Raw genomic sequence first — 72,089 nt, forward strand, 5'->3', positions numbered from 1 at the left:
TGCCAGGGATTGGGGAAAAAAAGCCGCATTTCTCAGCGCCCAATCAAAACCTTGTTAATTCTTTGTGACATTTCGCGGCAATTTCCTCTGCTATGTAAATGTCTCCCAGCAATCTGATTTAAATAAATGTCAGTCATGAGTTAAACAACAACTGGTCAGACATCTTCTATTTATCTCGACGCACTGCAAAGCAATCTGTAATTGTTAAATGAGCTCTGGGGACAGGAGGAACATTTTGACCTTTAGTCCTCTGCAGTGTGGACAAAACAACACATGCACACCTGTGATCTGAGCAGCATGTTCATGTTAGATGTTACATCCAGTCTGCAGAGTGTTACATCCTCCCTTTGTGCTGTTGCACCAAACTCAAATAGAAATCGGGCACGGTTTCTACTTCTCTTCTAAAACGCAACTCTTTCCTCTCCAGAGGAGTCGACTGTGAAAGTTCAAAGCTGAGGCTCGGCGCAGCATGCGGTCCACTCTTCTCCGATACGACCTGTCTGCGTGTACGGCTGCTGGAGAGGATTAATTTACCTGAGATGTGAGGGTAGAGAGCAGAAACCTGTCTGAGAGGGGCAGAGTGGAAAGAGACAGAGGGATCCTGAGGAATGCAGAAGTAGATGTCAAGAAGGCGGCATTTTCTGGACGTTCTAAATATTCTGTGTCTTTTCGACAATGCCCAGGCCTCTCAGCGTCAGAGAGCGCTAAACGCCCGAGAGCCTTCTGGAGCTCTTCTGTTCTGGCACTGAAATGGCCCTGGAGGGCTCATTAATTTTCCAAGCTGACAAACTGACACCGTGCACCACTTCTAACCCTTCCACATGACGAGCAGAGATCCTTCACTGTTTGGAATATCAACAGAGAGACGATTAGTCCCCGAGCTAGACGGGTGTGTGAATGTTCACAAAGATCTGTTTCCCCGATTAGTGTTTTCAGATATCATCGTGCCAAAAAGATGTTCATAACGAGGAGAAATAGAAGAATGGTGCACTGACCCCTCACTCCACTGTGCAGCTGCTTCCTCTGCTTAAGTTGACGGACACTGCCACCTGGTGGTGATGTACCAAAAGTGTCACAATTGTATTAAAATTAGTCTAGATTACTTTAAATTTAAAATAAACAATTTAACGATAACATGAACATACCAGCCAGTGCCCAAGGACACATCGGATATGTTGCTGCAGGAGCTGGGGATTGAACCCCCAACTCTCTGGTTGAGAGACGACCAACTCTACCACTGAGCCACAGCCGCCCCACTTACACTCCCAATTTGAAGTGCTTCTGTTACTTTTTTAAAAATAAAAAATAATTAGTCCCAAGTGCTATACAATGATTAAATTCATAAAGTAAAAAAAAAAAGTCATAAAAGTTAGAAGATGCTGTCGTCCTCGTCTCAGCAGCCGTGGGTTTAAATCCGACTTCGGCCCTTTGCTGCATGTCATCTCCCACTCTCTCTCGTCCTAACATTTCCTCTCTCTCTTTTCAGCCGGCCAATAATGGCACAAAAAAGGTTACTTTAGGGATGATTGATGTTTACAGGAAACCTCTTTTAAAATTTAAAGCTGAGAAAAAAAAATGGATATGTTGGTTGTCACAGGTGAAAAAGTGATTGTGTAACACCTGATGTTTATCTTCACAGTGCGGGAAGTAAAGCTTTTCTAATATTGTTCCCAGCTTCAGGTATCATGGCGTGCAGTATTTAAAGAGACAGAACCTTCTCGTTCTAAATCTGATGAATGATTTGTTGGGCTCCTTCACTCATCGCGTGGTGATTTTGTGGGACTGTTTGAAGATTTATAATTTCATGTTGTAAGCAGAGAGTTTGGTAGCTTGTGTTTTGTTGGCGTGCTGTATGAGAGCTATTTATATGATTTCCTTCTGTCAAGAGCTTCTTATTAGACTGCTGTGATAATGTTTATGGAGGTTTCATTGCTTTGGTTGGACAGTTAAACTGGTCTTTGTGGTTTATGGGGACATACTGTTTAAAAGAGTCTGCACTGGGTTTCATGGAGTGCAGACTGTTCCTCGATCCGCGTCTTTAAACCCTTTATGAACAATACAAACACGGGCGCACATATTTAAAATCTTTATCTGTCTCCTGACAGGGAGTCCACAGATCTAATTAATTTTTACTCACATCCTCTGACTTTATTTGGATGTTTATGAACTCAACATTTATGATGTCGCCGGATACAGCGTTATCTTTTATTAGTAAAGATTAGGCTGTAAACATTGGAGCCACCATGGGGGGATTAGCTGTAGGAACAGTATCAGTTCTGTAACGTACACTCACTGAATCTCATCAGCATGCACGATTTTAAAGAGATTTAAATTATATTAATCTATGACAACAAAACCATAATTACCAGATTAAATGGACTAAAACACATTATTCACCAATCAACAAAAGCTTAAACATTATTAGATAGTTTTTCTGTTTTCTTGTAAGACAAATAATTTAAATAAGGATTTAGAAGTAGAACTTAAAGGTGCAGGTCAGTTTGTAGATTGGTTCTCAACCTGGAGTCTGGCCCCCCCGAGGGGTGACGTCTAAAGTCTCAGGGGTGGGCAAAGTTTTGTCTGCTATGAGGTGGTCACACTAAGATTTGCATGATGATAAAAAAACGTTACCGGGATAGTTTATTCAAAAGTCTATCAATAAAACTGTAAAAAAAATAAACCACACCTCTTATCCAGGTTCAAATCAAGTTTTGACATAACTGTGATCTTTGTATGTTGGGGGGCTCAGCTCTTTCTAGATACAACTACAAGTAGTGTGATTCAGGGGCTCATTGGTCGTTACGGGCTGTTATGAGGTCATCAAAAGGTCAGCGAAACAGTGGAGGTAAATTTGAAGCAATCCATGGTTCTTAATGGATGTAATGTGTTTGGATTCAAAAGGCCTATTTATTAGCACAGTCAGTTTTCATTTAGCCTCCAATAATCTCATTGGGTGTCGAGTTGTTCCATTCCAGCAACTTCTGCAATTAAAGGTGCAATCCAGCAACGTGTGCACCACTGACGGGCAGGCAGAGGAGAGATGTGACCAGACAGTTGTCAGGTGCCGACAACGATAACAAGAAGAACACGATGAGAAATGTTGGGTAGGGGTGAACTGATAGAACAAAACTGAAGGCAGGGGAGCAACAGGGGGAGGTGTAGAGAGGAGGAGGAGGGCTGTTCAGACGGAGAGGTCGGGGGGCGAACACTAATGATCTCTCAGTATCTCTGTCAGCAGGGGCCTGTCTCAGCAGGTGGAGGGAAACATGTCAGCTAGTGGCAGCAATCAGGGAGAACCCAGCAGCTACACACACTGCTGTCTGCCATCCACACACAGACACACACAAATGAAATGCTTCTCTATCAAATGAAGTAAAATCACCCTCTCTTATACATGCTTTGTTTATTTGTACGATTTACCTGCTGACTCCGAGACCTGCCGAGTTTCCGCTGCTCCTCAGGTTGCACCTTTTTTGACTTTCCATCAGACTCTGCAGCATCTCCAGGCTGCTCTGACAGCCACTAAGAACCTCATTAGCTGCAGAGTGAGCAGAGACCGAGGCAGCAGCACATCAGCAAATTACCAGGGAGCCTGTTTAGATGCAATCGCTGGTGGTGTGGTGGTAGTAGTGGGGTTAAAAGGGGTGTAGGTTAGTGGCTGTGGAGGTTGCAGGTCATACGCCTGGACTCTAGCCACTATCTGCCATCACAGCGGCTCTGTGAGTGGGTGCATGTGTGTGTGTGTGTGTGTGTGTTATGTGTGTGTGACAGGCTGTCAGAGCCAGCAGTCATTCACACTGAGCCTGCCTCAGCATGTCACTGAAAACAACACTGTCTCACTGCTGAGGGGTAATTAGAGGGATGAGGAGACGGATGGAGACAGGGAGGGAGATGGAGACAGGGATGGACACACAGAGCAGAAGATGTTGGAGCTGGTAGGAGAGACAACGTGATGTTGAAAATGTGAACAAAGGTGCTTCATGTAACAGTGTGCCAAAACTAAAGCTATTCTCAGCATCTTATTTTATAGATGTAGAATAGATGTAGTCTGAGATCTTGACGCTCACACAATTGGCACTAACTAAACACTAGCCCTTTTCAAAAGTTCTGTAACTAAGATCACATTTAAAAAAACAAAAAAAAAACAAAGATGAACGTGCAGTGTAAGATACGTGACGTTAAACTTGCATACAAACACTAGTTCGATGTTTAACTACATGAGCTGAAAGCACAAGGACAAACCAGGCAGTCTCACTTTACATCATTGAAGAAGATGATGTCCTGACAAGGTTGTTTTTAAACTGAGCTATGTAATATAGCTTCTACGACCTCATTACATTAATAATTAACACATTTTATTTCCAATAAAAGGGGGGGGGGGGGGGGGGAATCCTGTCGTCTATAACTCTGTATCTGTAAGTTTAACATGGACATACTGTAAGGACATTGTCCATGTCTTTTGTTCAGCTACCTCTGCTTTATCTGGACGTGACTGCCAAATCATTAACACACTGTAATCTCCACATCTAGCAGACAGCACTCAGGCAGCATGAAGCTTTATCATGATGGAGACTCTCCCTGAGGACGGGGCTCAGACTGTGCAGGACTAGAGGTCTGGCTCTGCTGACAACAGGCTCTGGCAACACGTTGTGATGAATGAGCCACGGCTGAGTGTTAGAGCAGCCTCTAGAGAGGCGTAAATTCAAATTCAAGCTGGCATCTGACACTGTGTCTCTTTCCTTGTATGTGTGCTTTAACTTTCTTGGTCACATTAATCAGTATCTTAATAAACTGAAAAATGTACGCTCCCAGGAACAAGTAAAAAAAGTACTAAATCAAGGAAATATGACTGAAAAAGCAACATTATCGTTCAAAAACAACACATTTTAAAGAAATAATGATTTGACGTTTATTGTGATAATTATCTATATCGACTGATATTTTTATTGGGATAACATTTTTTATCACATCCCCCAGGCCTAACTCAGAGCCAGTTATAAAAACTCAGCAACAAGTTAAAGTCAAATGAATTAAACAACAAGCCCCCCCGAGCCCTTCCAGAGAGGGGGCGTGGTCAGACACAGCTCATTTACATATTTAAAGGTACAGACACAGAAACAGCCTGTTCTGAGCAGGGCTGAAATAGAGGAGTTTATAGACATGATCAAATGCAGGATCAGAGTGGATTTAGAATAAGAAACTTCACACACATGTTTTGAGCTCTGAGACTTATTTAAACTGGTTAGAGAGGAGGAGAATATTTCACATTTATGGACAAAGAGAGTGACCATTTAAACACATTTTAAATTAAATTGAAGTGAATGCATGTCAGTTCATTTGAGTGAGCACAAACTTGAAGAACTATTTGTTGTTGTTGTTTTGTGGCATCATTTGAAAGATGAAGATTCAACCCCAGAGGACGCCTTCTGCTTCCAACCCTCTCTCTCCTCAGCATGCTTCAAAACCTCTCCGCCGTATGACTGACACACATCACAGTCAGGAGAAAAGGTACACCAGGTGTGAGTTTGTGTGTGTGTTTCTGTACAGGCAGACAGCCATCTATCTCAGCCTTCACTGCCGGGCGTTCACACAGAGTCAGACACTCTGCTATCTCTATCAAGCTCGTATCCCAGCAGAGCGCTCTTCCTGCTGCCAGGCCTGGAGCTCAGCTGATCCCTGAAGACCTTCAATCTGAGCCGCTTCAGCTCGAGTGCAACAAGTCCTCTCATATTCCCCCATATCTCTCTGCAGACGTGAAGGCCAATAACAAAAGTGCACAAAAAGTGTTAACATTCTGACCTGATGTCTACAATTCACACATTTATCGATGTGTGTGTGGACGCACTCAAATGCAAAATGTTTAGAGCAGGTTTGACCACAGAGCAGTTAAGAGTACTGACAGTGTGAAGAAAGGCGTGGCTTGATGAGTGATAAAACACTTTTATTTTGACATGTTTTAAAAAGGTAGTGTGTCATCAGGAGTATTTCTGACATTTTAACAAATGTATACACAATTTGCAAAAGGAGTTTGATAATAATAACCCATCTACAACACGCTAAACATTAGTAAAAATGACTAAAACTCTAGATATATGTTTGTCAGAAATGTACCTGATAGGGGCCCAGTGGCCTAGTGGTTAGTGCACAGTGCACACGCACCATTGTACAGAGGCTGTTGTCCTAAAAGCGTATTGCATGGGTTCAAATCCAACCTGTGGCTCCTTTCCTGCATGTCACTTCCCACTCTCTCTCTCTCGTCAATTCCTCACTCTACACATTGTCCTGTCTCTAACTACAGGCATAAAAAGCCCAAAATTAGACCTTTAAAAAGAAATGTAAAAGCAGATAAAATAAAGATAAATGTAGAAAGAATGTCAGTGTATGTTCAGAAAGAAGTGCTATTCTATGTCTTGTTGGAATCGCAGTGGATTATGGGATGTGTAGTTCCTTCACCCCCCCCCCCCCCCCCAATTGCTTTGTACCTTTTCCTTTTTCTCAGCTTTGCAATCGATTTTTTGTTGTTATAGTCACAAGTATTCAGGTAGCTGGTTGGTTTGGTTCCAGGATTAAAAACATTGATATAAAGATTGTCAGAAATGTCAACGGAGGATTTGAATGGGGGAAATGTACTCCCTGAAGAGAGGGCGGTCACTGTTGAACTCTAAAAGAGAGTCTTTCTTTTCCCATCAGGTGCTTTGGACTTTTTCGTCAAGCAATTCTCTGTATGCTTTGTTATATGCAGTCTGCTTATCCTTCTCCGATGTGTTCTCTGTGTTTCACACCTTACTGCATGTATTCAATGATTTATTTATAACATACAATCAAACATTAACAAGAAATACAAAGATATTTGCACGTTTTTTGACCTGGCAGATTACAGAGATTGAATCATGGCCATGTGCTCAGCCTCAAACTGTGCCTCAAAGCAGCCACTAGGTGATAGCAAAGTCTAACATCTCAGTTCATATGAAAGGCTTCCAAACCTAGAGGTTCAAACCAGCAATATAAAGAAGAATCAGTTACATATTAAGACAGAAAAACTCCTAAAATACCCCATTCTTCTATCAGCACCAGCATCAGTTATTACAGTTCTTCCTATTAATTATTTCTAACAACTGGAAACAGAAGGTGAACCACAAATAGAAGTGTAGGTAAACAGAGTTTACTCTGCACTCTGTCCCTGACTGAAAGCAGCTAATGAGGACTAAAATACAGCCGGTCATTGCTTTGGGGAGAAATGACCCTTCATCATTTCCTCACAATGTGAATCACTGCCTTTCTCTGCCAAAAACTACACATCTCCTCAGCCTGTTTTCTCCCTCTGCTGCTCTCAAACCATCTGTGGAAAATTGAGTTACTTTCCATTTGGAGGAGCGACATGTTGGGCCGCAGTGTCACACGATGCCGCAGAGGCTTTAACTGACAGATGAGAGCAGAGATGTGGGCACCAGGGCGGCTGTCAGAGCCACGATTGAACATAACGTGGGCTGATCCCAGATAAGCAATGGGTGTGCACCAGTAAGGGTCGAGCCAAACATGTAAACTCCAGTTTCTGTACTGGGATTAAAGAATGTGTGGTATAAAAACAGACCTGGAGCATTCCTGCAGAATGTTTTATTTTCTTTCCCAGCTGGTCATAATTTTCCTACATGTGTTTTCAGATCGTGATCTTTATGTTACGCTGTCATGATATGAAAACATTGCTGCAGGATTTAATGTGAATGTATCTAAAGCATGTGAACAAACTTTACTGAACATGACAGTAAATTATTGGAGCATGCATCAGACTGAGATGGTTCTGGAAATAAGTAAGGACTACAAACCAAAAAAGGAATGAGTGCTACTATCAGTGTTTCCCACAGAATGGCACTCACTGTATCTGGGCAGTGAAGTTGGCAGAGGGGGGTTGTAGTCGTCCTGTAGGGACTTGGGTTGGTAACCAGAAGGTCGCCAGTTCAAGTCCATCCATGAGCAAGAACTATAAGGCTCAACAGTGTGGTTCTGGAAGTTAAAGTCACATTACTTTTCCTTATAGTGGATTTGATTATTAGCCATGAAGTCATAACCATCCAAGGTAGACTTACTATGAGTTACCCGAGCGTGAAACGATGGTTCATACTCCAGTAAGAGACACAAGTTTGCATCCTCCTTTTAGGAAAAACACGGTTTATTTGCAATCTTGGGAGAAAAAATACAATCGTGCTTCAGCATGGTACGGAGCAACTCGGCCTAGAGTGAGTGCGCCGTAAGAGTTCTTATTTAACCGAAACCTTGATCTTAACCCAAACAAATAAGCCTTAACTTAGCCAGTGATGATCCATGATGCTGAGATGGTTATTTCAGGTGAGGTAGCTGATATATAATGAACAGGTAGATAGAAGAAGGAACATTAAAAATGACCAGAACAGACTGGGTGTTTCATACTGGTGAGTGTTAACGTCCTCAGTGACTGACGGCACATTTAAAAGGTTTGAAATTTGATCACTTAGACCACTTCCCTGTTGGTTGACCGTGGCGCTCATCCATCACCTCCACTTTAAATCCACATGCAATCAATCACTGCCAATCCACAGCTTCATAATGGAGCAGCAGCTGTGGAAGGAGGAGGATGTTATCCATCAGGGTAGAAGGTAATGTGACACGTGTGACATTTACAGACCGGCCGAGAGAAAAGAGTGAAATGAAGTGTGCTGTCTTTTGAAGAAAACACCTCCAACAGGGCTAACGATGATGAAGATGAGGTTTATTAATTCTGTCTGTGCATCGTCCTAAACCTTGGACATGAGTAACTTGGTCTTGTATTTACAGATGAGGTCATAGATCCTCTTCAAGTGTCATTCAGTGCTGGTTAAGACAGCACACACTGACTTCGTGTAGCAGACCTATCTGTTGATGCTAGCAGCTCATCAGGACGGCGTCCACTTGTCGTGTGTAGATTTGTCATTTGTAAATGGAGGATGGTTGAGTCCCTGCAGTCTTTTACCTTTCTTTTGCAAAGCTTGCACTTCGTGTGACTCATGTCCGACTACCATGGTGTTTGCAAACCTCCCGTCTTGAAAAACGCCTATGCGGAAGAGCAAAATCCTGCAGTTCCTCGAGTGTCCACTAGAGGCTGGCTCCATGAACACCGAAAGTCACATACACACCCCAGGCTAAAAAAAAGCTGTTTTTACAGCATAAATTAAAATGTTTACAGCCTGGTTCAAAAAACCAAATAGGTCTGATTAGTTATTGTCATCATGGGCACACACTGTACGGGGGGTGCATTTTTCTATAACACATCGGTTTTGATTTTATGAACGATATGTGTTATTCATAGCTGATTGACAGGTAGACGGGATGTAACGGTTCATTAAGAGGTTTAAAACCCGCCTCAGTTCTGCTCTCAGCCTGTCGTTAGGTTGACTGAAAGTTAGACTGAGACAGGATTTCCATGGCGGCTGCTGCTGATGAGCCTCTGGCGCCCCCTGCAGGAACAAATGGCTGACGTCACTCAGGCTTCAAACATTCATATTTACAGTCTGTGGATAAAACCTAAAAGACTGATTGTTTTGGGGAAAGTTTGGTGATGTTCGGGAAATGTTTTGAAGAGAGCAATAACCTGAATTCAACTCTTTAGCACAGCCACAACGTTTGACGAGTTTTTTATGTGATCAAAGCACACACAGTTAAATTTTTCTTTATAGTTTCCCGTAAAACCAAACAGAGAATGGGTGGGTGGCGGCCTGCCCTCCTTTAAACCCAAGGCTGCTTTCCCTCGGTCCACAGAAAGCTCCTGACAGGCCTAGGTGGTATTTTATTATTTCAGTTCATTCTGTCTATTTGGCCTCCATAATTACTCCCTACATGTCATTTAACTCGGCCTCTCTCTCTCTCTTTTTTTTTTTTAAATTACATGTCTGACCCTCTCTGCAGGATAGGATTTCCCTGCTATGTATTTTCACGTAGTCTATTTTCAATCCTCTCTCTGTTATTATTTTTCATTTTAGGTTTTTTTTTTCTTCCTTTAATCATTGTGCTATGATCTTAACTTTGGTATTTTGTCTGGAACCGAGAGCTGAAATTTTGGAAATAAAGAGACAAAGTTGGTGCAAGAAGGGCATGAGTCATCTTTAACCTGCTGAAAAATGTGAGGGATTGTGAGGACGGTGACTTATTTCTATTTGTTTGTATCTGTATTTAGATTGAATGGAATGTGTTTTATCCCACGTACAGCATGCAGAAAGAAAGCTGACTAACAAAACCTTATAATACATTCATATGAAGGAGCAACTGTTTCTCAATTCAATCATAGAAACGGTCAAACTAGTGTAAATAGTCACAGAAACATCATACAGGGTCAAAGTGAAGTCCACAGACCACTCTTTGGTGTCCTGGTTCTAATTCTCTCTTTAAAGCGTTACAGCTGTGAAAACAACCTGAGCTCATGGCAGTTTGGAAAAAGTCACTAAACTATCATCTTTAGAAAGTGGCCAGGGCACACATTTCTTTTTTATTCAGTCTGTCAGCATGAATTAAAAACGTTTTTGTGTGCAGTTGTTGGCAGTGGCTGACAGTAACAAAGTAAACTTAATTTCTGTGAAATCCTTTTAAAACCAATTTTTTTTTAATCTCAAAAGTTGGCTGCGTCTTATACACCAGTGCGACCGATATACCAGAATAAAACGCAGACACGGGCACCGTCATTACTGTGGGTGCATCCTCCACCGTAACACACTGCATGCAAGGTGACGCGATTGAAAATTCATCCCCATTTATTGTGTATGATAAAGCTGATTTCAAACTGTGCTGGGAAACATAGCGACACAGACCAGGCTGGCTGCACTACTTTTCTCCCTCATAAAGGTTAGAATCGTGCATTTAAAGAAAACAATGGTTTATTGTTTCTAAACAAAGCTTGTGGAGTTCTCTTTGAAAGACTCCTATATTAATTGGCTAACAGGTAACCCCGTGCACGGCCTATACGTTCTCAGGTGCGCACAGTTGCAGGAACACACCATGACAAATAAATCAAAACTCAGTGGCACACTGAAAATAACTTGACTTGTTTTAGCTTTGAGCGTGTTTCGCTCACGTATTTAGTTTTTTATGCAAACGGTGCTTTTCAGAACAATGTTAGAGACATGATCTGCATCCACACGACCGTCGCCTGTCGCGCCATCCTCAGGATGCCACAGCTGTGGAGAGATGTGAGAAACTAAACAGACGATGCTGTTCACATGAATGTGTATCACTAAGACTGGGCGCAGTTTAGACTAGGCTTAAGTTCTGTTTGTGCAACTGGCATGTTCACCAAGCATTTTTCTTTCTGAACACCAGCGTCAATTTCAATTGTTTACAATGATGAGAGAGCGTTTGCAGCAGCAGGCGGCTGCCAAGAGAAACAGCGCCGCGCCCAGTGTCATTTTTGTGAGCGCTCCAGCTTTTTTTGTGCGACCGCTACAGGTTGAAAATCGTTCAACTTTTAAGAAAGGAGCTGTTGACGTTACTGGCCCTCTTTTCTCAATGTAAGATATCCCTGTATTTCTGTAGCGTTCTGATCGTGTCTTGTACCCACACCCTCAATGCTCCATGCCTGCAAGCGAGCATGCACTCTGCCGAGCGCATAGCCAGCGCTTTTCTGCCCGGGAAAAATGCTAGGTGGACACGGGGCTTAAGGCTGGTCTTAGATAAGCCCTACTTGGAGTTGAGACCAGACCAAGTTAAGACCAGTTGGTGCAACCGGCCCCAGAAGAGGAGGGATTTGTTCTTTTCTCTCAAACTGCAAAGAGACTGGTTTGAAACGGTCTTTAAAACCAAACCAGTGAAACCTATAAACTGACTCCCTGTGTTGTGACAACAAACAATCACGTATATGGAGCAGCAGAGATGTCATTTCTCGCAGAGTTCCTCCTCTAATTTTAAACCAAAACATCACATTACTGGACTCCAGCCTGTGAAACAGCGAGACAGCGAGAGAGAGCGACAGGCCTTTCACTGCCTTTGTTTACGTGAGCGCTACAGGCACCATTCCCACAAATGTGGATGGCAGCCCTTTGTAAACAGCGCTTGAGTGAAGCTGCTGTTCGCCTGCCAATCCAAATACAACAAGAGCCTTGGTAATTTCACCGCCATCTCTAATTCTGGCTTCGGCTTTGGCGCACAGCGGGACCACGGTTCGAGGCCGCAGTGGTGCAGGCAGCCAGCGAGGGAGGAACATTTCTGTAACTGGTGAAAGATATGAACCACACACACTGGTGCACACTGTACACCACACACAGCGGCATACGGATGAACACACACCAAATTGGAAAATGCTATATCATCATGCAACGAGGGCTCTAATGGAGTCCAGACCAGGTCCAAAAGTAAAACCAGGCCATGGGCAGAGCTGTGCAGGTCGACTGTGAAACTGAAGTTTGTGACTTTACACAGAGCAGAGGACAGAGACAGAGACCTGGTCCCTGAAGGTTTTCTACTAGTCCTGACCTGCTGACTGTAACTTTTAGCTTCACACCACTTCATGAACACTGACGACCATAAGATGTCCTAAATGAGAAAACACAGATGACAGAATCACTCTGGACACTTCTTCTGGATTTTTTTTTATAACTCAAGGGAAATATGTAGTTTTGTGTAAATGTTATTTTAAGAACATGTCTCATTTTATTTTAGCATGTCAAATTTCAGTTTTTTTGTGTTCTGTGACACTTTCTAATATGCAGCTTGGAAATGAAAAATAACTGTATTTACAGTTTTGGCTGTCCAGGAGGTAATTTTTTGTTGCCATATTATGGAAACAGGTATCATTATAGATAGATTTTGACTAGAATTGTATCTGAATTCAAAATTCAGGTATCGTGACAACTCTAGAATCACTGACACATGACATCAGACTTGTGTTGTTGTACCACTTTTTGAAGGTCTGGGTCTCGGAATCAAAAGCATTTTCACTCGGTCTTAGACTGGGCGGACTCCGGATTTTAAATCAAGACCGGCCAAGACCACCACTGACAGGCTTTCTAAGAGAAAGTATAACTGCAATTCATTTATAGTTTGACTTTTATCCCCCGGTTATGGTCGCAATCTTCCCGGTGTTACGTCTCAGTGAGTGACACGCCTCATGACACAAGATGATGATTTTTCAGTGATATTTATGGTCTTTGGTCTCGCCCTGCCTTGGTCTTGGTCTCGACCCCAAAATGTCTTGGTCTTGCCTCGGTCTCTGAGCACTCTGGTCTCGGGTATGTCCTGGTCTCAGTTAATGTGGTCTTGACTACAACACTACATCAGACTAGGCATTTCTATTTGAGATATTCATTCGTCAAACATCTACTGGAATTATTTGGACATTTTTTAAAAAGTAACCTGATCATATAATACTGATGTGTCTCCTACAAGTGTGAACATGTTGCAACACAGACACCATGGAAAACCATCACTAGAGGGAGCCAGGCCATAACAGGAAATCCCAACAAATCCCCCCTGAAAATCCCCACATCAAAGTTTCCCTCCCAAGTGAGCTTCACCCACTCATAAAAGGACTTTATTCTTGTTCTTATTCACTTCTTGTTTGTCTGTCTCTTGTTAGGGACAGCGGTGATGTGTGACTCGTCCTTGTCTATCAGTGTGCGCTCTTCACACGGCCTTGTTGTTAAAGTTGGAGGTAAACTTGTGTAATGGAGGCTCTGTTCATTAAGCCTGCGGACTGAACTGGGGACTGGCTAATGAGAAAGGCGCCTTTGACAGACCGAGGCTGCTGCTGTAATAATTGGCCAGAGCTAAAAAAAAAAAAAAAAAGGGTGGGTGAAAAACAAGGAGTTAAACTGGACAGGAGCTCGGAGCCTCAAAGCTTTACCCACTTAGCCGTATTTCACTGTGTTTTCCACTGATTTCTCGCTCGAGTGGCCACACATAAATTGATACAAATCCATAATCCAGATTCAGGCTTAAATCCGACTCTCCCTCCTGCCTTCCCCTCACGGGAGTGTGTTGAGTATTGATCCCAGCCTGAATAATTGAGGAGCTTAAGCTAAGCAAGCATGTGAGGGAAACAGCACTGAATAGTACATCCCAAAATTAGGCATCGCATTTGAGCCGCAGTGTAAATCCACAGTAAATTGGACCTTTTGGTTTAAAACTGTACTTTCTTTCAGGAAGTGTTTAACTTTAGGAGGAGCTTTGCAACAATTGGTGGCTCTTTATGTTAGAAGTAGTGTTGCACAAAGTCACAGTTTTACAACACAAGGACGTTTGTCAGTGTTCAGAGCAGTAAACCCAAAGTCTGCATGTTAGTCGTTATGTGAAACCTTAAAAAGAAAGAATCTAATGTAATGCACAGGACACTTCACTCAGTCCACTTTCCCAGGCTCCCGCCCTCTCCTGCTCCTGGAGGGACTTATTAAAATCCATATTTTTCCAGCAGACCATGTAAAAGATTTAAGAAACAGGGTGCACCTGGTGCTGCGGCTGTTGCCGGGGCTGGTTTTTATGTGAAAAATAGGAAAGCACAACTTCTCGCTGTGACTCAATCTGCTCCCAAGCACCGAGCTAAAAGGTTTCTATACTGAGTTTTTAAATTGAATCAGTGACATGATTCACAGCTGCCAACTGCATCTAAAACCTCCCACTGACTCTGTGTATGTGAAACATCTGCCAACACAGAAACCTGATACTCCATGCAGCAGTTGTGTTGGTGAGATTTTCAGGAATGTTCCTGAAATGTAACAGGAAGTGCATCACCTCCCTCTGGTGACATGGGCTTCTGCTGCTTTAATATATGATTTGGTCATAAAAGTATATAAGGAGTGGATGAATACTCTGATTTAATAAGTGAAGCCAGTGGACAAGTGCTTAGACCTGCATTCTTTCTAATGGCCAGCAGGGGGAGTCTGATTATATAGGAGTCTGTGAGTAAATGAGCTTGCTTCTTAGGGCGCACTCACACTAGCAAAGTTGTCCCGTACTGTGCTTAAGCACAATTACCCCCCTCCCCATTCCCCTGCTGGTCTGCACTCACACTGCTCCAGGACTAACCGGGCCTGAGCACGGTTACCTCTTGTATATAACGTCGTAAAAACACATGCATACCTTTATGTGATCATGAAGCGAGCTTAGTTTACAGAAAAATAAAATTAGTTTTGTATAAATTGTGCTTCATTCTCTAACGTGCGAACACATGAATGTATCTGTGTCAGTGTGTTTCCTGAGTCTAAGCAGGTTGTATACAGTGAATTATAGTACTTCCACTTTAAAGCTATAGCTGTTTAGTGTGAATCATTTTTGTTTAAACGGGATAAAAAGTGACATAAGTGAAGGTAGGAGGGGACTCCACGCTGCAGGTCCCCTGATACTGCTGAGCAGGCCTCACCCTCCCTTCATTGAGGCTGACCCGGGTGTTCATGACTTGACATTTTCTGACTGTAATCAAACACCCTGTCAGTAAAATAAGTGCAATGTTTTCTTTCTCAGCAGAAGCTCACACCGCTGCTGTCACGCATACAGTACACTCTTTCCCCTCATTTACAGTGTGACTGCATCTCCGATCTCTCTCTCTCTCTCACTCTCTCTCTCTCTCGCTCTCTCTCAGCCTCGGCGGAGAAGACAGGCGTGGAACAGGCCAGCAGCTGATGATGAAATATGAGCCGGTGATTTGTGGATTGTCTACTGTTGAAGATGTTAGAGAAAGAAGAGTCCTCTGACGTAAAGAGGAAAGCTGCAACAGACGGGAAGGACTTTTTTCCTTTTGCATAACTTCCACTTGTATGATACAATGAGGATTAAGTTCCAGTGCTGAGGAGGAGGACACGTCGAAGAGAATTTCATGTGCAAAATAGAAAGACGCACTGTTGAAGAAAATGAAAGGGCAAGGGAAAATAATCTATAATTCTAAGCATTTAAGAAGAAAAGCAGTTTGCTGCTAATGAAAATAAATGTCTTTCAGATTTTAAATGAGCAGTTTTTAAATATCTTCTCTGCAGCAGCAGTTGTTTGGTGCATGGACTATGGTGGCCTCCATTACAGAAAAAGAACCACTGTCACTTAAAAGAGACAGATATTATTCTCAGAAGCAGGTAGCGACCACCGTCTTGGATGTGGATTGGTGCCTGCTTTCTAACAAGGACACCGATCATAATTCAGTGTTGTGTTTGCAGCCCGTTGTATTCCCCTCAACTGTAGCCAAAAATATTGATAGTTGAAGACAGTGAAGTTTTAATTGTTGTTGTTTTGACAAATGCATTAGAAATGAGATCCAACGGGGGCCTGGTAACCTAGTGGTTAGTATGGAGGCTGTAGTCCTCCAAGCTGGCGGCCTGGATTCAAAATCCGACATGTGGCTCCTTTCCCGCATGTCCTTCCCTACTCTCTCTCTCCCCAACCTCCTACTCTATCCACTGTCCTATCTCTACAACAGAGGAATAAAAAGCCCAAAAATAAAACTCTTCAAGAGTCTTCACTGTTTATGAAAAACATTTTTAAAAACAGTAATAAAGAGATAAAGGTCTGTGGAAAATAATCTCCTTCAACATAATCTGTAGTTCGTCCATATCCACTCTTTGGGAAAGTCAACATCATCCAGTGGTGATGCCAAACTGCCTGAGTTCCTCTCTGATCACCTCTCCTGAAATGTTTGGTTTTATTCATGTCGAAGTGGAAAAAGAAAAGTCTGGTATCCACGCAGAGCCTTGCAGGAACCTCTCTGCTCATTTGTCTTTCGGTCATTTGGTGCCGTCATTGAAGTCTGTGAGGTGGAGAGACAAGGACTGACCTGTGTGTGTGTGTGTGTGTGTGTGTGTGTGTGTGTGTGTGTGTGTGTGTGTGTGTGTGTGCGTCTGTGTGTGTGTGTGTGTTTTGATTCAGACCACAACCTGGTGGAGACGTCAGAGAATTGGCAGATGAATTTCCTGACCACCCACTACATTTACTCAATTTTTCTTTTCTCTAAAATTTCGTTATTCCAGATGAGGTAAACTCACCGTTTTTCCCCAGATGTCCAAACGTGGGATAGACAAAAGAGGGCATGCAGCTAAATATCAGACTGGTTTCTTAATTTTATTCCCAGAGTGTATATCACCATTTCACACTTCTATAGACTTATATAAATAAGAAGGTTTTGAATGCCGTTTTGGTGCGAAACTGAATGCTTTATAGTCACAACTCAGGAGTACTGGGTTATCTGTTTTAGTTGTCTTGGTTCCAGGCTTCAATCTCTGGAGGAAAGAATTTTCTGAAATTTAAAAGGAGGATTTGAATAGGAAATTTACTTCTGGAACCAAAGCCGCTGAAAAAGTAGGTGGTCACAGTTGAGCTATACTGAGGCACTATGGAAAGGGGAGGGGCCACAGATACACTATCATGACAAGTGAACAGGTGTTAAAACAATGACAGAGTATGTTGTATTCAATGTGTTTGAATAGCATCTGCTGCAAATTAAGTTGTTAATAAAAAAAGTTTCTGTTTCTGTTTCTGTTTTTCTAAAAGTTGGTCTTGAAACGGAAGTCCATCTTATATTCCAGCCAATACGACAGTCATCTTAATAACTTTTTTATTTAAACCACTTCTCATTTCCATGAAATCTTAAATCTGCCTTGACAAGCTCAACAGTTGCATCTGAGAGTGATCCACTGAAGATAAGATTAAGGTTAGTGCGTCCTGCAAAAATATGTTGCAGTAAATGTGATTTACGGCTGAAATATTTCTCCTGTCAGAGCGTCTTTGTCTGACCTGCACACAGGACGAGCTTATTGAGGATTTTTTTTCTCCTTTGAAATATCAGGTTGCATCCTCTTTTTGCCCCCGATCCATGCCCCAGCTGTCTGCCTGACAAACATCCTTAATTGTCTCTCTCCCCTCTCGTATACGATGTCGTCTAGACTGCAGTGAGGTTCTGGATAATGACGGGGTTTCACCTGGAACCTGTGGCCTCTCTGCACTGTGAGTCTGAAGACCACTTCCATAAATCAAACTGCAGCATTTACTCAATATGGCTCCATATATTTGCACATATATACAGTTTATTTAATCAGTTGAATTTGTCCCTATGCAAAATAAAAAGGACATCTCTCATGCAGTGATGTAATGAAGCGCTAATAATGCCCACATTTCTACTTGTGTGTGTGTTGTTTCTTTCAGCACACAGCGTGGCTCGGAGACCAGAACAGACTTGTACATTTCCTGCATAAATAGGAAGCCCCTGGTTTTTGTTTACTTTACTGATTGCCATAGTTGAAGCGGGGAAACACAGTTTCACATTCACACTGTGAAGGAGGACGCATGGTGAGTGTCAGGTCTCAGTCTGGAGCCTGAAACTGGTGGAAACACTGATCACAGGCCAGTTTCTCAAGTTGTTGCACACAAGATAATTGCATCTGCATTTCCCATTCAATTACCAGTTTGTGCCTCTGCAAACTCTCCAAGTATGAGTCAACAATATGGAAATTGTGCGATTATGGAACCCTTAATCACGCAACACAGAGCTGGCAATTATTCCTGAGGAAAAAGTGCGAGGAATGGACCGAGGCCTCCCGCTGCTCCCGCTCTCCTGCTCAGGCGAGACGTCGGCTCGGCTGGGGGAAAAACGGGACATTAATTTGCTGGCAGGTCTGTGTTTATTTAGCAGCGACACCGGCTTCCACTGAACCTGTGTTTATTTTCGACTTGGGATGACTTTAGAGGAGAATGAATCATTCTTGTGCCGCCTCATCATACCAACCACTCAAAAGAGACGTGAAGTTGAAAGGGACCTGCATCCTGTGGAGAAGTAAACCCCCTTAGCCCCCTTTTCTTTTTTTTTTTTTGCAGCGTCTTTGAAAAATGTCTGCGTTTTGCTTATGCATTAGCGCTAAATTGTTTCCTTTTCTCAGAATGTAAAGTGTCCTCCCTCTTGCATTAATTGTGGACATTCAGGAATTCTAAAGATGAAAATGCTTGGTGCCATTTTGTTCTCCACTTAGTGCCTCATTATACGCTCGAAAAGACTACGGCGAGGCAGAGAGGGAGAGAGATTTCTGTTTCCATGAAGACGACTATATTCCAGGTCGTCTGTGACTTACAGAGGGGGAGACTCGTGGGACTCGCTCACAGTGTGAAGTGCTCCCATGGGCACGTTGGGATAGCCGAGAGGGGAAATGTAATAACTCAATGAGGAGGAGAGGCTGCCAATTACAGTCAGCTCAGGATGGAGGAGCAGGATCAGACGCATCGAAAAACGGCTGCGTTTTCTAGACTCCCCGGGGAAGGTTCTCCATCAGTGAGCTGCCAGACCGCTGGAAATATGAGCAGCAACGCGGGAATCCAAACAATATCGTAATTTAGAGCGATAACAGCGAGCAAAGGAATATATCTAAACACGAGTATCAATGGTTATGTTGTTTTAAGATTAGATGTACACTCATGCCTGGGATCTTCTCGCTCTCTTGGCACTTTGGTTGCACTTATACAATGTTTGGATTTTCCCGCTGAGTATTTCTTCTAACAACACAAACTGAATGACCCACAGGCTCGACATTCCTCGCGCTGCAGATAAGCAGCTAAACATGAGACAAGCTAAACAAACTCAGCAGAGGCCGGTAAATACGGATAACTTTTCAACATTTTTGGGGTTATGACAGCGTTTCAGTGATTGCATTGTTTAAGGGCAGGAAACCTAAAAGTTCAACGGTCACTTCCATCAGCAGGTCACACATACACCGAGTGTCTGCAGACTCACTTAAACCAACAACTTCAGTAACAGTGAGAGTTCACAGCTATCACTACCAGCTCCAGTGAGCACAAAGAAATAGCCAGTCAGTCAAAGGTTATTTCAAGTTGAGAATTAAGACAATGTCACGCCCGAGGGGAGCAGAAAACTATGTCAGTGAACAATAGAGTCACTGTGGGGTGGAATATGATACATTACATCATGGATTTGTGTTCGCCCGTGAAATGACGACCTCTTAGCATCAGAATTTAATACTCAAACTGTTTACTGAAGACTTTATCCTTTTAGACATGTCTGAAATGTTTGTCCTGAGCGTAAACATTTAAAAACATGTTCAATGTAATGTGCACAGGAGGGTGAGTCTCAATCAGAGACACTGAAAAATATCACTTCTGACCAAGTGTATTTGTCCCATTTTCAATCAAGGAGATGTTCTTGAGGAGACGGTCTCCCTGACAGAGTGAATCAGCTCCAGAGTCTTGCTCACCCTCTGTGGCTGCAGATTCTTTGGGAGGCCCGTTCTGAGGATTAGAGGCACTGGACTCTGACCCCGTGACCTCTGCTGTTTGTTTATCTTTTCCTGGTGTAGGTCACTGTGACTCATTACTGTTTTACAACATCCAATGGGTTACGCAGATCTGTTCTTCTAAGTGCTGTTTTAAGGAGTGTATAAATGAGAACGACTGACAGAAAGGAGATACGGGTCCTGTGTGCACATATGGCGTTTTCTGTGCTGACAGCTCCAGCTTATTAGAAACATGCAGAGGCTTTTTAGGTCGGGTACAATCACTTCTATCTGAACCACTTCTCTTGCCCGCTTCCATCTCTGCAACACCTGTTGACCTGATAACTGCTCTCATATCTGGAAAACCGAGGGGTGTCCAAAACGGCCGTGTGGGGGGGTCTTAAAAGCGCCTACCTTCTCTGGTCCAAACAAATCCAGAGCATTCAGGACCAGAATCTAAAGTTAGAAGGAGGACATACTGACTGCTGCATTGTTGTCAGAGAAGCCAGCACTTCAACATAGCATGTTTCCTTAATGTCTGATCAGATAGTAAGATCACTTCATCATTTCAGTCAGTACACATCTTACTGGTTGATCCTTTAAATTGACTTTTGATGTCATTGTGAGGGTTAATAAAATCTGTTTACTTTCAGTCTGAACTCAAATGAATTTCATTCACGACCTTCCATATTCAAGTCAAGCCACATGAATGAGGTTTCCTTTTCTTTGGATTCTGAGTGCAGGTTTAGTCCTGCAGGAACACACCCAGAGGCTAAACTGTTTTGGTTCATTACTTCCACACCAAACTCTGGACAAAGCAGTGCCCGTTATATCCAGCTCTACAAAAAATGCTTTCTCATTCACCACTAATTAACTCCTGCATGCAGTGCAGAGGAGTGCAGAGCAGAACGCCTCTCGCTGTCTCAGTTCGGAGTAAACAAGACCCCGGCGGGAAAAAGGGCCTTGTCTTGGCTGCCTGGCTGGCCCATTTTAATAAATCGATGCGCTAATCATCGGACGGGCACCGAGTGGCCTGGCTGAGCTTCCAGTCGCTCTCCCTTTGAGGTTAATTTAATTAGGTTCCAATGTTGAAAAGCCCCTGACATGCACACAGAGTGCAAGGTGTAATTGATTTTTTTTTCTCCGCCTGATATTTGTAAGCTTTTTGGAGGAAGTGATGTACAGGGTGAAGGAAATTTAATGACAAAAAAAAACAGCCAACAAAGAGCTAATTTTTGTGGCTTAGGAGAAGTTGAGCTTATGATACAGTCGAGCTCCAATGAAAGAAGATTAATCCTGAACAAATAGGATGAGAATATTTACAAGGCAATCCTTTGTATGGATGTTTATTGTGTTTTCTCCAATTTGGCACTGCATTGTTAAAAAAGAGCGGGACTGTGACATTCTGTCCTTGTTGTGCCAAAATCACTGACACAGAACAGGAAAGTAATTGAACGTGTGCAGACAAATGGAAAACAGTCACCAGAGAAACTTGTGGTGTACTTTGGCTTCTCAAACACCAGAATGTTTCAGTGTGGTTATTGATGTTCATTATTATCTGGCAAACCAGCAGCTAGTTAAATAAACATACAGGTGAACCACACATACCAGTTTGCTAAATAATTAAAAAGCATTTAAATATTATCTCCAAAGCCCCCTGCAGGAACAGACGGGTGACACCAGTTAGACTTCATCTATTCATATTTTACAGTCTATGATTATAACAGACACTCAACAGCAGGCCCCCCCACTGGCTCACCTGGTGGAGCATGTGTTATTGAGGATTGGTCTCTGTCTTTGATTCAAACTTCGGACGTTCCCCCCCCCCTCTCTCTGTCTTTGGCCTATCCCATAGAGCTCAGCCGTCTCTTTTGAAAACCCAAAATGAATAATCTTTAAAACAGGAGCTAAGCAGACGCTCTCCTGTGCATCTGTTTGATTCTTTGAAGGGGGGGCCAGGACAAAGTCTTAAAGGTTGACGACCTGGGATATCATTGGCAGGATTCTGCAAAAGGACTGTGCAAAGGGCACCGCGGTCGAATTCAAGACGCCAAACCAACTGTTGTGTGAGGATGTGTTTTTGGATCTGTACTCCTGGGTGGAATCAGAATCTGAGTCAAGGTTGATTTGAACCGTAGTGTCTTCAGAGGAGTTAAATACTGGATCAGCTTTCACTCATCCACGTCTCTCAAACGTAGGCAGAATCAAGCTTCTTTAGCTTTTCCCAGACTGCTCACACCACAGTGTTTTGTTGGGAACTGGAAAAAGAAGTCCTCCTCCTGAGGCACACACGCCTGACTCCAGCAGATCCTCAGGCCTTCAGCTCTCATCTGGACAAATCCCTGTGAAGCCGTGGCCTGCCTCGGCTCAGAGAGGCCTTCACTGCCAGCTCCCTCATCCATGCTGCATTCCCTCAGTCCTCCATCAGTGTTATATTCAAGGGAACCAGGAAATCCTTCGGCTCACAATACAGTAAAATTATATGTATTTCACTTGACATCCGGTATCTTATCTTTTTTCATGCCAGCGGCTGCTGCATGCTTAAGCTGCTTTTTCCTCCCCCGAAGACATACAGCAAGCAGGGAGGAATGTGTCTCCTCTGCCAAACGCACTGTTTGTCCTCGAAAAATAACGCTTCCTCTTCTCCACGCTTTGGATAACGTGACATTTGACTGTGAGGTGAACAATACAGGAGTTTGTAAATCCTAAAACATATTTTATCTCAAGACACTTAAGAAAAGAGCAGGTGACAGACTTTCAACAGAATCTCAATGTGAACTAAACAGTGGAGAAGAACATACTGGAGAACAGGAAACATGCAGCAGCAGGTTCATTAGAGCACAGAGATGGTAGAGGTGGCGTGCAGACAGTCTATGGTCGTTCAGCGATCACAGGGAATAAAGGTCACCACCCCCTCCCACTGGCTCCAGGTGAAGGAGGAGGAGGCTGGCTGGAGAAACTCCGGTTAAAATCTGAGTGAAAAATGTGGCTTCTCCTGCAAATTTCAGGAGTTTTCTGCAGGTGTTGGAGCCCTACTTGAGACCGAGCATGGCCAGAAGGAACGAGCATCCAGCCTGTGAGCGCACACGTCAACCTTTCCTCCAAAGAAGAGCTCCTCGCTTGTCATCATTTTTGTCTCCAGACAGTTCCAGGCGTGTGTACAGTATGAGGTCGACGGTGAAAAGCCACAAGCTGTACGATTGTCTCGGCTGGTGCTGATGAAGTGGCGCTGTAATCCTCGGGTCAAAGTTGCACTCGTTGTACACGGGTTACTTCATGTCAGAGAGCCTCTCCAAACCTTTAAACTCATCATTTATTTAACGACTTCTTGTTTGCCTTGTCAAGCTGTGGCCTTGCTTCTGGTGCCAGCGTGTGCCCCAGTCTACATTTTTGCATCTCACAAGGCTAACCTGTATTAATATTTCAAATCAGGGAAGCAAACAGGCCCCAGTCGGCCCCGTGATTGGCAGGTGAGGTGATGCAGCATCGAGAGATTATTGATGCTTTGTTACCGGCCGAGGTTTTGGGCTGCTGTGAAATGGAAAAATTAAAATCAAGCAGCAAACATTGGTGTCAGTTTTGCAGAGTTTAATTGAATAATTCCTGTTTGGGCTGTGAAGCTTCAGGCTGATTCCAAGTGGCACAGATGTCCCCATGAATAAAACATCGAGTCTGTGAGCAAATATTAGCTCTCACAGCTACGATTATTTTCCTGTTAGTGCTTGGCGATGTCAAACATGTGCGTTTGGTGTTGCTGAGCGATTGTGATTATAATTGGCCACGTTGAAAACACACAAGCTGTGACACATGAAGATGGAACGATCCATTAAGATTTGCATGTTATTGTTGAGAAGATTATATTTATTCTCCTCCCGGGTCACACTCACAGGCGGTGTTATTTTTTTGTAATCACGTCCAAATCAGCCCCGCACTAATTCCATCCACTCGTTCTGCATCTGTGCAGACGGGAAGCTAAATGAGATGTGTGTGTGAGCTGAATATCATGTCAATCTTACTGCATCCTACATTTTGGATATGTTGCCCCAACTCCAGGAAAGTTTCTTTCACCCTTCCTATCAAACTGCCGTCAATATTTCCTGTCAGGTTAAGTGAACTCAATGATTTCAGTGATGTAGTTCCTGTGCATCTTTGCACTACAGTTTTAACATCATTATCTTGTCACAGCTTAAATTAAATGAGAAAATGATCCAAGGGTTAGGGTAATAAAGGAAGACAGGAGTATTTAATGACACCTCCTGCTGACGTATTAAACCTGGACCATATTTATGTGGACTAGAGTTCTTTTTATTGTATTTTCATCATTAAACTACCAGTCGTTTCCTATCATCAAGACAACCTTATCATGTGAAAGATGTTTATTTGTCAGGAGCCTTTTCTGTGAATGGAGCTCTTTGTGAACTCGGACTGATCTCTCTGTCCCACCCCCCCCCCCCCCCCCCCCCCCCCCCCCCCACACACACACACACACACACACACACTCTCACTTGGTGGTCCCTTCATATGACTGAGTTTGTATAAGAGGTCATGAGAAATGACATCCCTGTGGACGACCCTCTTGGAGCACATGTCAGTCCACGATGAGTTACGCTGTCAACACATTGAGTGGAGAACTAAAGGAAAATAAATACATATTTACCTTTATATTATTAGTGTTGCATTTGAATATTTCTATCAGTCCTTCTACCTCCGACACATCTCCTCCTCTTTGATGATGCTTTACTGTTTCTTACTGATTTTCCTTTTAACAACTGAACAGCTCATCAGGAAGAAATTGCAGCGAGGATGTGTGGTGTGATTATTCCATCACATGCCACTTATTGTAGACGAGTAAACAGCCACTGAATGAACTTCTAATCCAGTCACAATATCTGAGATTTATGACTCGTGTCTTTTGTTGGTCGCTCTGTTGCCAAACTTACATTGTTTAGCAGTCGGAGCTGGTGGTAGATTTATGGATTAGCGTTTGGATAAACTCTGTGCCAGGCTGGAACTTAATACTTTTTCAAGGATTTAAACAAAGTTCATCCAGAATCTATCCAGATACTGCAGACAAATGTGGCTGAACTTCATTCTTCACAGTCTTACATTTAAATAGGGGACGACCGATGTTGATTTATCTGGGCCGATACAGATTCTAAAAGTTCATGAGACCAATAACAGATATTTGGAGCCGATATGCATCGAGGGTAACAATGAAAATCTTTCAATCAAATTTCAGAATTTTTTATATTAAAACTCCACTTTGTTTAGATGGTAAACTTGAGACTCGTTCGGCCTCTTGTCCACCTGCCGTTTTCTCTGAGCAGAAAACCGCTGACTGTGCACACAGGAGCGCTAGAATGAAGCGTTTGTGTACTGAGCAGAAAAGTGCTGTACGTCCGTCCTGTCTCTGTTTTTATAGCAATGAAAATAAAGAAATTCTATTCTAGACTACGAATAGTTTTAATATAGAGAATTTTAAATTGAGAATTTGAGGCTTGCGAGACTTCATGATCCAAACAGTTTTTCCTTAATGAGCTCACTGCTGACAGTTTGCAGGAATTCAAACTTTCCTTCCAACAAGTTTTGGAGGTTTTAATTAAGCTAAATACATTTGAACTTGTGAGTCAACATTGGTTGTTTTGTTACTCCTCCGCTGACGTGTCTTGAGGTTACCGGCCTGTCTCGTGCACAGATGCTATTTGTGCGTCTGACTAATGAGGGTCGACGCATGTCAAAGGTCAGAGGGAGGAGTTTTTGTGAATGTTTAACAGGCTGATGTCACCCTCTGATTATGGAAACATACATTCAGAAAATAAGCACAACAAAGGGACGTGCTACAGCCTCCTGAGAGAGAGAGAGAGAGAGAGAGAGAGAGAGGAACGCAGCAGGAAACAAAACAAATACATCAGAAAATGAATTTATTAATGAGACACAAAATGTGTCATATTTATACGTGGAAGCTGAGCGCTAATTGAAGGCGTCTTTATCTTTCTCCCTCTAGTAATTGTGTTTTTGAACCAAGACAAATTCAATCAGCTTCCCGCTGTGACTCACGCAGCCCAAAACACTCCTTCCTAATCAGGAGGAGCAGAAAATCCAAAGTTTCCTCACTTTTTTCATTAAGTGGAAAGCACCCCAAGGTGTCCTTCACCTTCCGTGCAGTGAAAATGTCCTCCTTCATGTTCTCAACAGGCGGTCCTCCCCTCCCTGTGTCCCTCCCTCTCTGTTGGTGTCCCTTTGACACGACTCATCCCGAGCCTGTTTTCACGTCTCCCACGATGAAGATGATAAGAGCGATGTGGCAGGCGTTTGAAAAAAGGATTAAATTACCCTCTCTGCACGGGCGATGTGTTGTCTTTATCACACTGATGTTTACATTCATTAGCACTTGTCTGAAATGTGTCACAATCTCTTCCCCCTCGTTCTCACACGCAAGACCGCTCGCTCCGCTCTGTGCTGCTAACAGATGCTATCGAGCTGAGAAGATGTTTTGTCTGTCTTCCATTTAACAAAACACTTCATGGGCGCCGTCAAGACTTTACTCGTCAGAGAGAAAGGAGGTGTTATAAGAACACCAAGCCTTGACATGTGCACTCCTATCTTTAGACTAAAAAAAGGGTAATTCTTGTGTTTCATCCTGCACTTCTAGGGCTGGGACTCTTTGGGTGTCTCACCATTTGATTTGATTCCAATTCTTGGAGTCACAATTCGATTGAGAATCTATTTTCGATTCAGAACGTTTCTGGATTCAAAGTGTATTTTTGATCTACTCCAGTCCTCTGTGAGACTGGCTGAATTTCTTGCTGCTCCATTTGGTGTTCTACTGAGTTAAAGAGCTAGCATTAGCACTTAGCAGGGAGTGACTGATTAGCCCCCTTAAAAAAAAGTTATGAATCTATCTACAATCTCAGAAGATAAGAATCTTTATTTGTACATACATTTTTCCCCACCTCTATTAAAATGATGTATTTAACTTGATTTTATGATGTCTATATGCACTTGACTTTGTATTCATTTATTCATTCCACTTTCTGTTTCCATTTTTTTATATTTTTCTCACTATTTTTCTCATGTTTTTCCTTATTTTGAAATCAATTGAGCTGTAATTCTTGGTCGAAAGGGGCTGAAAGACTATTATAACCTTCATTCTTATCTTGAACAGGGGCCTTGAAATGTGAACATTTATGTATGAAATAAGTCTGTAAGGTAACAGGGTTGACTTTTTTACTCCAGCTGATCATTTGTCGTATCTTTGTGCATGTCTTGAATAATTACTGACTGCTCTTTATTTTCTGTTGGCAGGAATGTCAGGTTGGGTGTTAACGTCTGTTTGGATTGGGACTTCAAAAGAGCTCATAAAATATTGTCTTCTTGAGAGGAATTAATTTAATTGTTTCTTCGGATAAAAACAAAACACAGGGCACGACACCCCCCTCCCCTCCCTCTAATCACACACCCTATACTCTCCTCTGCTGAAGCCCTTTTCTCATTGCTTGCATTCCTCTGCCGTCTCCCGTATTTGATCGGATAGATTGAGTCATTAAGCCCATCTGACACGAGCAGTGGCGCTTCATGATAAGAGTCAAAGTCTGGCCCGATGCAGGGAGACATAGAGGCCTCTCTGATGAAGGGGGCCGCCTGGTGGAGGTGGAGGTGGAGGGGTGGAGGCTGTCAGCAGGCATGGACCGGGGGTCACTCCACGCCAGGCCCTATTAGGTCCCCATCAGCCAAATGCCGGCTGTCAGGCATCGCATTGAAACGGAGGAGGGCTCCTGGTGAGTCTTCTGCAGCTCAGCAGCAACTTTCAGCCTCGCTGGTCACGATCAAACCCGTCTGCAGCGGCCCGACGCGATGCCTTGTGTCACTCCATTACACAGAATGTATGACTGGTTTCACGCCACGTTAAGGAGGTGACAGCGAAAGTCAACTTGACCTTGAATTCCTTCTCAGATGTGTAAATCAAAAAAAACTAATCAGTTGTCGGAGAGAAAACGACACAAAGTTAATGAGGGTTTGCAGAACCAAGAAGTCAGGAGTGGACTTTAAAGATGGTCAAAGGGAATGTGCAGAAAATGCAACATATTCATCTCAATATCAAGATGTTTTCTAGTCTGAAAAACAGAACTTATACTCAAGTAATTAGAAGCCCTATTAGTATGCAGTTATGCCAAAGGTCAGATCTTACAGAGCTGCTTCCAACTGCTTCAGCCACTTACACTTTTCTATCTACATTAGGCTTGGGGGGGTTTCTTCATACTGTCTTGCCATTATACCGGGGTGTATGACAGATGACAGTAGTTGTGAAACAAGTTAAATTCTTACGTTGTTGTTAGCTATAACATTTACAGTTCATTACCTGGTAACGCCCACGCCTAATCTACATGTTTACCAGTAGTATTCTGGTCAGTGTAGCTAAATATCAAGCATTTGCTTGTGATTATTCAGTAATCAAGTTGTAGGAAGGACTCAGTGTGAATGGGAAAACCACCTTTTCAAGATTTAATCCAAACTCCAAACACCTTTCTTACCTTTCGATTAGAGGTGGGCGATATGGGAAAAATATCATATCACGATTTTTTTGGGGAAAAATCACGATCACGATTTTTTTCGTACTGTTCTTTAGACAAATTTGTAAGTTACTGACCAGTTCAACCAAGCTTATTTCCCTGTATAATGTTTTTAAAAGCACAAAAACTAGGCTGACAAGTTTAATCTATTTGAAAAACATCTTTGTAGGAGGTCTGGAGGTCTCACACCCAGAACATCTTTAGCAACAGAAATGTCTTTCCCTCAATTTGATCAACATTTATGAACAATTTGAAGGTTTTCCTCACCACTTTGAAATGATGATTTAGTTATGTGTCCTCTTTTTATGTTCATCAGGAACATTTTCACGCAGTGAAAAAAACATGTAGACTTCGAGTTCTTGTGTTTCTGTTCTATTTTAGCCCCGCAGAGTTCCTACAGCTGTAGCTTCATACAGGCTCTGCAGCCTTTGTTTATAGGCTTTGTTGTTTTTTATGACATCATTGGACTATAACTTTAGTTTATATATAATCAAACATAATACAGAATGTGTTCATTCTGTGACACATGATCAAAGTAAGTTTTACTGACAGAAGTTTAATTCATAGAGGGGGCGGGACATTGTTGATAGACAGACAGACAGTCACCATGGTTACTCACTCTCACCTGCCTGCTGCTTTGTAACATTGTTTAGCCTAATTCCTATAAGTTCAGTAATCACAACAGGTGAGCTTTGGGTGGAGAGGCTTGATAGAAACTTTTAAAAACCGAGAGCGAGCAGAAAACACCGACAGCAACATTTGAAACACCGGGGTTATATCTCCACTCACTTAGGCTACTGTCTGAGCTCCGCTCTGTCTGTCTCTCTGCAGACTGTTAACGTCTCTCCGGCTCGTTAAACGGTTTCGCTATCCGAGATGAAAACTTAACTGTGCAAACTATGCAGATAAGTTAACTGTTGCTCACGCCATGTCGGTTTGGAAAAATATCAGTGGAAATATCATATGGAGTGTTTTTTGCGGACTTTACTTTTAAGTTTTGTTTTCGTTTTTACCGCTGCGGAGCAAAAGGGGGGGAGAAGCGTCTGTGTAAGAGCATAAACTGCAGCATGATAAAATGAACACATTAGCCCGGTTCTACGATCTCTCTGCTTTGGCAGATCGTCAGCACGTTAAAATCCTTCACGATCTAAGATCGTCATATCGCCCACCACTACTTTCAATGACTCCTCATTTGGCCAATTACGATCTTCAGTACACTGTTTACAGCTTATAACAGCCAATGAGAGCCTTTGTTGAATGGAGGTGCCTGGCCCTGATCTGACAGCACCAATTGCACACGCGATATAGCTGGACTTGAATGATCCTTGTGTTTGACTGGCAGTCAACTGAGACGAACGAATCAATGATGTGAGGTCACTCCTAATATTCATCTTGTTCCTTTAAAATTAAAGTTTGACTTGAAACTCAAATTTCACCTTTGCTGTCTTTCCATCCTTGAGTCTGGCACTAATACTCTTGGATAAAAGAAAGCAGCACCATGGCTATTTACTTTAAAAACGGTCTACCTGGTTATAAAATGTAACTTTAAGACTCGGCAGTAGTTTCACTGATATCCTCTCTCTCTCTTTACATGAGGTCTGGTGAAATGCACACACTGTAAGGGAGAAGCAGATGGTGAGACCAAGAGGACAGACTCCACTGAAAGATAATAAAAGTTCATTTAGAAGTAAAATAATCAAGAGCCTGGTGGATCTCAAAGAGTAATATTTGGTTTGGGTGTGTGTATTTAAACTGCAGAGCAGAGGATCAGCTGGAGGACCGCTGATAGAAAACTCTGCTGCTTCACTCCAACAACAAACATGTTTGAATATATCAGAAGTTATTTACACGTTCTGCAGATTACAGTTACTTAATCACTTACTGTATTTGAACACACCACATTCACTGTAAAGAAGGGGGATGCTTTTTGTGGGTTAGGGTATTTAAAGTGCGTCTTATACCCTGGATTTTACAGTACAGCAAATATTGGCTGATTAAAATCTCCAAATGTCCAAATGTCAGTTAGCCGGGGCGCAGGTAGCCTAGCGGTTAGTGCGCATGCCTCATGTAGGCTAATGGATAGCCGGGTGTCAAATCCGACCTGTGGCTCCTTTTCCACATGTCATTCCCCTCTTTCTCTCTCTCCCTGATTTCTGATTCTATCCACTGTCCTATTCCGATATAAAGGCATAAAAAAGCCCCAAAATGAACCAAAAAAAAAATGTCCGGTAACTGTATATTATTATGGAAAGGTCCGCTATCTGTCTGCACACTTTCACAGCTTGTGTAAGTGTCTATAAAGGGGTTAAGGTTTGTGGGAGGCTGATATGTTGTTGTCTCAATGATACTGCTCATTAACAAATAAAGCTAAACTTTTAAACATACGTGAAAGTGGGCATGGCCATTTTTTCCACCAAGAAGGGGATTTTGTGCAAAACAAGTGCTTGCAATGGATTCAGAATCCTGAAAAGTTTGACCCCTGAATTTAAATATTGTAATATATGTTATAAGACACCTTTCTAAGCACAATGAGGTAAGGAATTTTTGCAATATGCCCACTACTACGTGAGTCCCTGACCGATACTTCCAGGACAGCAGAAGCCAAAGAGGCAAACGGAGAGTTGAATCATCGTCATATCAGAGCTGGTTAAACCACACGTCATGAAAGACAACCTGACTGCTTTCCTCCCAAACCCCAGATCCAATAACAAACTTGCTCTGCAAATTCCCCCCATGACAGCCGCTCCTAATAAGTTGAAGACCCCACAGCTTCTGTATGAGGGCCAACCAAACGAAACCAGAGAGCTCAACCCGTGCTCCCATTGCAGGCTCAGGTTGTGGCCCACTTTACCAACTCTCTGGATCCAACATTCCCCAACACACTACTACGACTGTTGTCTTGCTTTGGCAACATGCAGAGGCCTTCAGCAAACGTGTAGTGCAGAGTAACACAGAATATTGTGGGTCATTCTGGCCTTTAAAGGAGAAACTGTAGATGTTTCCCTGCTGCTTTCTCACATTACACACCCATCACATGTTTCCAGTATCAGATGAGACATAGTTGTAGAGCTTTGCATGTTTGCAATCAAGTCAATGAGATTAAAACATCACAATTGAATGGACTGATTTAACTGGTAAAGGCATTGTCCATTTAATGGCCAACCCAACAAGAATGAATTTTACCCCATACAGCCAGCTCTTACACCAAACAGAAGACCTTTGGGCTAGAGGTGGGCGATATGGGAAAAATATCATATGACGATTTTTTTGGGGCAAAATCACGAGCAGAAAACACCAACAGCACCATTTTAAACACCAGGGTTATATCTCTCATCACTTACTGTCTGAACTCCTCTCTGTCTGTCTCTCTGCAGACTGTTAACGTCTCTCCGGCTTGTTAAACGGTTTCTTGTGTCGCTATTCGAGATGTAAACTTAACTGTGCAAACTATGCAGATAAGTTAACTGTTGCTCACGCCGTGTCGGTTTGGAAAAATTTCAGAACAGTTGCATATAACCGAGATGGAGTTGTTTTTGCGGACTTTACTTTTAAGTTTTGTTTTCGTTTTCACCGCTGCGGAGCAAAAAGGGGGGGGGGGGGGGGGAGAGAGACGTGTCTGTGTCAGAGAATAAACTGCAGCATGATAGAATAAACACATTAGCCCGGTTCTACGATCTCTCTGCTTTGGCAGATCGTCAGCAAGTTAAAATCCTTCACGATCTAAGATCGTTATATCGCCCACCACTACTTTGGGCCTCAAGAAATGATGGGTGCACATGTTGGAGGTTTCAGACCGCCCAGGTTTACTCATATTCTCGTTATTGTTGACATTTCTCCTGGTTATAAATATTTTTACTGTCTGCTTTAAATACAGGGTTATGGCCTCACAGGGGAGACAAGTTGTTTGAAAGTGGCGCCGCCATCATCGTCCTCATGGCTCTGCATCCCAGCAGTGAAGCAGCCACTCGCAAAACACAGTAAATGGGGGCTGATTCTTCTTGGCATCCGGGTGCGTGCAATGTTTAATGTTGGCCACGCGGCACTTGGTCATGACGGTACGTGTCTCTGCATTTTATACTGGTATATTGGTTGTACTGGTATAAAAGGATGCAGGCAACTTTTTATCCTGGGTTTTTACACAGCTAACACACTTATAGCTCTGATTTCAAGCTTCTATCTCCAGCTTCTGAGGTGAACTTCTTGCACAGACGTTTGTTGGCATTCTGTCTGAAATGTCCTTCCAAACCAGTCCGACCGCAAGATGACCACATGATTATCTGCAACCTACTTACTGCAAACTACTTAATACAAATCTATTCGTGACCAGCTGGCACTCAAAGTGAACACAGATCTGAGTTGACAAACAAATCACAGGTTGCAGAGCTTTGTACGCTGCTCATCCACAGACTGCTGAACACGGAAAAGTCTTGTTTTTTTAGTGCCCTGATGAAAGACATGTGATTAATACGATCTGCGGCTGACTTGGACGGCCCGCTGTAACTGTACTCTGAACACATGTTTTTGCTGAGGAGTTGAAAGATGGCACTCTCGGGGCCAGAATTGACTGCCTCCAACCTTGAGGAGACATTACTCTGATTTACTTCCCCTCTCAATTCTGCCGCTGCTCTTATCCACCCAAAGGTTCCAGCAGAGAGGGTTAAAACGGAGAGGTTTTTTTTGGGGGGGGGGGGGGGGGGGGGGCAATGTAGGGAGACACCGAGCAAAGTGAGCATTGTTTATTTTCACAGGAACATTCCAGAAGTTGACAGCTATTCCCTCGTCCGGAGAGCTAAATTGCAGCGCAATTTTCCAGACTACAGACACGGTGTGAACTCCCACTACGAGCAGTCTGGGACAATGAAGAATGAGTCTCTTATTCACACTTCCACGAGGTTGATGATGGATGAATCCAAAACTAGGAAGGGTAACACGGGCTGTGAACTCATTCATGGAAACAAAGATGTGCAATTAGAGATAATTAGTTTGGATATTATTGCACAAAATGTGTTTTCCAGATTCATTCCAGCGTGAAGCTATTTTTTTTTTCCCCCAAGAGGAAAGCCGAGCTCAGGTTTTTTTCCTTGGCTGCCTCCGAGTCTTCTCGCTTGAGATCTATATTTGAATTCTAGGCTAAAGCATTCCAGGGTCCGCTCTCCACGTGGCCGCTGCACCAGGCTCTCTAGAAATGTCAGGGTAACCGGATCGTTACACACTCAAGTCCAGTTACACCGCCATTAACGACCGTGAAAAGGATCCACACGCTGACCCCTGAGAAGAGCCCTGAATTAGCATACATATTTAGAGAGCAGCGTCTTCGGTTGCAGGAAGGCATTTCACAAGATTCACACAAGATTCACCCCCGCGAGCTCGCCCTGCACGCTCACTCGTCAGACCAAGGCTGAGGCAGGAAAAGATCCTCGAGTAAATGTTCATCTTATCATTATCATTAGAAAAAAGCTTTACTTTTTATCAAATATGTAATGTCCTTTTCTGTAGTATCAAAGAGCTGAGCGTCTGGGGGATGGAGAGGCAGAGGAAGCTCCTTTGATGACATAAAAAATACATAACAATAAAGTGATTGTTTGCAGACAGTTTGAACAAACTTAGCAATCTTTATTGACAACTCAGTAGGGCAGAGAAGGAAACAGCAGGTGAAATAGAACAAAGAGATAATTTAGAGATGAGCTATGGGAGCTAGCGTGACTGACTACCTGGATCACAAATGAATGGTTAGCTTCCCGCCTGCAGCACGTTGTCAGAAAGTCATGCACTAAAGCCGGGTAAACATTTGAGACTACATATTAGCCTGTTTCTCCCCTTCCCACAATCCTTTGCTACATCCAGATTTTTTGATGGTTTAATGGATTATCTTGTCAGATTGTGTCTTGGTGTTAGGTGTGTTAAGAGCGATGGGTTCTGATAGCAAGGACGTCATGGCAACCCCGATCGCAAATTGTAAATGTTAACTGTTTTCAATATTTCCGATATTACACTTAACACATTACTACACTTAGTTTTTTGTATGAAATACATAAACTAGATATAAAATCTTAAAAGGGCTTAAAGGTGTTTTTGATGCCTGTTAATAGAGCTATGGGCTGGCTGTTTTCAAGCCTTATTCTGATTTTACAAGCTGCTCTCTGCAGCCTTATATTTACCGTACAGATATGGGAGAGGTCGACCAATCAATTCTCTCTCAGCAAGAAGCCTTTTCCTCAAAATATCAAATGTGCTTACAATAGAAAAGTAGAGCGTGTAACCCCGGGCCTGCATGATGACTCTTAGGACATCCTTGAGCAGAGGGGAAAAATCTGTTATTTTCTGAAAATTTGAATAAATCTTCCAATTTAAAGTTACTTTTGAGGCACTTCAAGGTGAGTAGGGATGTGCAGTTTCTGGTTAAGTACTGATGCAAGAATGATGCAACAGAGAAAATAGTGCCAGCTCACACAGAGGGAGAGTTAGTGGTGTGTTCAGGCACTGAGGCTGAGGGGGTCAGACAGTTAATCCACAGAATCCCTCTGGGTTTTTTTACCCCTGTGCATCATCTCAATGTTCCCCATCGTCCTGAGCGGTGATGACTTATAATCATGAGGGACATAAATATTCTGACCTCTGCTCCCATATGTCTGCCAATCAATCACAGAGTGCATAAATACATGTTTCAGCCCTTATTGGTTATGGCTACCATCTGGGAAGTAGAATAATGGAGATTTATGTTTCACATCAACAAACACCTCCCTCCTGTCTTTCATGCAGCGACTGTTGTGGACTTAACGGAAAAGGAACATTATCAGCGGACTATTAAACACTCGTCTAGCATCAGGAGGTGGCCAGTAAAAAACAAAGGCTGGTCTTAAGGCGAGCTGGTAGGAAATGTTTTAGTTTTCAGAGTGTGTAATACCCCCTGGTGATAAAAAAGGAGAGTGGAGAGAAAGAGGGCGAGTTGTTGAAAAGCATGAAAAAAAAAGTTTGCTGAGCTCCAGGTGCAGGCCGTCCCCCGCTGATGTCTTTTCAAAAACTCTCGGCTCATTTGTCTGGTTGATGGGGCGGCTAGACAGCTAACTGGACGGCTGCCTGGTCACTGGGCCAGATCCTCAGAGGAACATCAGACTCTCTGTGCCCACATGGAAGGTGACCAATAAGGCCACATCGATCGATTCATACTAAATGTCTGCTGAATGTCCCAACATTTACTACTTATCAAAATGTTTTTAGCATGTCACTCTGTAAATGTTAAACCTCATGCCTTTGCTCCTGCGTCGCAGCATGGGGTACAATGACCCTGTAGAAAAATATAGAGATTTGAATTACAATTGAATAAAGATTTGAGAAATTTCAGTCAAGGGTCGAATCCATTCAAAAAACTTTAAATATAAATTATCGACAACAAATGTAATCAACCATTTTCCTTTTTTCACTGCAGCTATCACAGTTTTAACTAACACAATCACAGTCAAGACTTTTCATTGGCTACGGGGGTAAGGATAGTTTCATTATCGAGTGACAGACTAAAATCTAGACAATGGGCTTGTGGGTTAAAGGTGGCGGTGATCAACTGAAAAGAACCCGGGCAGAAATATAAAAAACTAAACGTCTGCTAACCAGAGAACGGACGCCACCTTTGGGCACTCTGTTTGTGTGGTGAAGCCCCTCGGGGCTCAGTGGGTCTGCGTCTCACTGCTGGCACAGACACACCACACTCAGTTTGATTCTTCACTTTCAAAGAGTCTGCTGGGTGTAAGCCGTCTCCTCTCATTGTCTGCTCATGTTGTGCCTGGGTAGTTTTTTTTTGTTTTTTTTGGAGAAGTGTGTTAGCAGCGTGTCCCCATCATCCCTCCACAGCTCCACCCGATAACAGCTCCAGCAGAGTGGCTGCTGCCATCTTCATTTACAGTGCTTTTGGTTCATGTGAATGTTGTATAGTTAACAGGCCTCTATTGACGGTTCTGTTCAGCGCAGATCAGCAGGGGTCAATTAATGAGCGGCCCCCTGACCATCAGATCCCAATTATGGCTTTCAGAGCCCTCCACCCCCCACCACCCACAAATACCCAGCTCCATTTGCCTGATAATTGTGTAATTAGAGTTTGTATCAATAATTGAAGCACCAACAGGGACGTGTTTTGTCCTCCTGTTTGCTCCGTTTTTTTTAACATTTTCTCTAATGACAGACCGAGGCTTAAACATCTTAGCATTATTTAGAAGAATTACAAAAGACCCTCACTGACACACTAACAAATACTATTTGACAATAACCTTGCTTTAGCCTACCAAAAACAATGAAATCATTGTCGTATTTTTTTCATATATTTTCCCCTGAAATGTTATATTAAACATAAAAAATAATGAATTTTCCAAGCTCTGCATGGGTCTGTAAACCTTTCTGTGTTCTAACCTCTCTCCATTTTTCAAAAGCATCTCCAATATTGATCCTAGTTTGAGCACGTTTATGCTCGTGGAGCTTATTAGAAACATGCAGAGGCTTTTTAGGTCGGGTACAATCACTTCTATCTGAACCACTTCTCTTGACCGCTTCCATCTCTGCAACACCTGTTGGTTTGACCTGATAACTGCTCTCATATCTGGCAAACCGAGGGGCGTCCAAAACGGCCGTGTGGGGGGGTGCCTTTAAACCGCCTACCTTCTCTGGTCCAAACAAATCCAGATCATTCAGGACCAGAATCTAAAGAACAGAGTTGATAGTTCTTGGGTTAATCTGTCATTTCAGTCCTAGATTTTAGTTCCAAGTAGTGATTAACACTAAGTTCTATTATATTAAAATGTAAAGGTAATGATGGCTGAGTTACTTTAACATCTTCAACACAGACCTACATTTGTATCAACAACACTGTATTTATTCAAACTCAGCCTGCGGGCAATGACTGACAACGTGTCTCTGTCAGTTTTCAAATAATGAAAATGTGGGGTTGGAGTGAAACTCTGGAGTTGCAGTTTTCAGGTAATAGATATGGGTTATAGCATTCTCACGCACACACACACACAAACACAGTGAAACATAGCCTGTTGCTCTTTTGAAAAGGCCTCGGGGCCATTCAGTGATAAGCACTTCCTGCAAACACAATGGCTGACTTCTCTCAGGTACACTTCCTCACCTGTATCCTGTGACAGCCTGATGTCAATAAACCAAACGCCTCTGCCCTTGTTTTCTGTCTGTCGCATTAATGTTTGACAAGACAGCCTTATTAAGAGAGGGGAACGTTATTTTTCACTTTTCACACTTCCTCAGGTACAGTGTCTGTCACCGTACTTTCAATAAATAATGGATTGTTCCAGCGTTTCCCATACAGTGCAGTCTCGTGTCATTAATATGAAAACACCTTTGAGTTGACATGGAGTAATGAGATATTTGACAGTTGTGACAGTCATACAGCTGATGCTGCTGCTGGCTGCCTATAGTTTGGGACAGTATGCTATGTAATCAAAATCTTGAGTCGACATGTCAGAGGAGCGAATTCCTCAAATCAGTGCAGAAACTGTCTGATACATGTTGCATGAGGCATGCTCCCCTTACAGAGTTTGTATGGGATTAGATTGCACCACTTTACATATATCGTACTATATTACTTTAAATATGTAAATGAGCTGTGTCTGACCACACCCCCTCTCTGGAAGGACTTGGGTGTACTCGCTGCTTTCTCCCTCCATGCTCTATTGTTTAAGGTGAGAAGGCAGACTCAGAGGGCAGAACAAACACCTAGCTGTGGGAGTGTCACCCACCTGGGGGAGGGGTTACTGCCCTTTGTGATGTCATGAAACGGCCTGTTTGAGCACACATTTTCTGAAAAGTGGAGCAGGTTAAAGACGGAGAGGATGGACTTTTCTCATCATTGGGGGGTTTGTAGACAGACTAGGGACACATATTAATGTTAGAGAAACATCGTGAAGTGTATTTTGCATACGTGGGCTTTAAAGCTGCATTATTGTTGTTTTCATGTGCAACATGCAACAAAATACAAGTTACCATTAAATGTTTACATTAATTTTGTACATTAGAATGCAGATATTTGTGATGCCAGATACAGTTCCACAAATCTGCAGAGAAATCTAAACGTGTTATGAGATTGAAAATGTGTAGGAACCATGAGCTTTTTGGCATCATGCTGAAGCCCTGAGAGAGAGAAAAGATGTCATTAATACTAATTGGGATATTTCAGGACTGGGAGTAAATGCTGCTCTGGAGCAATGTTTTTGATGCCCCATATGCTGTACTCAGGATTACATCTGTGCCCAGCACCCAGAGAGAAACCCCCCAGCAGACAACACTTCAGTACTGTAAGGAGGGCAGGGAGAGAGTGAGACACTGTGAGCGTTATTTTGCCAGCCGGCAACAAATATCCATCCTAATTGCTCCACAATTGTATTAAACCAGCTATTATGTAGCAATTAAATGTGTTTAAGCCCCGGCTCCAGTTACAGTTTTCAGTGTGACTAATTAAAAACAAGGGAGCGGGAAAACCCCAGGCAGAAGCTTTCCCTGAGCCGAGCTTCAGCTCCCCCGCCACGACTGTATTTAAACTGTCAATCACTGCAGAGTCGAAGGCGAGTCATTCAGGCAGCCTTTCTGATTCAACCTATTCACTCATATAAACCCTCTTTATCTCCACTGTCTCTGTGTAGCTCCTATTATCCCAGAGTGACATGCATTTAGTTTAAAACGCAAGCCATCCTCCTATACTCTTGTGTTTACATTAACCAAGTTACATGACATAATGATGATTCACATACATATTTACCGTGGTGAAAAAAGCCCCAAACTGGAAAACTCATCCAGCACTGCCTCCACTCTTTCTTAACGAACGTGCATTCAGGGGTTTTGGCCGGCGTCCAGCCTCTGTGAAGCAGTTTCTGCCCTCCTGCTTGGGTCATTGGAGGTGAGATGCAAACTGATGAACTCACAATAATGAGCCGTGAAATTAAAGGGAAATTAATTGGACGCCAATAAAGAAAAGATTAACAGAGATGGATTATCCAGTCTGTTTGGCCGTCTAAGCAGCTTTTAAATAGAGTTAGTTTGTGCATTGCAACTCAGCATTACTTAGCTGCTAATATTGCACCAGTGTCAATCTACAAACATGAATTTACATGCCGTCAACATACTGAACTTTTCTGCTGTTTTATTCACAGTAACAGATGTTTTGGTTCCAGTCCTGCACAGGGTACTGAAACAAAATACTCTTGCATGTCAGAACCATTCCACAATGAATAAATGAGTGTGATGGAGGAAGCGTACATCGTCAGCATCATGTCTTTTTATGTGTCTGAATTATCGCTTGTTCTGTCACATCCCGGCAAAGTTTGGCTCATTTGCATTTCATATTCAGATATAGCGATGGTAGGTTCATCTCCTCTGCAGCATCACTCTGCAGCATCACTCTGCAGTGTCGTGTATTTGGACATTTAGTCATGCTCCATCTGATGGGCTGAGCAATCAGGGTACGATATCGAGTTCTTAAGAGGCGAACAGGAGGCAGCAGGTCTCTGTCCAGCTGCAGACTGTCAGAGCTCATCTCAAACAGACACACTCCAGCTCTTAAAGGACCACGTCAGGGGACTTCAGACTGACCGAGAGACTGCCTGAGAGGGTCTACACTAGAGCTGCAACAACAAATCGATAAAATTGATAAAAATCGATTAATAAAAGTGTTGGCAACGAATTTCATTATCGATTCGTTGCGTCGCGCGATTAATGCGTCACTCCGCATGTCACAGACTGTGGTGATGTACATGCCGAACTGTTTACATGCCGACAGCAGCACAGCGTGGCGGAGGTAGAGCGTGAGAGAGCGGAGCTGGTATTTCAGATATTAAACATAACAGAGCGGAGAGAACGGTTCAAACGAAATCTTCTAAAGTGTGGGAGCACTTCACAATGCATAAAAACACGAGTTAGTTTCAAGCTTTGTAATAGCGATATGGCGCGGCACCGGAGCACCACAGTGATGATGCAGCACCTGAAAAGCAAACATGTCGGAGTCATCGTTGACTAGGAAGGGAGCTCGACAGCAGGGTAAGTCACTACAAAATCCCATGTTTGTTCCGTTTTCAACTAAGAAAATGTAACGTAGCCGGTTGCTCGGCTGGTGCTGCATGTGTTTACTTTTATCCAGCTTGACAAGCATGAAAAGTTCATTAAAGTAATGTTAGCGTTAGCTGGTTAATGACGGCGGTAGAGCAACTTTCTACTTTGTCAAAGCCAAACAAGCTTAGACTAAAGAAAACTTTTTATTATTTTGCCTTTTAGGCCCACTTTCAATACATTGTCAGATATATTCTTTGTTTTTTTCCCATATTATTTTCTGTTGCTGTTGGAATATATTTGTGTAGGTGTGTGTTTTACATTTTATTTTATTTAAAAAAAAATTTAAAAGCACTTTGTCAGCTTGCTGTAAATAAATAAACAATTAGAAACGAATGTACTTACTACAATGATTTAATAATTTAATGATTAAGCTTCCAGTGTTCATTTTATGTAGTAAGGTGAGAGTTAATACACTGCACTGTTTGCAAGTGCATTTAGACACTTAATTAAATTTGTGTAAATAAGTAGTTTTTAGGGTACCTGTATGAGTGTAAATAAATATATATTATAAAAATGTGTGTTGTCTCTGGAAGTGCTCTTTGGGCTACTTACTTGCCTTTATCAAGGCACATTAATTTGATGTAAATTGTGCTGTTTTACATACTAATACTGTCTTTGTCATTGCAGAAAACAATCATGTACACCACAGCAAGCATCCGTCTTGACAGATAGCATCCTCAACATGCTCGTCGCTGACATGAGGCCTCTGACGATGGTTGAAAATGAAGATGCAACTTCACTACAATGATCCCCACCTTGAACCCTGGCTACACGCTTCCCTCAAGGACCCATTTCACAAAGCTCATGGAGACCTCCAAGCAGTAACCTGTTGTTTTTGCACTTTTGTTTGCACTGTCAATGAACTAATGTTCTGTTTTTGAATAGACGTATGGAAATTCAAAATGTTTTTTTTATCCAATTCATCGATTAATCGGAAAAATAATTAACCGATTAATCGATTATTAAAATAATCGTTAGTTGCAGCCCTAGTCTACACTTCACTACATCCTCCTCTAAAAACAGGTTGTTTACCCCATGGATTCTGTTTATAGAGCCATTTCAATAGCAGGAAAACCCAACAACCCTCTTAACCTCAACCCTATAAGTCAAAAAACCAGAGGAAGCTTTTCATACATCGGTTTGGACCATTAATGAAGGAACTCAAATCCATGTGAAACTGCAGTGCAGCTATCACACAATCAGCATGAGTCCACATTTGCATCGAAGCCATAATGAGTCCAAACCTGACTCGTAAAACCTTCATTGTTCTAAGGCCTTGTTCTGGGCGATGTGGGGTTGCAGAGTGCGTGTACAGTGTTTTGAATGAAGCGTGTGCACCACAGTTAACAGTAATAACAGAAGTGATTATGCCTCATTACGCTAACTGTGGACACTTGTTTACCTTCTTCCCACTGTCCTTGAGTAGTTCGGCTCCCAATTACTACGTTTGTTTTTTGGGGGTATGTGAGAAATGTCCCTTAATCTTTCGAAAACCCTGGCCTGTTTGTAACCGATATATAAAGTATAAGAGTGACAGCGAGAATGTAAAGGAATTTGTTGCAGATGCAGACATGTCAATCACAAAAGTTGATATAAAAAATCTTATTTAGCAAAAGAAATACACTTTTAATTCATATCATGCTCTATTTGCAGGCCAGTGTGGGGGAAAAACATCATGTTTAAAACATATTTTTAATCACTAACATGGTAATTAAGCTGCATATTCGCATCTAGTTTAATGTTTTATTTAATTCACTGCAGTCAAGAGTTAGGAAACACAAAACAGGCACTGAAAGGTGCTTAGTTAAAAGACAATTTATTCTCTAGCTTGTAATTTATGCTGAGGAATCAGGTGTCAAACACAGCATTGGCAGGATGGTAACATATCATGTTAACCCCTTCAGTTTGAAGCTGCTCATGTGGATTTATCTCCTGGAGGGGATTATTTAGCTCTGCTGAAGTTTCATGTCAAGAACAGGAAATTCACACCAGGATTAAAAGTTAATACTTATGACTGCCGCTGATGGACATAGCCGGGAAGTTTAGATGCCTCTCTCGCTCTTTTCTTTGCCTCTCCCATGTCGTTACAGTTTTCCGTATTGATTGTCTGCTGCCTCTTAAATTATGCATTCTGCAGCGCGGTTTCGAGGGAGCTCCCAGGTGGGTTTGTCAAAGGGAGAAGACACATGTAGTCGGGCAGTGTGGCTGCGAGCGACAGAAATCCATACAGGTCACAATCATGTCACCCCATCAGTTTTAATCAGCCAAAGCTGAATACGAGCCGGTGACAGGGCTTAGAGGTGTAGGGGATGTGCCTCAACCTCGGCTGCTCCCCCGACACACAGGATCTGGTTCAATACGGCTGTATGCTGCTGACAAAGACTCATTATCATCTGTGTGTGGATCGCAGCCAGCCTGCAGGATGAGGCACACGCTGGTCTGGGCCCGTTCGACAGTCTGTTCCCATGCCACAGTGCAATTTGGACTTGATTGGTTTATCGGAGTCTTGGCCACTTTCTGCAGGTTTAACCCCCCGGTGTAATGATGAAATGTGTTGCTGAACTGTGGAGAACTCGCATGAGAAAGATTGTTTAAAACTTTGGAAAACAATTGATTTGTGAGTTGTGGAGGAACACGTTGAAAAGCAGTTAGCGAACAATAACAAGGATGGAGGTACTTTGTGTAAATTCAATGATGTCATACTTACAATGACGGAATTCTAGCTGTAAAGATGAAAATCAAACACCATACTTTTTACGTTTTCACCAGGCGTTCCTGCACGCTCACTGACGACAGGGCTTTGCCTCCTCCTCGTGTCAGAGCGAGTGCCAGTGTTTACAAGGATCGGCTATATTCCTTATGTTGATATTAGAGCCCGACCGATTTATCGGCTGGCTGATAATATCGAACGATATTAGCATATCCAGTGACATGGGTTTATGTGCTGATATCACTAGATTTATTGATCAGTCAAATAGCATTTCATTGTATTACACTAGGAGTTCTCTTTCACCAGCAGAGGGCACTATATGGATTAAAACAAGCATCTTCACTCTCCAGAGTGTCAGGCAATGATGCACGTACATAATCAGTTACTTTCCAGTTGAGTGACCATCTTGTCTTCATTATAAATCTTTTCTAGAAGTTTTTGATAACTGTATTTGATGGGTCAACACAATAAATGTGCATAAATCTCTCTACAGATGAAACATAGATCTAAGAAAGATATCGGCCGATATATTGCTATCAGATTTTTTTCTATCAGCCCCAAAAAATCCCAAGTCGGTCGAGCCCTTGTTGAAATGTTTGAGAGAGCAATAAATACACTAAAACAAGAACATTACCTCTCCTAAAGATCACACTTTAAATGTCTTTAGCTTCTTGTAGATAACTCTTTATTTCTGGAGTCCTCTGTTATCAGATGATTGGAGCCATTAGGAGAAATCCCCCCCTCATACAGTCTTGTTAAACATACAACAATGTTGACAAAAGGTGGGTCGTGACATTGTAATCAGTGGATGTGCAGTAGATCGTGTTGCGGCTCTGTCTCGTCATGAATCTTCCCACGGAAGGGCGAGTCTCCAAAAGAGGCCAGCCTTCCTTTGATGAAAACAGTCACGGAGCTCCGAGCGTTACAAACTTAAAGCAGTGAAAACACAACGGGGTCAAGAGAGCAAATCCGGCCTTCTGTTCTGCCCGTCTTTTATTGTGAGGTTTGCACAAGGCACGGTGCGATTTCCTGAACACTGCCGGTGAAAAGAGGCTTGATTTTCACAGAGCAGCTGACCTGTTAAGAGCAGGTGTGTCTCAGATACAGTTTCAGACTCTTTTCTATACACCTCCCAGCTGACGATACCGCCGCCTGATCCAAGTGCTTATCAGGATTTAAATAAAAGCTAATCAAGAGTTCAGCTGAATTTCCCTTTTTTCATCTTTTTCAAAGATTCTCTCCGTCTTTGAAAGAACTGTGACTGAAATAGTTATGGGAATATCACCTGGAAACCAACATCAATCACTCAGGTGGATCAACGCGGCTCTTTTCACTCTCACTTATCTGTTCCTGTAGAGTATATGTAACGATATATGATCATCGGCAGAAAGCGTTCTTGTGTTTCAACCTTGGGCTTTGGAGGGGAAGTGCCTGATCTCTTCCTGTAAAGGGACACCAGGTGAGGAAGTCACCATTTCAGGTCTTTTGTGAAGCAAAACGGGGGTCTGTTTACACACCCATTGGATTATTGTTGTGTATAGAAAAGGTCTATAAACACGGGTGAATAGAGGTCAGTTTAACACGACTTCTGTGTCGTTCAAAACAGAGATTAAATGGAGCTTCTGAAGGTTGGTCAGCTACCGGGGTTTGTGATCAAAGTGCATCCATCCTATATACTATCAGAGGGTCTATTATGAAATTTCATAATATCTGGCAACCTTTCTTGATCTTTGTCGAAGAGATGGAGGCTGACAACATAGCATAATGGGACCATTTTTTATTTCTTTCTGTGATTTATTTCTATATGTTATTTACCTTTTATGAATGTCTGGCTATATACAATGTATCATTTATCTCCTTTTGATAGATATCTGGCAATGTACAATGTTTATGTGTGTGTGTCTGGGGGGTGAGGATTCATTTTAGTTTTGTTTTTTTTTGTTTTGTTTTTCTCCTGTTCTGTTGGTCCTTTTGGGCCTGTGATATAATGTTGAAAATGAAAATAAAAAGTTCATCCATCCTATCTTCTCCTCAAACCTTGCAACCTGCACTGCGTTAAGACATGATCATAAGGGCCATGGCTCAAAAAATACAGAATTCCCCTTTAACTCTGCATCACTGTTTAGCGCTCCTGCTGTAAAATACCAAGTCAAGAGTAGGTAGGGAATCAGTGTTCCTGTTGTAAAGGCAACATGTTGAGGTTTAAGTTTGATTGCTGGTTACATCCCATCACTTCCTGTCTGTTGCCACACTTTGTGTAAGCAGGCTGGGAAGGAGCCAGAGACACAACATCCTCTGCCACGGGGTGACTCTCTCTGACCCCGCGTACAAAAACGCCTCAAAAATAAACCTGCACATGAGCAGAGACAAACAGACATGTTTGTTCAGACTCTTATCTCAAGCTGTACATTTCCTCTGCGTTTGTGCAACGTGTGCTGAATGGTTTACGTTTGGGGCCTGTAGGATGCATTACGGAGGATGTGCACAGCTCGCTTCCCTCTGCAGACTCCCAAGACGAGTGCTAGGAGACATGGACGCAGAATGTTGCTTTAGCTTGATGTATAGTTTGGAAAATAAGGGCTCAGTATGCGTCACTCTTTGTACTTTGAAAAAGCTATCCAGGAAATGCTCATTTGGACAGGTCACTTAATCTGGAAAATAAAATCTGAAAAGAACAATGACACATGATTTGTTTCAAATGCAGACAAAATACTTTGTGGGGTTTTTTCCACATTGATTAAAGATTTGTTTGACATATTTTATAGATTTCAAAATGTGTCATCCTTCATGCTAGAGACCCGGAAGTTAAACTATTTAAGAAAAGAAACCATAAGAAATGACATAGTTCAGTCGTCCACTACTTATTCCTCTGTTGTCATTGAAAAATTACGTTTGGAAAATGTGTTGTTCAGAACTAAAGCCTGACTCAGACTGTAGGATAAAGAAGCAGATTCTGCGGTGAGGATTCTCCTAAAGTGTGTGATGCGGCCCGAGTTCAAAATGGGGAAGTATTTTGAAACTCCTGCAGGTTGAGCCTTAACTTTATATTTTGTTTCGCTCAAAGATATACAGTATCTATTTTTGTTTCCATGCAGCAATCATTCACTTTTAACTCACTCAAAAGAGTTGCTTCTTTTGTTTCAAGAGATTCAAAGTCAAGATTTTGAGTAGGAGTAAATTTAATTTCCGCTTGCTTACAAAATTTGCCTTCGATCAGTTTGAAACATTCAGGGACCTTAATGTCCATTGCAGACCTGTCTGCACACATGCATATCCACCGAGTGAAGCAGCCATGAGACAACTACCAATGGAGCGTCTCTGTGCCTGCGTCCCCACCCACCTGCGTCTCACATGACGGCTATGACCTTATTCCACCTGAGCTGACTTCCCAGCTGCTCCTTGAATGCCTGCAGGACATAAAAATCGTGCACACCTACAACACCATCACCTGCACTCATCGTCATCATGTCTCCTCCTTTACAACGAAACTTATGAAAATGGGGAAGGGTACATAAAGGAAGCATGTTGCTTTGGTGCACTACAGCACAAGTTGTCTGTTACTTGTGTTCATTTATCATCAATGTTTGATTACAATAAATTCCAGGTGGACAGCCCCTGGGTCCAGTAGCCTTGACACTATACTAAATAATAAAGAGACACGGTTATGTTTGTTGTGTCTGAAGGTTTCAGGTAAACATAAAGAAAGTGTTCAGAATGCACAGATGCATCGGTTTAACATCAGTCTGGGCGGACTGATATTAGTCCAAACATCTGTAGTCAACGTATGGTCAACACATCTGACCTCAAACTTGAAACTTTAATGCAAATGTATTTTACTGTTTAAAAAAATGCAATACCTCTCATTGGATAGTAATTAAAAACTGTAAGAGTTTTTTCTCTCAGAGAGTAAATGTTTTATCCAGAATAAAAGCAAAGTCTGAGACTCACATCAGGATCAGAATTGGATCTTTTAGGCCGTGTTCACACTTGACTTATTTTTTCAACTGCCAGCGCCTTTTTTACATACAAGCCTATGGAAAAAGGAAAAAGGTTGACGCCTTTTTAAAAAGCGGACGCCTTTTCAAAAAGCGCTGTGCCCGACGCCTTTTTCGGTTGAATTTTTTCAACTTTTCAGAAAAGCGCTGGGTGACGTCAAGCGCCTCTCTGACAGCTGACTAATCAGGACGAATAGTAACCTACTGTACGTCCCTAGCTACCGGTTCCCAAAAAGATGTCATGCACCCAAAAATGGCGAGCTTCCACCAGATATGTGTGCATTGCGTGTCCGCTCCGGTCTGTTACGGGTCCGTGCATCCTCATCCGTCAACACCCACCGGCTGCATTCTCAGTCTGCAGCATGGAGAGCACAGCCGGACAGCTGGAGTACGGAGACAAAGGAATTTCCGCGGTAATTTTACAGATTAGCTAGCGACAGGACGAGATAATACGATGTACGTGGTATAAAATTCAACATAAACCTTATAAACACACAAACAAACACACAAATGGTCGTTTTTCTGAACCGTTAAAACGGAGTGTTTTATTACTGACTTCCTGTCCCGTTTGTTCTTTTCTGTGCAAAATTGATGCGTTGTGCTCCGGCCGGCTCTGGCACGGTTGCACCGTAGGCTAGTTCCCATTGTTAAGGTTACAGAACACTCGCACATAAGCGCTCAAAAGGCGCTGAAGGCAGCGCTTTTTTCTGAAAAAAGAAGTCCAGTGTGAACACGGCCTTAAAGGTCTGTAAAAAAAAAGTGGAAGTCATATGTAATACATTTGAGGCTGGGAAACTACACAGAGAGGTGTGTTTTTATATCAACCACGTTGCTTTGACGGGTAAACAACACCAGCTTTGACTCACCCCAATGACTCTTTATTGTTAAACCTCCAACAGCTGTGAAAGAAGAGAGAGCTCTGTTCCATTAAGTTGAGCGTTAACGGTTAATGTTTTCAAACCTAAACATTTAAACTTCCTGACAGCAGTAACGTCATTGTTAGCTTTGTGCTGCAATCGACTGTGAATTACATACACAGTTTTCAAATTAGTGTGATTCATAAACATTTACAGCCGTGGCAAAGCTGATGGTTGAGGAGACTTGGACGGCCGCCAGTCTCCTGTCCACATCATGTTTCAGGTCGTGAGTAATCCTCTTGTCTCACCACTTCTCGGTCTGGTGTTGCCACTTCAGTGAAATCACGCTCTCTTGGCAGGTCTACCTGCAGAACAAACCTCTCTCCTATTACAAAAGGCTGGGCTTAATAAGCGTCCCGGCTATATCAGCGCTGTATTCAATTTCCTCAGATCTTGAAAACACTGCTGTAAAAGTAGCTGAAATTTACTGCTTTGCCCCCTCAGGTTTTCTTAAAGGGAGATTCCCTTGTGTTGGTTCTTTTATTCCTGCCAGAAATATTGCTTTGCACTCACCACTGGGCCTGTGGGAGAAATATGGAAATTTTACAGTAAGAAGTTTGGAAGCGGTGTAATTGGAGTTGGGCCAGGGTGAGATGCACCCACCTCCCCCACGTCCTGCAGCATTAGAGGCCCCCGAGCCACGTTTGAAACTGCACGCTCAAACACACAGGCTCTCTTAATTGGACCAGGCTTGAGTCAAAACTTTTAAAGCTACAGCTGGATGTAGGAGTGATTATGCTTGTTGTACAGAGCAGGAAGGTCCCACAGGTGCTACACTTCATCATAGGTTTTAGTGCAGTGTATTGTATTTGTTAAAACTTCCAGTAACACTAAACTGTACTCATAATACTCTCACTTTAAGTAAATTATTATGAGTTTCTCTCCAGCTTCAAATCATATTATAAGAAGGGGAAAGTCTTTTCTACACTAAAACTATGGTTAAACTCGTATCACCATTTTATGCAAAACAAACTGGTGGAAGAAACAAAGAGAAAACAAAAGTCACCGGAACAGGAGTTAAAAAAATAAATATTATTCAGCGCTTTAAAGAGATCATATTATGCCCTTTTTGGGGTTCATATATTTAATCTATGTACCTACTAAAGTATGTTCACAATAGCTAAAGTTCTAAAAAAGTGTCTGTTTTCATGTACTGCCGCTCCATGCACCGGCTCACTTCTGACTCTCTCTCTAAGGCTCTGAAGTGCCCACGTTCAGAGTCCCCACGTGTGCCAAGTCCGATCTGATTGGTCGGCCTGTCGGTTCTGCTGTAATTGGTCAGTCGCTCAGCACCTTTGTCGGAAATGTCACGTCCCTTTTACCATATTGGGAATGCAGCCACTTTGGCTCCGAGCAGAGCATAAACATTAGCACCTTAGCACTACTGTGCTACCGCAGGCTACGGCATATTGTGTGCGTGCTACAGAAGTTAACGGGTGTGCAACATGAGCTGCAGGGCTTGCCACAACGAGCCAATGGGCTTAGATCAGTGATCTCACACTGACAAGACGTCACACTGGCAATTTTTTTTCGAGGGGGGCTAGAACTGAGCGTTACATGCAGCTAATGCTACAGCTAACAGGAGGATGTAGGAGAAGCCGCGTTTCCGCGGACTTTGAATTTTTGCACATAGATGTGTCTAAACATGCACAGGACACTTGGAAAACACACTAAAGGGCATATAAAACCAGAAAAAGCAGAATATGGGACCTTTAAAGCTAATTTGATATTTTTTTAAATTTTGAAAAAGACTTTATTTCTGAGTGATAACTGGAGTACAGTCCAATCACCAGCTGCACAACCAGCAGCCTTATGCTAAGCTAACTGTTTCCTTGCTGTATAGATATAATACATATATTTATAACAGTTGTAGATGTTGTTATTTATACTTTGCAGAGTGTTTGATTAAACAAATTATAGCCTATGGTCCATATTGCTGGTCAGGAGCTTTATAGTTAAGTGTTTTTTAAAGTGTCAAAGAAAGCATATTTTAACAGTTGGTGTATCCAGAGAAACCCCATAATGACAGATTCAACACGGTCCTCTGCCCCGTCAGTTATGGTTATTTAGGTTTTGGGCAAACTCTCCATTTCTATTTAGTTTTTAAGCTAGCTCTCTGACACCATCATGGAGGATAAACTTTTCACGCTGATTTTAGGAGGTGAAGTGAAATAGGAGAAAGTTGTTCCACTGATGCTGATGTGACTAAACCACATATGAAATGACCTGTGATGTAACTTTTTAGACATTCATGGAGACTGGAGCCTTATTGCAATAAAGGAGGGGGAAAAAAATGACATGGAGCTCAGAGTGCAGGAGCTAAGTGCCCCTCTGGCTGTCTGTCAGGATTCATGCTATCACTGATCATGATGCAATACTCTGCAAAAGTAAACTGCTGCAGCACATCATTACAGAGGTGGAGTACAGTGGAACGTACAGTCTCATAACTCATGGCCTGCAGGGGTCTGTCCATGTGAGTGTGGATCTACAGAACATAGTTGCTTCATTTTCACCATCGACTGCGCTGCTGTCCGACATTGAAAGCAGTGAACTCTTCAGGTAAACTCTGCAGCTCTTCAGAAAAAGGTAGAATGTGCCTGTCAGAGTCACTGGATCTGCAGTTTTCTGACTGATGGAGGGGCTATCAGATGGTTTTGTTAAAGGGATGGGAACATGAACTTGTCTCCTAACAGCACGTCCATTAGGTACTATCTGAACATGGTATCTCTGCTATCCCAGGTGAATATTGGATCACAAGTCAAATTGTGATATCTCCGGGAGCGTTGTGTTTAAAGGCATTCGAATTCCATCACATTAGTAGACATTTAAGCAGCATGACAGAGAAAGTTGTTTATGTAAAGCAGAAATATACGCTCAGAGGTTGCTGCAGTTTTTGTTTTTATCTTCCCCTGCAGGGTGTGATATTGAAAAAGTTAATATACAGAAACTCATGCTAGTGCGACTGTTAAGTCGCTGGTGAAACAGGAAGGGAGGGGGGAGCTGAGGGATGAAGGAGGCGTGTCCAAAAAGAGCATTTGTTTTGGTCAGGAAATCTGCTCTTAAAGTCCTACAAGAAGTATTTAAATGTCATTGACAATACCCACCAAACTAATTCTTCCCCATTATTACACAAGATGCTGGTGGACAGGTGACAAGAAATGCTTTAAAATATACAGCTTTCTTTTCATACCAATTATGGATGTACTGAGGGAATAAAATAAGTATCTCAGTTTTGATGGTTTTAGTCATGTAGTGAGATCCCCAAGTCTCACGGTCTGTATTTTAAGTTGAGTGTTAAAAGAAGTAAAACAAACAGCTGTGACTCTGCACATATTTATAATGTCAGCTCAATCTCACTCGGTGATAATAAAACAGGTTTTATTTTAGATTTCCAAACTGGGGGACTGAAGGCAAAAGGCATCATAAGTCTTGTTAACTGCATCTGAAAAGCATCCAAACAAACTGAACTTTTGCCTGTGGAGAAACTATTTTGCAGCCAAGCTCGGGCCAGTGTCCATCATGGATTCATCGTTACAGAAACCCCTTTAAACCAACACACACACACACACACACACACACACACACACACACACACACACACACACACACACACACACACACACACACACACACACACACACAGTGAGCACTAAAGCAGGATGCTGGTGCTTTTTCTTCCTCGCAACATGGGCAAACAACCGACCTGTGTCCTCTTTCACAGTCTGCACGACAGCCTCCTGTCCAGGGAGCTGTTACTCCAGAAAGTGACTTTTCTTTCCGGTCGTTTCTGGGAATAAAGGCACACAGAGGCCAGTACTCCACTGTGACCAGGGCCTGTTTTTCCTAGCAACCACCCGAGCTGCTCGGGACATTACTCAGAGTTCTGGATGCTTTTGAAAAGTTGAGTTCATCTGGAGGAGATCTGTGTTTTTTTTTTTTAACTTTTGGTTTAAAGAATTAAATGCATTTTAAGTGATTTCATCACTCGATACTACTTGATTTGTAATGAGCAACGTCTCAAGGCCGTGATTAAAACAAACTCTGTCCTATTGATTGGCTGTTGAAATCCTTGACTCTGTTTGCAAAGATGCATTTTTATTGCAGCCTATGCATTATGTACACATGGAGCAATCAGCTATCATCAGACCAGGCATTTCCATTAATCCTAAAAATAGATTGTTCCGTCAGCACACCTTGGCTTTGGCTCAGTATTGACTGTACAGAAACAGTCATTTCTGCAGGCCGTTATTATAACATGCAGAACCACCATTAGCCTTCCAGCAGGCCTTCAAGAGGAGCACAGTGCCAAGAGTGGAACATTATCATTTATTAACACATGTTGTCTCCAAGAGCAGGAGCTACCGAGTGTATGAATAAGTCATTTTAAATTTGAACAGACTGTCTGTGAGGCCTTGGATGGTTGTTTGAGGTATTTAAGGAAACATAAGTCGGAGATGCACATGAAAGAGCATTTCAGGGGTTTGTTGCCTCACTTAAGGGCACCTCAGCAGAGCTCAGGAAGTGAACTAGCACCTCTCCAGCTAACAGACCAATTTCTGGACTTTGTCCGCATGGGAACTTGAACAGGGATCCCTAGGGTTCCCAACACGTTCCTACAGACTGAGCTACTGCCCCCCCCCCCCATACACAAAACTCCTGAAATTCTCCATACGTTTTCATGTTGAACTGGATCTGTGAACACAAACACACACAATTTTCACACTGACTTTACCCGAAATTCTCGGAAATACCATGGTATGAGGGTGAGCCGCTGGGCTGGCAGGGGGCCCGAGGTTGTGATGTTTATGAATTTGATGACCTCACTCGTCTGAAAGGAAGTCTCCCGTGAGGGACATGTGATAGGCAACTCAGGAAGAGACTGCTCTGTATTTTTCTAGACATTTTTTGGACTGTGCGCAGAAAAGGCTATCGTCTGTGAAAACCAACCCAACACTGACTGAGCAAGTGATCGCCATCCTAAATCTCTGAAAGGAAAGCTTGTTACTGATTTTTTTAGCTCTTACTTTTTGAGTGCGATACATCCTCTCAAATTATGTTAAATTGCTAGTGGTTCAAAAACACGTCTTTACACATACAGGCTTTACAAATACAAAATTACTAGATTATAAAGTAATGTCCAACACTACAGGAAATATTCACATTTCCACTGAACTGTTTAACAATGACGTACATATTCTCTTTCATAAATAGAAGCTCCTATGCTCTTGCGTTTAGCAGGATGCCATTTAGGCGGAAGTAGGAGGAGCTGAGCATTTGTGTGTGTGTGTGTGTGTGTGTGTGTGTGTGTGTGTGTGTGTGTGTGTGTGTGTGTGTGTGTGTCAAGAGTTCGGGAAAGTACAGTGAGTTAAGAGTTCAAGAGTTTCAAGCCATGAACTCAATCCATCATATTTGTCTTCAGAACTGATAAGCATGCGTAGAGCACCCTCAGCGACATTTATCATCATCCTGTTTGCCACATTTGTACATTAATATTCCTCCACAGTGATTTCTGTCAGAGTTACAGACTGTAGCAGCTCATGTGGAGCAGAGTGGAGGACTGCAGTGCCAGAGCGCCTGTCCTCTGCTCTAAGCTCTGGAGAGAAGGGTTTACAATTGATTTACAGCCTGTTTGACCCCATTAGGCCCCTGAGCACCTTTGTATCCACAGCTCTGGGGAATGTGTGTGTGTGTGTGTGTATGTTGGTGTATATATATATATATATTGCAGAAAGATGGAGATAATGAAAGGAGGAGAGGAAGGGGAGGTGGGGGGATGTTTCAGGAGGCTTCCAAGGCCACAGCAGAGCGAGGTTCTGAGCATTGCATCAGGCCCATGTTTATTTCATAAACATTCTCCCCAGCTGTCAGTCTGGGAGAGATAGTATACACTCTCCATCTCCCCCTTCAGCTACCCACCGGGGTAAATAAGCAGCAACACACCTGCAAAACTGGTGTCCTCACATGAAACGGGAGAGTGCTGCCTAATAATAAACAGCTACTTCAAGTTGAGGCTCCGGTTAGAATTTCATGTCAAATACAGATACCAGATTTTTCCTCTACTTCTTTAAAGCCACTCAAATTTTGGCTTGAGATATTTAACAGATAATGTATTTAGGAAAAGAAAGTACATCTCATTAAATCAGGGTGAAAATAAAACCTTCAAATGTTCAAAACATATTTCAAAAAGCAGATCGTTTTGCACTTTGGACCCGTTCTCCCTGGCGCTGTATGAGTTTTCTGAGTCACAGAAGAAAACAGAAGCAACCTGAAAACCATTTCATTAAATGACTACAAAAATGCTTTGCCATCCATATCATAGAAAGCAGTTAGCCTATGCCAGTAGCAAACGTGACCCTTATCTCCCTGTCGGAAAAAAAAAGCATGCCCAGTTCAATGAGTCTGCTGCAAAAATGACAATTCTAGCTCTGAAATAAAAATTAAGACGTGCAGCCTCAGAAATGCAATGAGAAAACGAACAGCTGAATTCTTAATCAATCAATCTTTATTTGTTTCAAGAGCATGTCTAGACCGTACTCTTCGTTATATTATTTACAAAGATCCAACATGAATCCACCCTGAGCAACATTTAGCAGCAGCAAGGAAACACCACCAGACTCATTTTAAGCATCTGCTGTGAATGTGTTGGGACTGGACAGTGTGATAGAAGGAGATGCAGAGAGAAAGAGATGGGAACAAATCTCAAAGTGCTACAGAATTTAGAAAAGATCATGATAATAGATATTAAAGCAAGAAAAACATGAGAGTAAAAGTCAAGTGATCAGGCAGAAGAGGCATAAGGATGAGTATTTAAAAGTAATACAAGTCTGCATAAAAACAAGTGCAGGCAGGAACTTAGTAAAAGCGTTTTAATAAAGGAAAAAACAAATTAATCAGTGGGTTGTATTAGCTGTGACAACAAAGTCTGATAATAGACTGATCAAAATGCAAATCCTCCTTACAAACAATCATCACACAAACTGATCGTTTAGTCCATCACAATATGCTCACAACAGGCCAGGGTGCAAAACGCAGCTCCACCCTCCCACCTACCACACAAGACCAGCAACATCTCATGTACACCTGCCTGCACATCATCATTACAGCGTGCACACACAGCCTAGCAAGCGACAACACAGGAACCCATCAGCACACACACATAACACTGTGTATAATTGTCTAATATTTGATTGGCACAGCGGCCTGTTGTTATACAAATATGTGGTTTTAGGTTTATTTGTAAAAACAGCCATTATGCTATTTAAAAAAAAACAATACATAAAGACAATAATCACTGAGTTAGTGAATTTACTGATTGACCAGTGTAAGGGCACGGTCACACTGGCCATCCGTACCGTGCCCAAGCACGCTTTAACGCTAAAGTCCAGTTCGTTTGACCAGTGTGACCGCTCCGTATCGTGCTCAGGCACAGTACACTTCCTTGGCTTTGGCACACTTCGGAGAGGTGTGCTTCAGCACGGTACACTTCATGCACGAGCACAAGCACGCGGGTACACAACACTGACAGCCTTCATTAAGGAGAAATCCAGAGTTTCATGTCTGTATCTGACTGAAATGACACAATATAAGACACAAAGTAGCTGTCATGCTCTGTGTAGCTCTCTGATGTGCGGGCGTCCGCGCGGACTCACGCATGGACTCGGCCGCGCATCTATTTTATTTTTTTATTTATTTTATTGCTGTGTCTGATCAAACGGCTTAAAATAAGCTGTAAAGTCAGTAAAGTAGCTGTCATGCTCTCTGTGTTTTTCTCTGATGTGCAGACGTGGACTCCACTGCGCGTCTCTTTCTCTCTCTCTCTCTCTCTCTCTCTCTCTCTCTCTCTCGTCCGCCTGTTTGTAAACTGAGCACGCTTCATAATAACATAAAGCGTGCATGTGTTGTATTAAGACGTTATGTACAAGAGGTAATCGTGCTTAGGCACGGATAGTCCTGTGTAGTGTGACCGCGTGCCGTGCCAGCCAGCGTGGGAATGGCGCAGCGGGGGGGGGGGCAATCGTGCTTGGGTACAGCACGGTACGGATGACCAGTGTGACCGCGCCCTAACAGTTGAAAGTGTGACCGTGTTAACTGGTGACTTTCAGCCGAATGAGTAGGCTAGTTGTCATAGTAACAACAGACGTTGGAGCCGGGAAGTGTCCCAATGTATGCCTCTTTGTTTATTTTTTTGTGTTTGACATATCTGACGACTATCTTTGACATTATAATAAATAAGTAAACTCTACATAATGACGTTGTTCCAAACAAACCTTGACAACACAGTGGCACGTCGTCCACATAATGAGTCGACACGGCGGCCTTTAATTCTTAAAATAGGGCCTACCTTTGGAGATCTTTGTTCGTCGATTAACTCCACCTTTCCATTAAAAGTGAATCCTGTAAAACGGCGTGAATCCATGCACAACTCTGTCCTCACAAGCAGGAACTTTACTTTCAGCTTCGATTCGGAATAAGCTAGCTATAGCTACTTAGTTTGTCAAACTTTTTAGCTAGCTTAGCGGACGGAAATATGTCGTACAGTTAATGACGACAAAGGCTACCCACTGAGAGGGACGATTTGATTGGTCAATAAATTATCGTCTCACTAAATTTAACCATGGATTTAACTGGCCCTGTGTAATTTTATAGCTGGTCCATCAATCACGGAGTTGGAAGCATTGCATTTTTTGCATAGCAACAGCAGAGGGAGAAAAGTTATGATAGGTTGTCAGATTAGTTCTTTTATTTAACCCTTCACATACCATAGCAAACTGAAGAGGCAGGGTTTAAGGGTTTCCCAGAAAACATCTTGATTATGGGCTATGTTTAGTGTCAATGAAAGGCTACCCCCCCCTTTTTTTTAAATATTTATATATTTATAATCACTTTAATATTTTCCATTAAAGCGTTATCTGAGGATTTCTACATCCAAATAGCAGTATTTTCATATTCCTGTTAAATGTTGGAAATGTCAGTTTGATAATCTCAAAGTTCGTTTGAAGCTATGAATGCAGTGATGTGTTATTCTCTAAAAACTCCCCGCCAATTATCAACTTTTACCACATAAAAAAACACATTAAACTCCCACAGCCTTAAATAGACATCAATGATTAAAAACAACCATTACCTTGACTGTCAAATATCACTCGCTGTCCAAACCGATCCAATCCAGCTTTACTTATAGAGCACATTTTAAAAACAGCAGAGTTTACCAAAGTGCTTTACAGTCCACAAAAAAACTTAACAGCAATAACACAACACTCTCATTCAGAGGGAAAAGCCATGGTGAAAAAAAAACTGTTTCAAGACGAGGCAGTGCAGTGGATGCAAGTGATGGTTGCCAACGTCTGCTTTTTAAAATGTATTGCATATTAAATATGTAATAGTATATATCCAGGTATATTTGCCCTTAATTCAAACCAAATATCAGGAATGTTTTTTTAAGAGGAAGTGTCATATTATGTATGAAGCTTTCTGCGTCCTATTTGTACTCACAGTGAACTTACAGGGAGGGCAATTTAAACACATTAACTTTGGTTTGCATGCTGCAGATTGCTTTGTTGCTATCCAACCTGGTTACCGTGGAGACAGGCACAGAAAATAACTCTGCTGATATGGACATAGTCTTATTTTTGATGGTCTGGTCGCTCTTGTCGGTCATAAAGAGGCAACAGTATTAAAAAGACAATTTATAACCAATTGAAAACTTCTCATAGTACTTTTGAATTTGGACAACAATTTATTTCTAATTCTTCTAGATTCTTACTTCTATGTAGGCTACACGAGACCCTAAATTACATTTTAAAAAGCAGTTGTGGATTTGTGTGTCTAATGCCATCAACCTGGAGTTCATATTGCAGCTTGTAAATCATAATTTTCTTTATTTGAAAAGGAGCCAGAGATGTTTGGTAACAGCCAAAAAGGTCTGCGCTCATGTCCACATGAAAGGTCAAAGAGGCACATTAGCCCTAATATAACAGCTAAACATCAATCAGCAGGGCTATACTTCACTCTGCTCTCCGTGGTATCCAGCGATGAGAGACGTATGAAGGAGGCGGATATAGAGGTCTAAAGGGCTCACGTCCCCTGGGTCCCACCACCCTCTGCACTCGTGGAAAAACTCCAAAAAACAAACACTTGGATCGTCGCCCTGAGGCCATAAAACCGATTGTCTGCACATTTATTCTGCAGGAGGCGTTCATTTGCACCCCCACCAAGTGTTATTATGACATATCTGCTTTATTGCACTGTGTACATGTGTGTGTGTGTCACTAAGAGTGGGCTGGTTGTCTGCACTGCCTGCCGGTCTTATGTAAATAGAGCTGTCAGCCACTTGTTATGGCCGGGCTGGGAGTCATCAGGAGGCCCTGGCAGCCTCTGGGTCCCTGGTCTCTGTGTGATTCATAGCTGGCTGGGGGACAGAGGGGGGGAAGTTCATGTCTGCCCAAATCCAAACAGAGAAGAAGAAGAGGAAGAGGAGGAGGAGGAGGAGGAGGGGAAAGTCAAAAAGAGGAAGGAGGGAATGAAGGAAAATCTGCGAGGATGGTGGATGATGATGGAGCGAGGAGACGCTCTGGCAGTTTGTAAGGAGACGGGTGCAGCAGAGGAGTTTGGGTACACGAAGCTTAAACGAGTTTGGGTTTCCTCCGACTGTCACCCCTCCTCTTCCACTCAGTCACTGTCACTCCAATCATCATGGCTTCCTTCCTGCACTCTTGGCCTCATTATTTTTCTCTTCCTGAATCTCTCCCTCATATTGACTCCCCCTCTCTCTCTCTCTCTCTCTCCCCCCTGCTTTACTCACCGCATTGATTGGCATGAACCAATTTCTGAAACTTTAATTTCCACTAAACCCCAAGGAACACATTGCCTCCAACTATTCTCCTGTTTGACTCGGAGTTGTAGTGCAGCGAGGACTCATAATGATACAGAGGAGCGGAATCCATGGCGCTATTTGAATATTATAAACATTAGCTGGAGGTGAATTTGGGCTCCGATGCTCCACTTAATTGCTCCATTGCTGAATTTTTACTTTCTGGGGCCTAAATTATGAACCAGCAGACCTCGTAAATGAATAAATAATGAACCTCTGGATTAAAATAATTGAGTATCTAGAATTCTATACAGGCAGTTTCCCCGGGCAGCCGCCGTATTGTTGTTCACTTCCATCAATTTGATGATTAAATCATGGACCTTACTGGATGTTGTTGGATTGTATGAAGAACTGTTGATACTCACACTGCTGTGAAATGTACTCCCATTTTCATCCCTCAAAAAGCTTCATATACTGGTTTATAATGGTACTGCTGCATAGATTGTGTTAATGGAAAATTGTTGAGGTCATTTTTTTACAAAGTTACATAGTATGAGCAGACAGCAGACATTTGTAGCTGAAGCCTGGGAGAACTGTGGATTATTTCAGTCTGTGTAGACCTCGGTGGTAGAGCCAGACTTTCTTGACCGAGGTAGACCATGACATTTGGATGTGCAACTTTTCTCCTAATATGTTAGGTTTGTAAATGTTAAAAACATGAATGAATGCCACTTTACAGAACTACAGAAAATGAATTAATGAATTAATTATGTACTCGGTTTCCAGCTGCTAATCAGGACGACATAATCACAGTGAGATTGTTCAGCATTTTTTGAAGAAGACCTTGTATCGGAGCTTGAAGCGAGAGAAATTGTATGCGCCTGCCTTGACCTTGACTCATTATCATTTTCATACGACTGCTCTGATGGCTATCAGCATTTCAATTATATCTCTGTGAATATTCAATTTAGCATGATGGTCAAAACAACCCACTTTATCTCCGCTCAGATAGAATTAATTCTCCGTGCCAGCTCTCAGAAACAGCTCGGGTTCTCATTATTTTCCATGATGATAAAATAAAACTTCATGCATCAGTGAGTGTGTGTGTGTTTCTGTGTGTGTGTGTGTGAGAGAGAGTGTGTGGGTGGGTGGAGATACCAGATACCGCTCAAATTGATTCTTCTGCCAATTGATTCATCTCGTGCTGTAACGAAGACGCTGATAATCTCTCTGTCTCACCAATTGAGCTTTTTTTGATGATGTGTGACTGAGCGCTGCAATACAACACTGCTGCTCATTGATTGGAGAGCACATTAACTCTGAACTGATGCTACATGTGAGTTCAAAGAGTGATGAATGTGCAGAAGAAGAAGAAGGGGGTTTATCTGGCCTGTGTTGAAGTGTTTTCAGCTGATAAGTGCATCAGATACTCTGTTGTCATCCCACCTCTGCAGAAGTACAGATTCTGCAGCGGGGAATAAGCATGACGATGTCGGATGTGGCCTTGCAGAAGTTTGCTGAAGTGATAAAAACAACGCCTTAGGGAGGATATTGTCAACGTTAATCATCACATTAGAATATGAACGCTAAATGTCAGCAAAGAGTGGAGATTTTTGCAGTTTTGTTTCAGTTTTTTTATTTGTTTTCCTCTCTCTCTTTTGCAGGCTCACCACCTTGACTATTTCCACTGTCGCCTTCAGATCAGCCTTGTACAGTAGTGGAATAAATTTGGATTAATTGCAGCCCCGGTGCAAGCTAGCTCTGCTCAGTTTGCCTCAGCTCGGCTCGAGCTCGCGACTGCTGGGATGCGAGCCGAGGAGGAAATCATCTGCCACCTCTTCCCTGCACTGTGTCTCCCCTGTCATTGCACTGCAGTAGTCCTGCCCGCTAAAACAGAGGTAATTAAATCTCCCCGCTCTCATTAAAAATACAGCTGTCTGCAACCGAGCACCACGGCACCGCTAAGCGAATGTAAATTTTCATTTCATGGATGCTGAGAGAGAGGGAGGCTGTTCTCCGGCTGCCCCTGCCTGCACTCTGCAGAATGACTGCTCCTCTTAAATAACCGTTCTTTTGTTTCCTGCAGAGTTTCAGAGGGAAATGGACCATGTGTTATATAATTTGTGGATTAGGTGCAGTCATGGGAACAGTGTGGGTATTCAGGTGTCTTTTTTTTTTTTATAAAAGGCAAAGGCATATAGCAGCATTCAGGTGCGTTAACTGATTTTTAATTGGCTTTTTCCCATTAAAACGCTCAGATTCATTCTCCAAGATGAACGCCGGGAAACTTCTGTGAGGTTAACCACGAGTTGACATGCCATGCACACTTCCTTTCCATTAAGAAGAAGAATGGTTTTGCTGATACATAAAGATTGGAAATTAAATTCATTTAAATACTGAACACCCTGCAGAAACTGTGTTGGGCTCAGTGAGGGAGGACGTCACACTCTTGGATTGACTGAATTTGAAGGATGAATTTTCTGAAAAAAAAGTTTTCACCCCGCAGTTTGAAGTCAAAATACTGAGACGATAAACGCATGGAAGCTATAACGGAAATAATCCTATGCGCAGTAGATTATAAGTTTAGTGGTCTGTTCTTAAAAGACACGACATGAAAACACAATTTTACAACTTGGAACAGTTACATTTTGGAAATAATTTAACCTGCAAGTTTGCTGCCAGACCAGAGAAATTTTATTTTTTTGAGTCAAGAGAGCAGCAGGTAAGAGCCTTTATCTATCATGTCTTATATGTAGTTTTAAAATCACTAAGGGGAGGCCTTGTGATAGTTTAAAGACATTCATTGTCAAATAGAAATAAGTAGAATCTCCAAAGATGTCAGCACGATCTCCAGCAGTCGTTTCTCCCCCATCTCACTTCAGTCCAGGTTCATTTGGCTCGACTCTAGTCCAGGAGCCCTTTCAGGTCTGCTGGAGTCTAGAGGGACTTTGTTCCCCCTGAAGTCTCCTTCCCCCGGCTCAGCGTCTCAACGTCCCTTGTTTCAAGTTCTGAGGGTCTCAGGATCCCGTCTTACTCAGTGAACTTCTCGCCTATAGCATCTCAAAACGTCTGTATCTTTCGGGCCCATTAGTGTCCCCTGATGCTGTTTTTTACACGGGTAGCACCCTTCTTTTTTTTCTTTTTTTTTTTACAAACCTAAAGCAGCTCAGCATTTTGAGCGCTCAGTGTCCTTAGTGCAAAAATGCCCCGGGCATCAGCTGTTTTTTGTCCCAGTGCTCACAGCGCTCCCATTTGAAAAGAGTTTAACTTGTGGAACACGGTGAGAGTTGTAAATGTCACTTCTCCCTCACTGACCAATCAAAATAGAGAATTAATTTGTTTTAATGCTTTAACAACAAAGTTTTCCCTATGTTAACTGCTCTGTAGTTTACATTTGCATATACTGTGGAATAATTATTTGTAACACTCCAGGACAAGTTCTGCAAGGGCTAAATTAGAAGACATTTGTGCCAAAATTTTCAAAATGTTAAAGCTGACATGTTATGCAAAATCCTCTTCATCATGTTTCTCTGACTCTATGTGTCCCTAGTCTGTCTACAAACCCCCCAATGATGAGAAAAGTCCATCCTCTCCATCTTCTGCCTGCTCCACTTTTCAGAAAATGTGTGCTCAAACAGGCCGTTTGGAGATTTTCCCTTCATGACATCACAAAGGGCAGTAACCCCTCCCCCAGGTGGGTGACACTCCCACAGCTAGGTGTTTGTTCTGCCCTCTGAGTCTGCCTTCTCACTGTAAACAATAGGACATGGAGCAAGAAAGCCCGAAACACCCAAGCCTTTATAGAGAGGGGGCTTGGTCAGACACAGCTCATTTACATATTTAAAGGTACAGACACAGAAACAGCCTGTTCTGAGCAGGGCTGAAATAGAGGGGTTTATACACATGATCAAATACAGGATCAGAGTGGATTTAGAACAAGAAACAAAGTTTGTTTATTGTGGTTAATATGAGAATATAATCCATGAATTCAATCCACAAAAAGCTTCTGAAATCATTTTTTACTCCAACTCTTCGTCATTAACTCTGGAAACCGTGATAAGAATATAAATTTTACCAGCTTCACGTTGTGTCAAAATAACAACTCAAGTGTGAAATGTATCCTGTCAATGAACGTATTTATTTACATGGCACAGGGAGATTCTGGAGAGTATGGAAATTACAAATACGGCATACAAAAACATGCACAAGTGCAGCGAACGACAAGTTCTGCACATTGGAGGAGTACAGTCGGACCTTTTCCCACGAGTGCTGCGGCTCATAGGGGAATTAGATTACTACTGCATGAAGCCACTGTGGTCAAATAAGGAGATTTCATCGCCTATCGCTGGCGTTGAGTCAGAGGCAGAGATGCTGAGAGTTGCAGAGCTCTTGCGGTACATTTTGAGATTTCATTTCACTTTCATGGCAGGGGCATTGGGTGTGAAGATGTGCCTACCCCTCCTGTCAATCATCCCGGCAAACACACTGAAGCAGATCTATAATTCAACTACAGGGGAGCTCATACAATTCATAGGTGCTGCTGTTTTCTTTGCTTTTTTTTGTCTGCCTTTTTTTTTGTGTGGCTCATTTCCACCTCAGTTTGAACTCTGGTGCATTTAATTTTAATCGCATCTGACATATTGACCACCTCTTTTAGCAAAGCTTGCTGCACTCAAACGCCACAATTCAGTTATCCCAGAGACTTAAAATAATACAGGACATACAGGTAAAACGTGTTCTTTGTGCTGTCCTCAAAATGTCCCATCCCTCCACTCCCACAGCATTATGTCCTCCAGTTACAGATTTCCCCATTTAAACCTGTCAACAGACCTGTGTGATAAATCACCCAGTGTTGATGGTGGCGCCCTGATGTTGAACGTGCTGAGAGACATTAAAAGTAAGACAGAATGAAGCACACGGCGCGAGCAGAGTCTGATCTACAGGGTGTAAGATATACGGAGGCAGGAGAGTGCCTTATGAAAGAATCAATCTGAAGAAATAAGAAGAAAGACCTGCTCAATAAAACAAACAAAAGAAGGAATAAATAATGAACCATAGAGGGGAAAGAACACTACATTTATTATATTTTATACACACAGAAATAAACAAACATATTACGTTGAAAAACATAGAAAAAGTCTTTAATTTTTACTTTTTTAACATTTTACTGTAATATGTTTTTTTTTTAAAGATTTATTTGTGGGATGTCTATATTAAAGAGATGGGACAGTGGTTGGAGCCAGAAATCAGGTAGAGAGAGAGAGAGAGAGAGAGAGAGAGTGGGGAATAACATGCAGAAGAGGAGCCATATGTCGGATCCGAACCCGGGCCACCCGCCCCGAGGACCTCAGACTGTACACATTTACTAAACTACTGTAAGACCTTGTTTCCAACTAATGTTTTTTCCTGTGAATGCTCTCTATACTCATTGAAGACAATTTAAAAAAGACGCTGCCGCTCAGAAAAAAACGCTAGGTGAACACAAAGCCTAATTTAAATAAATATTACAAAAGTGATATAAGTATGAACAAAACACAGATTTCTAAGTAACATTTATATTCCCTGAAATTTTCTTTTTTTGTTTTACTTTTATTCAACAGTTAAAATCCGAACAAAAGCAAACCGTGTTCAAGTGATTCATTCTGTGCAGAGTCAGCATTTTTACATTCTCTGAAAACAGGAAATGAATCAGAATATTACGTTAGCGGTTCAAAGGTGTCAGCGTTTGGATTAATATCATGAATAGGAAGCCAACTTCTCTCTTTTTCCTTGAACTCGTCATTGAGAGGATGAGGAGTTTTTTCCTGCTCCATGTTGGTGTTTCTGCTCCTGTTTCATCGGGGTGGTGCGGGGTAGGTGAGACCGGCCACACACTTCGCTTTCTAACCATCATGCATCTCTCTCTCTCTCTTTCTGTGCAGAGTGTGTTACATGGAGAGCTCCCAGCTAAATTACAGGAACATGCTTCCAAGTACCTACCACAGTCGAGTTATTTTTAAAGCCCAAAACCAAAGCTCTAATGTCATTGTACTCAACCAGAACACCAAAACAGCCACCAGCCAGGAACGGGCTGGAAACGTCCGCCTTCATGGAGCTGTCAGAGAGAGATTTAAGGTTCATCCCCGAGCCTCTTAAGTTACATCACTGTTTTCTTTACTTCACATCTTTTTTCTTTGAGTATTAGCCCCTCCCACTGGGGATGCATTAAAAACACACAGGGAAACCATCTGAGGAGATTACAAGGAGACAATTACAAGGAGCATCATTTCCTCTGAAGCATTAAGTGGAAGGACGTCAGGTTTCTAATGTTCTCTCTCTGTAGCCCGTGATCCCCTGCACATCAAGATAAACCCAAAGTGTGTATTTATTAAAGACATTATAAACGTCATATCTAATCTCCGTCTCACATGACTAAATGTAAGTGATGATAACTTATGTAGAAAGTGATTCTTGTTCACTGGGAGACGATGCAAGTGTCACAATTTAAAATGCAACCATAAAAGAGGTAACATTCTTTTTTTATTTATAAGATTTATTTTTGGGCTTTCAGTGCCTCCATTGGAGAGACAGGATAGTGGACAGAGTCAGAAATCAGGGTACCACGTGTGGCCACAGGTCGGACTTGAACCCGGGCCGTCCGCTTGGAGGACTATAGCCTCCACATATGGGGCGTGCTCACAACACCTTTAGCTATTGTTGTAGTCGAGACCACACTAACCGAGACCAAGATGTACCCGAGACCAGAGCGCTCAGAGACATTAAGGGATAGAGATCGAGTCAAGACCAAAAACATCCATGGAAAATCCTCATCCCGTGTGCCACATGTCACTCACTTAGACCGTAACACCGGGAAGGTTGCGGTTGTAATTGGTGGATAAAAATCAAATTACAAATGCATTGAAGTTATTTGTTCATTTAGAAACTGGCATGTTCCTTCTAATCAAAGTAATGCCTGTCAGTGGTGGTCTTGACTTATTTATGAAAAATCATTTTTGACATTTGTCAGGAATAATAACTTTTAATTGAAGAGTTAACGATTGGTTTGCACCATGTGTAAAATAATTCCTGAAACCTGGCTTTTATCCAATGGCTGTGTAGAAAGCAAGACAAGGCGATCACCCTATAGGCCAGATGTCAATCAATCAGCACACAAGTGGGGTCAAGGGTCGCCATCCTTTTCACCATCCTCTTTGCCCACGTTACGCCCCACTGCCACAAAACAAAGACAAGAGCTACCTGGATGCATGATGGAAAGTACGACAAAGAAAGGAGTCGCTCTTGGGTGAAGTCGGTGGAGGGCGGTTTTGTGACATTTGTTACAGTTTTTCTTTTTAAATTGCAAATCGAGAAAAATACTAGTTAAAGCGACACACTGCATGTGAGAGTCAAAAACTGCTAAAAAAAATAAAATGATATTTACAAAAGCAACGACTGTAGTGACATGTGCTTGCACCTGCCTCTGAGGAGATATGCACAACCTGGAGAGTGTGCATGACCAAAATCAACCTGTGGTAAAGCATTTATCAGCTAAAGGTTCCAATAGAAGTGTTTGTTTTTAGGGTAATTTGGACGTTATTTCGATATCTGAACTACCTCTCAGCACCATGGTAACATGTCCCACTTTGCCCCGCTCGGCACCTGGTCAACCTAAATGTAAAGTTCACCAAAAGGTTGATTCCCATTGAAAAGTACTTATTTCAGATTAGTTGTGTTTGTTGAAGAGCTGACATTAAGAGCTGAAGCCATGGAGATAAACTCAAACTATAGGAACGACTATGCAGCCAAGAAGCTGCTTAGCTAATGTTTGCTAGCCAGCAGTTCTGCAGATATCAGGACGATGTCAAGAAAGCAAACAGCAGGAGTAGATTAATTAGTGGGCTGCTTCTCTGCTTTATCAGTGCTGATGAATCATTAACCTGGACACTACTACTCAGCTTAGATGATCCCTGTGTTTGAAACATGGGGAAGTGGGGATTTTTGTTGCAGATGTTAAAGTTGCTGCTCTCTAAAATAATCAACTGGACAATCTCGCTGCAAGTATTAGTTACTTAAACCTGAATGTGTTAAATAGGGTTCTTATTACAGCTGGAACTTTCCTTCACTTCTTTCTGAATCTGAACTTGTGCACTTGCTGCACTCTCCTCTATCCTTACTAATTCCAAAAGAGTGAAGTGAGGAGGGTCCTGTGCAGGTACGTACAAGCTCCTTCATCAGGCGTTTCATGACTTCTGAGAGCAGCTCCGTCAGATGTGGTCTGGGAGGTGTTTTGGAGGATGTGTGGCCGACTGCCGTACATAAAGACCTTGAGCGCAGGCAGCATGTTGCTTTACATCTTGCACACTGGTTGCAGTAGATCCCCTATCTTTACATGGCATGCGCAAGCGCCCTTCAATTACCATTGTGAGGGTGTGATGATATCTAGACATTACACGCTCGGCTGCGGCGCCGGTGAATCGTGTGAGCATCAATGTTTGATGATGGAGCACTTTGATTAATCAGCGGAGACTCGTGAGGAGACTCCCCGGCACTGAAGAGTAACCAGGGAGGCATCTTCAAAGGAGAGCGGTTTCACTTCAATACCCCCGACTTCCGTTAGAAAAAAGAAAGCAGGAAAGGGACAATCAGCACTTTATCTGCTCTTCAGACCCGGCTTCCGCTCCGAGAGGAGAAAAAGCAGGTGCCAGGTGTTCACAAAGCTGCAGCGATATGGACATGACGCCCCCGAGTTGACCCCGCTGAACTCTGTCTTTATGAAAAGCCCCAGAAAGTCTCCTTTATGACGGCAGCGCTCGCAGGGAGGCGATGCGGGTGAGCTCTTTGAAGGGACTGTCAGTCTGCTGCTGTCGGAAACTCGCTGCTTGGTTTTCATAATAACTTCCTAATTCAAACAGCAGACCATATTGAGAGGTTGCCACCACCAATTGTTTAGCTGAGGTATGCAATGAACTCGTGTAAACTTTTTTTTTTTTATTCTCCAGAAAGCCTTTTACACTTCAGAGGATTAGAAAAGCCCACCGAACTTTTGGTTACTTTATGTTTCATTGACTTGGTAATCTTCTCCCTTCAAACATATGCAACATAACACGACTTCAAACATAAAACACTCTACAGGACGGACACTTAAAATGAAGTTTGGTTTTCTCCTTTTTTTTCATCCCTGTTCAGTTTTAAAGAAAAGCAACAAAACTAAAAGCTGCACTTTGGCAAACCACGACTTAGAGAATTTATTTAAAGTTGACCTTTTCTGCTGATCTCAATTTTAAAACTCTCATATAGTGTTACAATGCTGGATGCCGTGGGCAGAGTTTCAGGTCATGAGGTAAACGTATGTTGGAGTAATCCCAGGATGAGTCTGCAGAGGACACACACGATAGTTCCCCAAAAGGAATCCAATAATCTCACCAGACGGCTTCAAGCCTCTACGTAAGCCGCTGAAACCTCTCACATAAACTCCCTTCTCCAAACACTGGAGTGCAGCCCTCCCCTGGCAGCCCTGCAGCGTTCTGATCCCCCCAGGAAGGCTCCCAGAGATCCGGCCAATCAGAAGAAAGTGGGCATGTGGGGAGGGGGGAGGGGGGCCTTAAAGAGACAGCAGCTGAAATTAAGCGTTTCAGGCAGAGTCTGAAGTGAAGGATTTTACTTACGCCAGTATCAGATAAATAAGGAGGTTTTTGAGCTGCTGTAGTCATGCAGAGCTGCTCTACATGTTTCACAGACTGACAACATGAAAGCAAAACATGAGGAGAGGACGGGAGCTTAAACATGAAGTGTAATTCCTGCTATTCGGTAAGGTCAGGTTTTTAAGTCTTGACTGCAGGTCTAAGTCCCTGACCCCCAAACCCTTCTCTGTCTATGTTTTGTTTTAAAAACCTGCATCAGATTTAAACTCCTGTTCAAGCACTGAGGAAGTTTTGTTGTCACTCGATGAAGCTCAACTTTCTGTTCTGTTTTTGACTGAAGTTGTTGCCGAAAAGGAGATTAAAAAAAAAAAAAAAAACACACATAAAAGGTTGCCAATAAAAAGATTTCTTGCCAACTCTGAAATTAATCATCTACTATTTTGTACATGTAAATCTTTTGAGATTTGATTTAATGAGTAAAAGTTCAGATTTTCTGACTCCAGCTTCTTAAACGTGAATATCTCCACTTCGATGCTCGTGTAAAAATCTTTGGGTTGTGAACAAAGCAAAACATTTGAAGACGTCATATTCAGATTCTAGAAATACTGACTGACATTTTGTAACCAAACATTTGATTAATTAACCGGGAACATTCGATAGATAGTGTATTAAATACTGAAAATAATCTGCAGCTTTGGTTACCACGATAGAATGAAGCTGTTCAGTTTTTACTTTTGCATCTTCTTGTCAGCTCCGTCCTCTCCACCTCGTACTTTTGACAGTGAATGATAATATGATTAATTGTTCCCTGTTCCTGTAGGATGTTTCCCTATTACACCTTCTCTCCTGAACGCAGCACTGAGCTTTTGAGCACTGAGGCCAGGTGCACCTCGTTGTGCAATCAGTAGCTTCACCTGGAGAGCTGGAGACTACAGAAGGGGAGAAGGGACAAACGGCACAGAGGAACACACCGCCGTAACAGTGGCTTGATCGCTTTATTTCCTCATTCCCACGCGAACAAAATAACAGGACCGCAGGCTTAAATCACTCTTCCAGTCGGACATTTCCAACACGTGGAAGCAGAGTTCAGTTTGCTTTTTTTCTTTTTTTTTTCCTGTTCCTGTGCAGTTTGAAAGAAAAGCAGCCCCGGTGTTTGAACAAGCGAAAACAAGCGGCTGTACTTTGGCAAACCGCGTAATCTCAGAGCGTATTCATCCAAACAAAGCCCGCTCCAGCACCATCCCTCTGTGGCTTCCCGATGGTTTCTGCATCATCCACCTCGATCCCTACAATAACACGGGGAGCCTCGGGGCTATTTCCAGACTTCCCAGATTTTCCTTGCTAACAACACTTAGTGGTTGAGAGCGACCTTTCTGCTCAGCTGTGTTTGTTTGTGCAGGTAACATCTGCAACCGAGTTTGGTGTCTGATGGCTAAGATTAGATACGGAACATAAAGAACATTTGTAGTTTCTACCCGCTGCAGGCTTCTGTTTCTGGACAAAAGAAACAAACGTTGACTTATTGTGCAAGAAGCTGCAGATAAGTGACTGCTGACATAGAACATGCAGGAGACAAACGGTTTATGACTTTCTTTATTGTTCCATCTCAAGTCCACTGTCGTAGATTTACATCTGAACATAAGGAAGTTATATCGTTTTATTACATTTCATATACAGGATTTATCTGTATTAAATTATCAACAATTCTGCTAAAACATCAAATTAAAAAAGAACTCAACTAAAGTAAGATCACATACATAAGCAGAACGCGATGATGCAATACCATACGATACAAAATTATACAACAGGATACAATACCATAGGATACAACCGGATACAATAGAAAATTATACAATGTGATGTGGTCAACTTTATTGTCCCCTTGGGGAAATTTGTGTTGCACTCATTTAGCTGTATGCACAGTCGAATCAATAAATAAATTAACAATTTAAATGCACATTCAAACAGAAAAGAACATATTAATTAAAACCACAAACAAATAGGGGCTTTCACACTTGCAGAAAACTCCTGAAAAACTCCAGATATTTCCAGGAGGAGCTGCATGTCTGAGCGCAAACACCCGTATGTTTCACTCAGATTTTATCCAGAGTTTCTCCTGCCAGCCTCCTAGCATTTTAACTGCATCAAATCTGAGTGAGCTGATGTAGAGAACGAGCAGGAAGACAGGGAGGCGTGTGATTGGTTCATCAGATTGGTACCTCGTGGCAGACATTGGTCAAAGTTTTTACAGGCTTACAACTGATACAGATAATGGATTTTCTTTGTTCCTTTTTCAGATAACATGAGTTATTAATTTCTGTCAGGACCTAAAGACAATTTCAACCAAAATCTGAAAAAGTGGATCTGGAGGAAATGACCAACCCTGCCTTTAATAATGAAATAGATGTGTTTTCTAGCAGGATCGTAATACTAACAGAGAGAAAAAATGTGAGCAAAAGCTGATTTAAAACACAAAGTGTACTCCTTGAGTCAGTTAATTTATACATTATAACTGAAGTAAATCACATCATTCCATTAACATCCGTCTTTGCTGACAACAGGCTCCAGTATTATTTTTGAGAAGTCTGGTGGATCAACCGCCGAGGCCGAGGCTGTCCTGTTTCTTTTCTCTGTTTCTCTGAAGCCCATGCAGAACAAAAAACCTGAAATGAGAGCTTGTAGCTTGTCAAGGCGTCATCACCCAGGTGTGCCAACAAAAGCTGCAGCAGATTCAAGCAGTGACCTCTGGGAAAGGTCATGTAAGACTCCAATCTAAATTCCTGTCTGACAAAACCCTGAAAAAGCTGCATGAAAAGGCTGTGCGTCCACAAAGCAGCACCCGAAAAGACTATTCAGTCAGCCAGGCTTCAATTGAGACATTTTGGAATGTGTTGTTTCTTTAGCAGAAGGTGGAGCTGCGGGTTAAAGTTTCTAAATGATCTGCGGGCTAAAACTAGCGTAGGTAGCTAACTGGCTTTGCTAAGTGGCTTTGCATGGCGCTGGGTGCCAGAGAAAGCCCCGAGGAGGGGTCTTATTCTGGCCTGCATCTGCCTCAGAGGTGCCCACAGTCTGTCCCTCACATTTATTCAGAGTGTGACCGTGTGCTGGGTTTGGTATCAGTGAAACGCAGACTCTCGTCCCTCTCACATCCCTCTCTCGCCCTCAGCAGTCTCACCACATGC

Source organism: Labrus mixtus, chromosome 19 (assembly GCF_963584025.1).
Source record: "Labrus mixtus chromosome 19, fLabMix1.1, whole genome shotgun sequence".
Lineage (NCBI taxonomy): Eukaryota > Metazoa > Chordata > Actinopteri > Labriformes > Labridae > Labrus > Labrus mixtus.